Below are 66,681 nucleotides of genomic sequence, written 5' to 3' on the forward strand. Positions count from 1 at the left end.
AAGAATTGGTTCAGATCACATGGGTATACTTCACTCTTATGTTTCTTGCTATGTGATATGCTAAAAATATATGAAATAGAAAGTTTCTTCTACATAGAGAGAGGTATCCTTCCATTCCTAAAACTGTTGGGACAGAATATATTGCTCTCCTGAAACTGCCTCCTGCCCCTTTTCTTCCCAAGGAGAAAATTCATCAAAATCAGCCTGGGTCCATGAGCTGTATTAGCTTTGATCAAAGCATATTTTCTGACAGAAAAAAATACTCTGTCAGAGTGTTGCTATGTTAGGTATGTATCTGAGTGTGCATAGACTCATATTAGCTAAGTTTTCTAACTCTAAGGGGATTAAGAGCTCAAACTCATTGAAATTCAGGAGGAGTGAGACATTTTGCTTCCTTGGAGATGCAGACCCTAGAAATTCAGATCCCCAGGGGATGCAACCACGGGAACAGACAGCTATTAACTTTGACAAGAGCTCTCCATCACTTTTTCTGGGAAAATACTCTGCAGAAAAAAGTGTGGTATTAGTTCCGGATTGAGGAGGCAGGTGAGGACATTTAGGTGCTATTTATGTTTCCTTTTGGGCACCATGCAGGTGCATTTCTGTGATTTTATCAGTGGTTTAATATTACTGTTGACAGTGGTGGCACGGTTCAATCTGTAACAGAGATTACATCTATATCCATCTTCTATGTGTATCCCCTCCCACACAATTTTCAGCTTCGGATCCCCATATTGTGAATTTAAATGCACTAAAAATACATTTGTTTATGCACTAAAAATACATTTGTTTTTCTTAGTTGCCTGCTGCAGGTTCTCCTGAGCTTTACAGGCCACTGCTGAAGTCACACATTGGTTCAACATGGAGCCTTTGCAAATACTGCTCTACAAGAACAGTCATACGGAGTCACACCAAAGGTCTGGTCTTGTAGGAGACGGTTAGAAAAAGATCAAGATGACAAAGAGCCTTCCCCTGGTTTAACTTTCGAGCTTCTGGCAGGTGGTAATTTAGTGCCTTACTGAGCCAGGGTTTGCATCTGTATCATCGCATTTGCTAGTCACCGATAAACCTAATCTTCATTAATTTGTCTAATCCGTTTTGGAGCCTTTTTAGGCTTTTGCTCTCTGTACCATTCTTTGGCAAGTTCCATGATGGAAGATGAGTTTTGTTAATACTGTGCACAAAAGTTTTACTTCTACCCTTATGGGAGCCTTACAGTTGATTTGTTCTGCAGGCAGAGGTGTCCTCCCAGCAGCACCGTAGGTCCAGGGGAATCTGAAGGTGCAGAAACGCCCTGTCCGCAGCGCGGGAGCTTCACAGCACTGTGTCTGCAGCAAAGACTTCTCTCCCACGGCCTCCTCCATCATTCGTTCACCCTGCAGTTTCAGCAACTGGTGGGTAAGGTATGCTATAAATATGCAGCAGGATCTAACTGCCAGCTGCCTCTGTAGGAAAAATACATAGAAACTGCCCAGCCTGTCCCTCCCCGATGTGTGTGATGAAAGCTAGCCCTGGAGCGCTGCCCACCTTTAGTGCTGCACCCCGCAGGCGGGTGCTGGGAAGGGAGACTCTGTAGGATCAGGTCTAGGGAATATTTATCTCCTCTCTTCTGAAACTTTAGCAAATAATTATAAAACACATGGATGAATTAGGGAACCAGAAATCTCCACTGTTGCCCAGTCTGAAGCTGCTTCCTGGCCCTGCACTTGCTTTCTGTGTCTCGGGCCTGTTCTTGAGGGAGCAGTGGTTGCCTGCCTGCAGCCCAGCCAGACGCTGCGGGACACGCAGCATCCCACAGAGCTACGTGGGACCCACGCACTCAGCATGGCCAAGAGGCACTGCTGTAGCAGGAGTGGGCTCCAGCCGTAAGAAGGCCCCAACGGGTTGGCAGCACCATCGGGTCCTCCTGCAGCGAGCTCTGCAATAGCACCAGCTCTGCTGGAGACCTGCGTGCGGGGATGGGCTACCAGGGCGCTGGCGGCTGCACCCATCTCACCAGCACCCGTGCTGCATGCAGTCAGCACCAGCGCCAAGGGTCTCTGCCAGGAAGAAAGCATAGCTTCTGTCGCATTTTAAAGCATTGCAATGGAGAACTCTTTGACTGATGAATTTCTTAGACATTCTTTCACGAAGGCTGTTAATTAAAAAACAGAAAACTCCATTAACACATCCTTAAAGGGCAAGTGCTTTGCCTCAGGTCAAGTTTAAACAGCTAAGCCACTAGTAAACACCTCCTTGATTGGAAGCTAAGTATTACCACTGATGAAGTTCCTTTTTAGCAGCCAAAAGCTTTGTCTGTGAGCAACTTCGCAGCGTGGCTGGTTTTTTAACCCTATAATTTATTGGATGATATATATTTTAAATTAGTGCAAACATCTTTTATGTGCAGAAACCCAAAACAAGCAAAACTTTTTCCATGTGTTGGTGGTTAAACATGCTTTTTAGTGTGTTGGTTAAAAATTACCTGCTGAATGTAAAAGATGCTTTCAGAAATTCATGCAGTTTAAGAATTAAATGATCAGGCCAGCTCATGAAAAGAACGTTTTGACTTCTGCATTTTTAGTATGCAATTTTGTGTATTTTTTGCTATCATAAATGTGATTGTTTCCTTTAAAACAGTAACAATCACGTTTACTGTTTGTTGCTAATGTTAGATTTTCTTCCTTTGTAGTTTCTCAAGATTAGCAAAGCTAAAATAAAGAGAAACCTCTTTTAGCTCTCAAAAATAGAGGACTGGCTTAGGGAATTAAAGACAGAGTTCAGAAAGAAAACAACTTTCTACTTTACCTTCTCTCTGACTTGTGTGTTTGGACAGCACAAATACAGTACTAACAGCAGAACCTATGAGAGTTACACTGATTCCTCCAAATCTTGTCTCAGAAATGAGTCCCACAGCTCCCTGCAAAGTAATTGGTCTAATTAGGTGGTAGGAAGGAGCTTCTTTAGATTCCTCAGAAATTAAGACGTGTCATCCGCTTAACATCTTAGCATCTGTTACTGCCTCTTGCACATTTCTCCACTACATCAGTCTGAAGGACACTTTCCCGGACCTTTCAGAGGGAAAAAAAAAAATAACCAAGCCCTTGAAAGAGAGAAGAAATTGGCCCTTTCTTCAGTGGGATGAAGCATGTAAGGCATTTCACCCCTTCCTTATTTCTCAGTTTGGTGCACGTTTGCCTGGGTGAGTACAATAATCACTTTGTTAAATAAAAATATAGGAGGATACAAGCATAACCTTAAATCCTGTAGTAATCCTTACTGATGTGGTAATGTCCTGAAATATTTTCCTTGGCAACTGATCCCTGTGCAAATGTTACCCTCTGTGTTTATATATTTGGAGTTTTGTTTCAAATGGGCTATTTTGAATCTCTAATAGTCAGTCAGTAGAATGACAACTAATTTGTTGTTTCTTGTTTTTTTTTTTAACTTTGTTTGCTGTTGTCTGGCAGCAAGTAAGTAACTATTTAATTATGGCTAATTGCTCATGCAGTAGGCATAATTTTAAGACAGAATGTGCTTAGAATACTGGGTCAGGTACTGAGGCACTGGGAAAGTTTCAGACTTGCGTGTGTAGAGTAGGGGAGAGGTGTACAGCCATTGCAAGCTGAAGAGGTTAATTTTGCAATGAACCTGTCTGGAACTGATTGAGATTTTTTAGAGAGATCCTGCTACTTGTTTTGTTTCTGTTGGTTTTGGGTTTTTTCCAAATACTCTCTTTCACTATTTGCTGCTGTGTGAATACTGGCACAGTGGCATGTAGACGTAATTTTATTTAAAATATCTGTACAGATATAGTTCTGAAAGTCCATTGCAGCAACTGGGTATGTTATGCACTCATAGTATTCCCAAAACAGCTCATGTTTACTGAGAGTCAGGTAACAAAGCCAAATAACTGCCACCTACAAAATGCTTTTCTTTGGCTTCTGTTTTGTTTTAATTGCAGTTCAGGCAAATTATGCCCCCTATTTCTTTGATAATGGAGCCAGAAGCACAAACGGGAACATGGCACTTCTCAGCCTTTCGGAGGACACACCTGTTGGTCAGTATTAAAATTAGTATGTTTAAATGGTGAAACTGGAGCTGCTTGCTCTTTTGATTAGCAACATATATTTTGTTGTAGGTTGTTGTTATATACTGTGGTCTTACATGTTTTTCTCTCAAGCTTTTAATTGGCCTCAATTTAAAATGACATACTTGAATTGTAGCTGTAATTTAAAAGATGAATTTTAGCTCCCCTTTTCTTCGTCCACCAATCTCTTCACAGCATCAGAGCACAGACCTTTGGGGTCAGAAATAAATTCATGGTGGTGAGGGACTTCTTACCAATTCTGTAAATGCTTATGAGAAGAAAGCCTAATTGCTAGTAATTTTATCAGCCTTGATAACAGCAAGCTGTACATTGAAAAGTAACAGAGGCATGATTTTCTCTAAACAGTTATCACATTTTTCATGGTTACGGTACAAATGGTAGAAAATGTTTCTACTTGGAGTGAAAATTGCTTTGTCTAAATAACTGATGTTTTTTAAAAAGGTTTAGTTTTGTTTTATTGAAAATTCAAAAATAGATACATTTTTCAGCTTTCAGCATTTTGAGGCAGGTCTATTTATGCTTCTTTTAACTGTAGTTGCATTAAGAAAAATTAAATAAGAACAGAAAGGTGATTTATAATCAATATTTTCCATGGGGGAAGAATAATTTCCTAACATTTAAAAAATTTTATGTGAAATATATTACAGTAATGAACACCACCTTTTCTTCAAACATTGCACTGAGGTTTTGTTTAGGATTTGCTCCTGTTTGTCTGTAGCTTTTACAGGCTAAATCAGAAAAGTATTTAGCTATTGCAAATTGAGTACCAGAGAACCCATTTATTAGCTGCCTCATGCATGGAGGAGAGAGATGGCTGTGTGGAGGGGTGCACCCAAAACCCTCCCCTCCCAGGGCTTAGGCAGCTGGGGGAGGCGAGGGTGAGGGAAGGATACAGAGGGCACAGCCGCCTCTGGAAGACCGATGCTGCCGCCTTTGCCTTCCTAAACATGACCAGGGTCGCTCACTGCTTTGGGAAGCAGCTGCCTGGGGTTTGCTCAAAGTCTCCATTTCTGGCCCAATGGTGTTAATGCCAGCCAAGATCCACACCGGGCATGCTAGGGGGTGGGGAGAGGGTGACTGGGAAGCAGTGACTTCTCCTTTGCCTGCTCAACCAGAGAAGAGGAGGGGGAGAAGGTGGCACATAGCATAGCAGTGACGCATCTAGCCGATGAACTTAAAAAGAGCTTGCTTATGATGCAGCAGGGATTTGCTATAAGCTCAATCAAGCTTAAGTGGAAACCTTAGCTGAAGGCCAACAGTAAAGTAGTGGCCCTTGCAAAAGCCAGAGGCAGAACAAGGAGCTGCAATTTTTGCTGTGCTTCTGCCTGGATTCACATGGAAACCACACTTGCTCAGCCTTGGCGATCCACACAGCTCTGCTGATTGCTGGAGTAAGATTATCCAGTGGAATCCCTTGTCTGACAGTGTAGATAAGGCTTGTAATGCCAGCTAGCCACAAAATGGGACCCCGACTCAGTTTGTTTGGGGTGGTGTTTGCCAACTCCACCACTCAAACTGCAGGCAGTACAACTCACTCGCTTGCCATCAAACTCCTATCCCCTGGTGTGGTGCCAGCTCGCAGACACTTACAGAGCATCAGCCTCTCCCTGCCACCGCTGGGAGCCTCCAGCCACCTGCATGGGGATGGGGAGCTAAAGATGGCACAGAGCCACAACACAGTCAAAAATGTCCTTCCTATCAGGACCGCAGCACCACACAGTCTCTCAGATGACAGCACTCCCTGCAGCAGCGAAGTACAGCAGTAATTTTCCAGCGCTGGGACCCAGTGCACCTGATCTGGGGCTCCAGGCAGGCAAAAAAGGAGAGTGTGCATGTCTCGACAGCAAAACAGCAGTGTGAGGGATCAGAGCCTGTGTTAGCATTCTTGTAACCAGCCTGAGTAAGAATAATGACAAATATGTGATGGGCTTTTGCATGTGCTTTTGTAACATTAGCAACCAGACTAGGCACGTAGGGGTCCCTGGAGAGTTTATGCTTTGGTTGCAGCAGTGATAAAGCTCAAGCTGCTCCGTCTTCAGTGCTGCTGTGCCTCATGCCTGCTGGCTTCATCGAGAATGTGTTTACATGTGTTTACACTGGCTGGCTTGTAGTTCTAATTTGCTGTATAAATGTGCTTTAAAAGACAAGAGAGAAGCAGCTTCTGGCTTAAAGCTCCAAAGGTGCCACCAAAAGCATTTCTCTGAGGTGAAACATTAGGAAGTGTTGAGTTTAGGCTTTTGCAAAGGGCCTAGAGAAACCCTTGGGAAAGGGAGATAAGACCTTATTTTTGAGAAGTCCAAATGTGGTAGCTTTGCCACACAGCTGCCAGTGCTTGTTTGGGCTAATTCCCAGAACACCTTGACTAAAAGCTATGAGTACTGCAGGGTCCTCTCTTCTGAAAGCACTCTGGGAGGTTCCCTTGGGACGTGGCTGGTTGGGGTTTGCTCAATGCAAACTGCTGCTGCTACCCACCGCCCACGTCAGCACAGCCACTCGTCGGGGATGCTTTGGCAGGGAGGCTCCCAGAGGAGGGCACGAACGACACCGGCACTTTGGTGCTGCAGTGCTGGGTGTACATTCAGCTTTGCATAGGGTGAGAGGACCAGTGTTCGCATCAGACCACAGTCAGAGCTTCATGCCAGCGCTCAGTGAGGGCTCACACACTGCCCGTGCTAAATGGCTGCCAGGCTGGCCCTTTTCTGTGGCCCCAGTGACAGGTCTCGCACCGCAGAGGCGGCTATTACTCTTCATCCCTCTGCCTCAATCTCTGCCAGAAGAAGGAGAAGGAATCTGGTCTCCCATGTCCGTGTGCAGTCCCGAGCATCCACAATCCAGCAGTCGTTTTTCAGTTTGAGCAGGATGATCCGTGACAAAACAGGGGAATTAAAACTTCCATGTGTTTGATTCTGGATGGCTTCACTCAGGCTTAGGTGCTGCAAAAATGGGCAGGTTGCCATTAGGTCTTCCCTGTGCTTACATAAAATTTGGAGTCATAAGCAGGATGCTTTTCTTGGCAGCAGCCAGTGTCCAATTTGAGCAATACCATGAACAGCAACTTTAATAAACCTCCAGGAATTTTACAGTCTTTGGCTCCACAGAGATTACAAGCAGTTGGCAAAGTGATGTTTGTTACTTATATTCCCAGGCATCTGTAGGCAAGGGACATGCAACATTTTGGAGCACCGAAAGGAGACGATAGATTCTCTATGTGACTGTAGAAAGAGAAATTGCAGTGCTGCAGCTGCATGAACGCATCAAATTCAAGAAAATCACTTTATCATTCTCATATCATCCTTGACTTGACCTTCTTTTCCCTTGTGCAATTGTGCTTACTTACAGATAGTTGTAATGTACCAAGTTACATACATTGTGACATAAATTATCATAAAAACAGCAAATACTATTTCTGTGCGAAAGCTTGAAAGTGGCTGCAGATTCCCAGATCCCATTTATTGCTGCAGAGCATGAGACCCCTGGAGGTAAGAAGGGCCAGAACAGCAGCCCCTTCCAGTGCCAGATTTAAGAAGAATGGGAAAGGTTATGAACTGAAATAGCGGTTGCAGTTTGTGTGGCTGTTTGGCAGGGCAGGTGGGTGATTAGCTCTTTGCCAAGAGTTGCCTGTGTACATACAAAATGTACGTGTGCTCCTAATCAAGGTCTTAAGGCACGTGTGGGATGCTATTTCAGGTTGTTTGTTTCATCTTACCTCATTAATCCCTGTAAGCCCTCATAGTGGGGACAGAGTGGGACCGAGAACAGCTGCAGAGCAAGGGATTGAAGCATACTCAGAAGGCCTAAGTTCATTATCTCTCAAAGCCCAAGCATCATCAGTGCTCTGGAGATCTTTGCATGCCTCTCATCCTTGCATTTTTCCTTTCTGTTTTTCCCCATGCCCCCAGGTATGCACTCCCCCCCATTAAAAGCCAGTTTGCAGTGGCAGTTCTTCTTTGATCAAAGCTACAGCTGCCCGCTACCTACCACTGGCTAACTGACCACTTCATGCCCCTCCATCCTTCAGGCTTCTTATGTTGTTCTTGCACGATCCTGGTCTCGTTTCTTCCCATCATTCACAGCTGGCTGTGGAAAGCCCTCTTGTCCTCTCTGGTATCCATTGTTCCTTCTCTGTTTCTGTCCCTCTGCTGCTCCCCAAACTGGTGAGACTCCCTGCTAATGTGTTTCCTGGTCCGTCCTTCAGTGCTCAGCGATCCCACCCTGGCATTCTGCCATCTCTCTGTATGTGTTTCTGTATTTCATCCAGCACAGACATAGGAGCTGAACCTGCAAGGAATTTTTTCTGCCCACAATTTATTTCCAGCCCTCCTTGTCACAAAAAATATCTGAGTGAAAGAATTAACATGCTTCTTTTTTAAATTATAATCCCTTTCTGACTAGAAAGGACACAGACATGGACAATTTAGCCCAAGCTGTGTCTTAGAATCTAGAGACCCACCAAGGCCTCACATTCAGATGACTCCAGAAAGGCTAAATTGTTTGAAGGTGCAAAAACATTCAACTTTTTGCAGAAACTAAAATCTCCCCCCTAGGAAAGCTAGGAGCTACCAGAACAAAACCGTTAAACACAGCCTGCCTTCTGCATCACTGCAGCAGAGCTAACGCTGTGCAAAATGGAGCCCCCCCTGCAAAGCAGAGCACTGCACAGAGATGCACTGAGGACTCGCAGATGTTACAGCCTTCGCTTTTGTTTTTGTGCTTCTAACAGAAACTGCAGATACATCAGAAAATTGCCCTCAGATGGCTTCTCCTTGGAGCTGGTTGCTGTGGGTGCCGTGGGGACACATTGCTGCTGTCCGTGGGGTGGTGTTTGGGCCCCATGCTGAGCACTTGCTGACGAACCCCCCTCTCCCTGCCGCAGGAGCTTGTAGCTGCGGGGCCTGTTCCAGCTGCTGCTGTAGCAGCCATGGCTTTTGGGCTGCCGATCCTGGCCATGTCTCCACTTTGCCAGCCAGCGCGGTGTGCCGGGGAGCAGGGAGGGAGCAGGAGTCGCCTGGGCATGCTCAGGAAGGAGCAGTAGCTGGTAGCGAATGGGAAAAGAGCCATTTTTGAGGTAGTCTTGGTGTATGGTCCATGTCCTCCAGGAGCCTGAGCTCCCCTGTGCTTGCAATGTTAAACAGCCATCTGTAGGCTGCGTGCTAACTGTCCATCAGCTTTCCTGGTGGGGAAGTGGGCCTTTGGCTGAGACAGGTGGAGAGCAGGCGCGTAACCCCGGGCGAGATCGTATTTGCTGTGACATTGGTAACAGAGGTGTCCTGTCCTGGGAGCATGGCCATGGATGTCCCTCTCAGCATCTTGTTAACAGATGTCAGCTGTGGTAGCGAAGGACAACAGGGGGACTGAGCATGAGTCCAAAATGTGCTTGGCTTGTTTAACTTGGCAGGGAGGGGATTTGATTGCTGAGTGTTGCACAGCAGAGAACGAGAGCGTGTCTTCAGTGAGGGGGCAAAACCAGCCCCAGACCACATGGACAGAGGCTGGCCATGAATAAATTTAAGTCAGAAATGAAGTAAAATGGAGCAATGGCATCATGGGACAGCCATTCAGCCTGAGTGGCAGGAGCAAAAAGCAAATGACTTTTAAGATGGAACAGGAAAATGGAGTGAAAGCCTGGCACAGCTCCTGGGAAGCAGCCGTAGCAGGGAGCAGCGTGCAGCTCCCTGGGACTTCCCTGTCCCAGCCTGCTGCGCCATCCCCTAGGCACTCGGAGCATCCAGCTCTTCCGACCGGGGCTCTTACACAGCATTTGCCATATCCCCCGAGTAAAGACTCTTCTATTCCCTTATCTTTCTGACAGGGAGAGGCTGTTTACTTGGTACTCACTGATAAGATTTTAGCTGTTTTTTTCATTTATTTCCTTTTCAGCAAGTGGAGGCAGCACACTGAGAGATTTTTAATTGGCATTAACACTGTGCTGAGAAGTGTTCCCAGGGTGTTAATGATATGGAGAGTATTGTGCAGTGAAATTACAATTCAGACAAAATTAGGAATTATAATGAGCTAGAAAAGAAATTTTGATCCACAATCCAATTTAAAAGGCACACAAGTGTCCTGTATTATGAAAAATGTAGAAGTATCAGCTTTAGCTAGGAAGCAAAAAGTCCAGTGTAAAGATCAGTGATGTCCTTCATTACTTGCTCAGAAACCTCAGTAATTTCAGTCTGTACCAATACGAATGTTTCTTCTCACATTTAGCAGCAAGAAAATTCCTGTCTTCCTTACAAGAATATTCCTAGAAAATGTAGGAGAGAAAATTGAGAGATTGGAAGAACTTGCCCAGGTTCAAATGTATTCACCTAAACTTCCATAGTCTATTCTCCTCTAGCACATGCCCTGCAATCCCTGAGGAGTGGTTTGCAGTTCATGTACTACCAGCATTGGTAGTTCAGGGCAGCCCCAGCCACAGCACTAGACCTTGTGCCTGGTTGTTGCCCGCGGGCTCCGAGAGACCCCAAACGTGGGCTGTGGTGTCCATCCTGTTTCTCCACTGCACAGGCAGCGCTGCTCAGCAGCTGCTGCAGACATCCGCACAAGCTAGAAACAGGCAGGACAGCTAGCAGTATATAAAGTGGAAGGGACAGGAAAAGTGAAGAAGAAGGGCAGAAAAGCAACTAAGAAGTAAAAACATCTGATGACCGAAAAAGGCTGAAGAAAAGCACTGTATTGATAATGATGTCAGTGAAGTGCTGACAATTGACACCTGAATTCTCCATTTGGCCCCAGCTGTGATATTAAGACAAAGCTTTTGAAAACCAAGAATAAATGCAGTCAGTGCTGGTGCTGTGAAACCTTCAACAGTTTTGAAATTTCTGTCTCTTATGTAGACAGCCATATCAGGAGGCAGGTGTCCTTTCAGGACACTATTTTATATCAGCCCCAGTTTATTCCTCTCCTTTCATTTCTTTGTATTTACACAGTTTAGTTGTTACAGTCAGAGAAGTGTTTCATCATACCACTCATTTTCTTTCCCTAATAATTTTTGGGGATCTCAGTTACACATGTGTTGTTATTTTCTACTCTGTTTTGTGGGAAAAGTCCAAGAAAAATGTGGAAAGTGTTTTGTAGTTTTGTGAACCTGTTTTGCAGATCTTGACTATTTGTTGGCTGGCTGAGCCAGCTTGTAACAGGGTCTGGTTTTTGTGCTCCTGTGGGCCCATTGGTTTTTGCAATGTGAACATTTTTCTGTACAAAGTTGCCCAAATATTGCCCTGGTAATTATCATAAGAGAGTTTACTCATAAGTGAGCACAGATCCCACATAGCTTGGCATAATCTCTTGCTATGCAAAGAAGACAACCATGTTTTCTAAATATCACCGCTGACATCTGGACGTTGCATGTCCATTAAGACCACTGATCTGTTTGCTTCACATTTTGCGTGCCAAGGAATAGCAAATGAGAAGCAAAAGGTTGCATTACAAAACTGAGGAAACATTCGAGAAGCTGACCTGTCAGTGCTGTGGTCAGGACCTCAACCAAAGCTCTAGAATTAAACAGAAGCTTATGGATCGGGTCAGTGAAAAACTCCACTGCCACTGCAGAGAGGATATGAGAAAAAGATTATAACTTTTGAGTACAGAATTAAAAATCTCTCAAACTCAGGGCCAGAGTAGTTTAAAACTGGAGTTCCCTTTAACAGTGTTCTTCCTTAACTTTATGCTAACTTTCTTAGCAGGGATCCTTCCATCACATCTTTGTATCCCATGCACAAGCAAAACTCACTACTAACCAGTGAGTTGCTTGGCTACAGTATTTCCATTGCAGAGAACTTTGTTAGATGTAAAGCCAAGTTTCGGTTCCGAACCTCTGCAACTTGAATATATCAGGTAACTTACCCAAGGCACAGTGGATTGGAAGGAAACAACAACAGTGTTTTATATTTCAGGCTCAGTTAACTGATATTTATAAAGTGCTTGAAATTATTTGGATGAAGATATTAATGCACAGTAGAATGACAGACATGTAAGTTTAAAAAAATAATAGTAAAAAAACGTCACCATGTTTTGAAAACGTGGGTGTTATAAGTCCCCCAGGAAGTATCACTTCTGATAAACAAAGTCAGTTTACTGGAAAAACTGGCACCAACTTCTCAAACATTTAAAAATAGAAATAACAATCTCTCTTTCCCCAGCTTGTGAAAGAAATACATTGATGAGTTTGGAGAATTTATTCATTGGTGTGAGTGTGAGTGGGTGTGTCAAGTAGAGAATTTAATGAGAGGGAGCTAATGAGGGGGAGTGAAGTAGGAAAGAAGACTTTTGCATCTATTAGTTCTGAAAGTGGAAAAGTCTGCAAATGTCCTTGCATCTCCTGAGCTTCAGAGCCTGGGTCCAGTCCTGTGGGAGTGCTGCCTTCAGTTGCTGGATCTTCTGCCTGCTAGTTTGCAATTTCGTTGTTCCTGTAGAGCAGAGGTGTATGAGGGCCTTTTGGTACTGCTGAGATTGTCACCCAGTGGTACAACAGCATTGCTTCTGACTCTGGGCTGAGAGTTAGTCAAGAGCTTGTCATCTATGTAAACACTATGATGTGAACAGTATTGATCTAGGTGCAGTTCCACAGGAAAGGGCCTGAAGTGAGAGAAACCAGCACTGATAAACTCAGTTTAACCAGTAGGCTAAAAAGTGGCAATCAGGACTATTGAACTGCCTACTTATCCGTATTTCCCAGTAAGTGGGTTTGATTCGCAAAAGCTTTGCCTGCCACAGGGCAGGTAACTTCCTAAGGAACGGACCAGTGAAATATGCACTGATTGAAGTAACCACAGGGAAATGCTGTTGAATGCCAATTTTTCAGGTACCCATGTGTACACTCTGAATGGAACGGATCCAGAAGGAGATCCCGTGACGTATGGCCTGGCTTATGAAGCTGGATCAAGACGCTACTTTTCTGTTGACAAGAACCTTGGAAATGTTACGCTGATCGAGGAGCTTGACAGAGAGGTACAGTGAAATGGCACCACTACGTGTGTTCATGGAATTTCCTTCAGTTTAATTTCATCTGTGGCTTTGAGGGACAATGCCAACTTATTTGCCCCTGAAACATGTAATATACTTTGCAATTCTGAGACATTATACTTCACCCATCACGTTGTTTTCCAGTTGGCTTGTGCCACTGACACTGCTATCAAATTTTTCGGCAGCTGTCTGTCCAGCTTTTGCCAAAAGAGAAGTTTACTCTTCATTCCTATCTTCCACCACCCACATGCCATCAAGAGCTTAGAGGCAGTTAAAGGCCTCTCATCCTCAGATAGGGGACTCTCCTGTCATTAGGAGGAAGTAGAGATTTGTGAAGCAGTGTTCCAGGACACTGCTCTAGTTACAGTATAGCTCTTCAGCCCATGTAACCATGTGGGTTAAAGATGTTCCCAGCAATAGTGGCCTAAAGGCAGCCTTATTCTGGGAACACAGGCATTGAGCCCTTCATGTCTCCTTTGCAGGGAAGGGTACACAGTACTTAGTAAACCCTTCGAAATATTGTATACTGAGACAGAAGAATTTTGAACCAATCGTGCCTTTTTAGGGAGTGTTTCTTGAAAAAGATGACTGATTTTCACTAGTGCTTTACAGGACAACAGGGATTCCCAGACCAACCATCTCTTGACAGTAGCCACAGAAAGTCCAAGGAGCCCCGCAGCTGGAGACTCTGAGGGGTCTTCCTAGCCTCCGCTGTGATTGCTTTGTGGTATTAGTTGTTACTTTCATCTACCTGCTGAGACACATTTAAATCTGCAGTCCCTTTTCCAATCAGGGCAAACACCATCTCTCTAACAAAGGAATTTTCTTGGTTTACAGAAAGAAGATGAGATTGAAGTTATTGTCAGTATTTCAGATGGCCTGAGTACAGTAAGTATTTAATTATGCTGTAGCTTGTCAAACTGTCTGTCCCTACATACCTCCTCCTATTAAATTACCTTACAGGGACTATCTTATTTTATCAGAAAACATAATTTCATTAGAGTCTTACCTCCTATTTCAAGAGCCACTGAACTCCCAGTAACTCAAGTCTCAGTCCAGCTCCTTGCTCAGCTATTTGAAAATAATTACAATGTAGTGTGAGCTGAAAAACTGACTTAGCGGCCTGCAGAATTACAGCAGTTTCCTGTGAAGTTTCACTGTCAGCTCAGTGGGATTCAAAACTAAGAAAGATCTGGAGGCTTTTTGGAGAAATGTATGACATTATAGGAACTAGTATTGGACACTCAAGAGTATTGGACTGTCCCTCCACCCCCACAATGTTTCTCTAGCATGACATTAAGAAGATTTCCTTAGGCTAAGGTGGTGGGGGTTTTCTTGTCTGCTGCTGAATAAAGCTTTGATCACGTCTAATCATTAAGGACTTATCTGAGACATTGCACAAGCATCCAATCCTAGTTCTACAAATTCCCTTGGCATTTTCAGTTTACAGACAGATGCTGTCACAGCCAGGGTATTAGTCTGCCAATAAAAGGACCTGGGCTTCATCACTAGAGGTGCTGCAAAAGTGTGACCCTCTTACTATCCACAAGACTGGATAACTCTAGAGTTCTTCCTCATCTCAAACAAATTAATTGAGATTACTACCACAAATGTTTGGGAGGTGCCAGCATCCTACAGGCACAACTGCCCTGGCAACCTCTGTAGACAGGAAATAGTGGGATCACATCCACATGTCCACTTGCAAACAACTGGGAAGTTTTGTTGGTCAGATATGTTTGCTTCTGTATTTTTAGAAAGAGAACACACATTTTGTTCAAGATAGATTGTTACGTATTAGTAGCATGTATTTGTACATCCAAATTATGCATGCTATTAACCTAGTATCATGATATCAAATGAGGCATTAATGAATGCTTTTGGCTGTCAGGTACCAACTTTTACAGTCTTTTATGTATTCTCATAAAATACATCATGGTATCTTGAATGCCATAAAGAAGAAGAAAGGCTTTTGAAAATCAGCCCCAATCTGTAATTTCTAAAGTACTCTGAGACTCCTTATTTAGGTTGGAGATATCTGGGTGTTCTCCACAAAGCAAATTCTTCTGTATTATGGGATTTTCTTTATTTTCTTTTATGTGCTTAATTTTGGTAGTGCAAAGATATTCTATTACACCATAATTTTTCATTGCCTTTGACTACACCTTAGTAGGCAAATGAACAGGTACCTGTTGAAAATCGGCTTGAGTCATAATATGTTCTTCATATTCTACTCCAGGTTTCTGAAAAAGTCAGAATCCTTGTAATGGATGCTAATGATGAGAGCCCGGAGTTCATCAATACACCTTACATAGTCCAAGTCCCAGAGGTTGGTGAAGTTCCTTTGCATACTGGAAGTATATTTCAATAGGATGTAAAGAGGAACTAGTATGTTTTCAGTAAATAACAAGATGTGCAGGACTAACTTGCATTCTTTTGTTTTAGGGTTTGGGTAGCTATTTAATATTCACTGCAAACTTAGGGAATAAGTCCGTAGGTACTTAAGGTGTGCTGTTTTGTGGGTAAGCTCCAAGATGTGAGTCATTCGGAGTCTTTAGAATTGACTTCAGTGGGAATAGGATGTGCTCTGTCTTCGCTGAGATTTCCTGTCATTTTTATTCCAAAAAGTGTTTCTTCCTTCTTGTTCTTCTCCAGTTTCCTCCATTTTTAATCTCTGCCCTCTTTTCTTTCTGCTCTTCGGTTCCCTTAATGCATTTATATTCTTTCTACCATCACTCTCTTTTTCTGCATCCTTGCACGTTCATTTTTCATTTCTTCTAACTCACCTGGTTTTCCACTTCTGTGTGACTCTGGTAACTCTTTCTGGTCACAGAACGCTCCCTCCGGCAGCAGTATCTTTAAGATTGAGGCAGTGGACAAAGACACAGGTTCTGGAGGAAGTATCACCTACTTCTTGCAGGTAAGGTATTACCTGTACCTTCAAAAATCATCTCTCATTTATTGAGATCTCAGAAATCAGGTTAAAAAAAGATTTTGAAGGTTGAGCGTGCTACTAGTGTCTATAGGACCAATTTTGTACCATGCACAAGAAAAGAAGCATTGACAAAACAGATATTGTCCGATTGCGAGCAGCCAAGTGCAGTCCAGCAGGCAGAAGGAGGAGGAGCTGGAGTTGCCATTCACTCCTATGCTTGCCAGCAGGACTCCTCGCGGCAGGGCTCTTATTGACCCTTTCTTTGGAGTGACAGGGAGAGCAAGTCTAACTTGTAATCTTGTATGCACATGGGATTTCTAAAGCATGAAATAGCTTTCTTTAGAAAGCAAAATGCACTGGAAACCCAAATGTGCACTTCGGTGTAGCAGGCTGGTGCATAATTGAGACCTGGATCACAGTGTGAAATATGAGGTACCAAGTCTTCTCACTGACAAAGCCGTGCCTGCTTGAAACCAGCCTTTCAGTTATTGCCCACTGGTGAAGAACAGAAAGGGCTCTGTATTTAAAGCTGAATTTCTGTATTACAGACCTTTTGCATGCCAAAAGGGCAACTTTTTGCATTATATTCTTCAAATTCCTTCTTCCTACAAGCAGCTTCATCCAGATTAGCTGCAGTTCCCCTTCTTCAAGAGGCAACAGAAAAAAAACCAAAGTCAATTTGTTGCAATATTTACTTTGGATACAAATATGGAAACAAGTTGGAAGATACTTACATAGCACTAAAGCTAATCCTGTTAAGAGTTTGGGCATACTGCGAGAGAACACCTTGAGTGCCTTGTTGAAATTTAGTTTTGATTTCACCAGTTATGATCCATTTAAAATACAATATTTGCAGGATTCAATTTTGCACAGGGCTTTTTCCAGTAAGCTGATAGACTATGAAGCCAAGGAACAGCAATTTCAAACTTCTATGTCTAGTTGATATATTTGTGTGGCAAAAGGGATACTAAATACGTGTATTTGTTGAAAAATGTTGCCATGTCTTTTGGCACAGTTTCTGGGAATTCTCAAGTTGCACAGAAAAAAACCTCTCTGAAAGTCTGATGTAGGCGGGTGGTAACATCTACCGAAAAGGCCAAGATTATCCAACAGTGGCCATTGTGTATGGATACCCAAAGGGAGGTGTGTTTATAGATATCTCCAGTCCAGAAGAATGGAGGGAGACATTTTTTAGGCCTTTTTGGAAATCAGATGTCTTTTAGGTTTTATTTGTATATCACAAAAGTCATCAAAACACCACTCTCAGGACAATAATCTATGCATGCAAACTTCCTGCTTTTTTTTTTTTAAGCCAGTAGAACTTTGAAACACTAAGGGATAGCACCTTTCTTCTTCTTCCTTTTCTCCTCATCTTTTGCTCTGTTCAGCCTCCCTACCTCTTTCCATGCAATGAACTGTGTTAACCAAAGTTTAAGATTTCACAATGAAATACTAAAGGATTAAAAAAAAATCTACATTGCAGGTAACTGATTTATTCTGAATAATGAGAGACTCGTGGTTGGTTCATGAATTGTTCATAAACACATAGAGGTGAAATTCATCAAATACATTATTCACCCAAACCGTATCATTATTCTAGTCTTTTCCCTTAGCAGATGAAATAAAAGATGAATCCCTACGGCAATCTTATTTCCATACCTATAATCTCTCACCGTTTCTTCTGTTCTTTTCTTCTAGAACATCCATGCTAATAAGTTTACAATAGACCGTCACAGTGGTGTCCTGCGCATCAAAACAGGGGTCACCCTGGACTATGAGAAATCAAGAACACATTTTGTTGTCGTCGTAGCCAAGGTATAAAGCTTTTATCTGAAACTAGAGGAGGTGAGGGGTTGTATTTGAGTAGGACTAATTAGTTCGAATACAAGTGTGACTGAAAGGGTTGCTGAAACATGAAGCATAACATTGAGGCAGCAGAGTAACTCCCTCTGTAACATCTGGAGGTGTGGGGGGTAACACGGAAAAGTGAGGGAAGAAAGGTGACTGGTGTCTGCCGCTGAACAACATCTGGAGGCATTTGGGAGTGGGTTTCCCACATTTTGCTCAGGCCCCAGTGCCAGCATAGTAAGCCCCACTGCAGAAAGTCACCTGTGCCTTTTGAGTCACCTGGAAGTGAAGCGTTGGTGTATGCAGCCCTGGCTTCAAGAAGCATCAGCCTTTGGGCAAAGGCAGCTGCTCAGGGCTCCCTCGTGCTGCCCAGGCCATGGCCCTACCGCAACAAGGGCAAACCCCTGGCAGGCAGGTGGTGCGGGCTGCAGTCATTAGCCACAGCAAGAGCCAGTGCAGCACAAGTGACGGACTTCTTTTCTGGAAATATCTGTGGATGTTTCTTTCTTTCACTTCTCTGCTGCCTTGTGGCAGGAGCTTATTAAAATCCTGCAAATATTGCTGCACATCCCTTCTTGCAACTGTCATTCTCAGCAGTGCTGTGCCTGTGGCACGGCTGAGGATTCATTAGGCATTAAAAGTTATGGATTCTGAAGTAAAATCTCTCAGGATCCTCTGGGGACCTGTCACACAGACAGACTTGCATGGGTGGAAAGAGGATGATTTTGCCATTACTTATGGGGACTTTGAGTTTCTCGTGTTTTATGAAAAGCATACGGATCTTTTAATGTATTTATTTAGCCAGGGTTAATTTGAGGAGAAGTAACAAAATTTGGCTTAAATGCTGCTTTTGGGGCAGTATGGAGGAAAAAAATGAGCATATCTTTTCCAAGAAATGGAATTTTTAGAATTGGTACAGCAGACATGCTGAACAATTCACACTCTTATACACCAGCATGACTACTGACCTCCAGCCGGTGCTCTGAGACTGAGGGTGTTAAAAGCTTCTGAAATTGCAAGTCATCTTTCTAATTGGCTCTGCTGTATCAGTAGCACAGAGTTGATTGTAGTCAAGTCCCCAGAGACTGTTTATACACTGTGGCTATCTAACAGTTGTTGGCTGCACAGCTCCTCCGTGCTTTCACTTTATCACGTAGGAGTCCCTAGGAGACTTTGGTCATGTGCACTGTTTCATTTCCCCTGAGAAATGCACTACCTTGCTACTGCACATTGTCTTGTGTTTATGACAAGACTATATGTGGGATGAAAAGCTGTAGACCTTAGTCACTAACTTTTTGCATCAGTTTCTAGCATTCTTTTTTCCTGCAAAAAAACCTTGAATTCCCTGTCCCCTGTGTTGTTGATAAAAGATCATGTATGACTGCATATATTGGCACAACCACCTTAATATAAGAAATGACTTCTGAGACACTGCAAGCTGTCTTCCTAATCAGAGAGGGAGCAGAACAAATGGAAAAGAGAAGGGAATAGGGCAGCAGAGATCAATCTGTGTGTTGAGAGAGAGAAGGGATTCCTGGGACTGTGCTTCTGAAGGCTAATGAGGTGCATGCAATGCCATAAGCTGATTTGCAGACATGTTTCAGCAGAGGGATCTGATGATGACTTCTCTTCTAGGATGGTGGTGGGAAGCTCAGGGGAGACAACAAAGTGTTTTCAGCCACAACAACAGTTACTGTCAATGTGGAGGATGTTCAGGACACTCCTCCCATGTTCATCGGGACTCCCTACTATGGATATGTCTATGAGGATACACTCACAGTAAGTGCTGGTTTTCACCTGTAGGAGAACAAGTACAATCTTTCACATCTCAGTCAAGATGGCCCTATGGTTTCTAGCACAGGCTTTATTGGAAACTGGGACCTAAACTCTGATTTCACTCCTAGGTGAAATGAGCTGGCCAAATCTCAGACTTGTTCTTGTTTACATCCATTGCAAAATTGCCATGCAAGGCTTCCTGTTGCTGTCATTAAAGTCGAAAAGGATTCTGCCCATTTGTGTTGGTCTAAGCTCAGACAGTGACTAAGAACTCTTCTGTAGCTGAAACCTGCAGAGGCACTTGGCTGAATGCTTAAGCAGGTTGCCAGTTACCTCACCTGAACACATCATGCTAGAAGCGTTTGTGTGTTTGTGTGCTGTGTGGTCTCACGGTGCTTTTATTTTCTAGCTGATCAGTCTGGTACCAACAGCTGCTTGTGCAAGGTGTGGGGAGAATTTATGGCCAAATGCTGTCAACTCCTTGTGCTATCCCATGGATATCACCTGGGGAGAGGCAATCCTGACATCCCCAAAATGCAGGATGCTTTCTGCTCAGTGAGAGCTAGATAGGCAGAATGGGCCAGGAAGTCCTCCCAGGCCTAAAACCCACCAGATTATCAAGCAAGCAGGGACATACTTAGGAGAACCACTTACAAGTGGGAACATTGCATTTGTCGGCATGTGTCTGCTGCTGAAAATACCACTTTGTATCTATCATGGACACAGAATCCAAGGAGTACACTGAGCTCCTGGCTGTGCCATCACCTCAGAAATGCGTAATGGCAGATTTGCTTAAAAAGGAGTATACAGCTTAGCAAATTAGTTTATTATATCCTCCGTGATGCTTTCAGCCACATATTATTCTTGAGGCTGCAAACTAATGAATTTTCTCTGTATCCAACCAGTGGCATGCTATTGCGTATGGATCAGCTTTCACCCTGATACATAAGATTTAATTAAAATTTTCTTCATACGTAGGACGAGAAATGGTATCTACTCATGAAATTACCCAACATTAGACTACTGATCTCTTTGGCGGTGTGATTGCACGCTGTTCACCTGATCTTCCCTTGAGTTTCAGGAAAGATCGTGTCTTTACTTTCTGTCCAGAACTCCAATGTACACTGCAGCCCTTGCATGACTGTATATTGCAGTTCAGTGCATAGGCTGTTACATTTCAGCAGGGCAGAGAAGTAATGCTGGTGTACTTTGCAGATGTTTGGAATGAATGATATTATGTACGTTGATTTATTCTGCACAGTTACGTATAGATCTTGAAATAACTATCAGGTGCACACAGGAGTTAGTGTTTACTATGGAAATGGGAGTCAATAAATGTTAATTACATCCAGCTTGAGCTCATAACTTACACTATTATGATATTATAATGATGGAAGCATGAATCGGTCCTTCCCAGTGTGGGTTTTGCTATTACAATGAACTCCACAGAGAGAGACGCACTAGCTGATTTTAGTGTTGTTTACACATTTGGTGTCAATTTTGTAAACTTGCTTCTTTTCTCCTTGGTGGAGTTGTCAGGATTTACAAGTACTCTGTCACCTTCAAAGGGACTGTGCTGCATTTTGCCCAGTAGGCAGATTTTATTGCAGCTTCCAGCATAAATGATAATAAATACAGTTCTGTATTTCCAGTTGCTCTAACAGAACCTTGCTCTTGTTTGAAAAATTCACTCAGGGGTTGTCATGAAAATGTTCCTTGTTGCCATCTGTGATTAACTGACAGTTACTTCAATGTTCCCTGTTTTTGCAGCCCCAAACAGTAACACTTTAGTTCAGAGGCCTAAATTGCACAGCTCATTGCCACTTGGGTGAGCATTTTCATGCTGACAGTCATCATCCCTCCGAGTTGATAGGAGTAGTCACACGAGCAAATGGTCTCCAGTACACAAGTTCTGTACGTATGGCCCACGGCCATGTTACTTGTGCAGAAAGACAGAGAGTGAAGGTTTAAGGACAGTTAAATCACCATAATTTTCATCACAATTTTATGCCCTAAATGTTCTGTGGGCCAAGCTGCTTTGTGATCTCTGTTTGCTTTTGCTGCCTGTCTGAACTTAATTAGGTAGGACCAAAATGACCTGATGACTCCTCAGCAGCTGCCTGTGTCTCAGCACACTGTGTGGCCATGGGGCACGCAGCAACGCCGGGAGCCTACACAGCAGCTACCAGAGGGCATCTTGGTAGTGACCCAAACTAAACCTCGGGTCTCAGATTGGTTACTCCAAATCCTCTGTCCAGGTTTGTGGCTCAGGGTAGGTGTCCCTGGCCATGGCTTCCGACTGCTCCTGCGGCCAGCCGGCCGCTGGGGCTGAGGCACCCGTGGCCACATGGGGTCCGCAGCCTTTTCACACCCATGCTGTTGGCACTGCCACAGCAGTGGGCACAGAGCAGCCCGTGGGGAGCAGTGCAGTGCTTCTGCTGCTCCTCTGGTGCTCACCCAAAGCTGAGTTGGAAAAAAGAACAAGAGGGCTGGGCACTGGGCAAACTGGCACAGGTCTTTTGGCAGGTGCATGGCATGCTTCGAGGGTGCAGCAAGACCTGGCACTCCTGGGGGAGCTGAGGCCCACGCAGCAAAGCAGGTTGCTCTGCCATCGGTGCAGGCAGTGGCATGGTGCTGGCAGCAGGCTGGCGAGGGCAGGTCGCACAGCGGGTCCGTAGGGAGTGAGCAGCAGTGGGGGTGTCCCCACTTTGTGTGGAGGTGCAGTGCATGGGCTGCAACAACACTGGGAACCACTAAAACTATCGATGTAGCAACAACACAGAGTTGGTCCAAGGAGTAGCATTCAGCTCCTGCTCTGCAAAGCCAAGCACTGATTTTTTTCAAGTGGGAGTTAATGGCCCTTGCTGTGTTCCCCATACAGCACAAGCAAAAGTACCCACTCTCCCCCCACACCTCACTGCAGAAAGACTTACAGAAGTTCAGTTTATTAATACGCAGTTGTAATTTCACTGCTTTTTGATCTCAGCACACAGACTGTGATTTCCCATTTCTCCCCAGGGCTCTGAGGTCCTTACTGTTGTTGCTCTTGATGGAGACAGAGGAAAGCCTAACAGTATTCATTACTGCATTGTGAACGGTGAGTAGACTTGTCTTGTATGAAATCTGAAGGGCAGTCGAAACTAGATCTGACATTAAATTAGAATGGGATATGCTAGAGTTTAATAAAGCTGAGACAAACTCTCATGAAATAATGCCAGGTACCTCGAACAACTCCAGGACCCTGTCTACCAGAGAACAGCCAAGACACGATTCACTGAGTTTTAGTGTCTGCTTCACAGAACTACGCTTGGAGTTGTTAATGTTGCTGATGTGTTAGGCATCAGTAGCCTGCTTGTCATTTCAGAAAGCGTAAAGGGAGATGCATTCACTGCTACTGAGCATCTCTATCATTTGATCTGGGATGCGAGAGAATGCATTGGGAGACCCAGACATGGTATTTAGAGGGATATTTTTATTAATATTGTGATTAAAGTGGCTAAATGGTCAAACCTCTGATTTCTTGGAAGAAATTGTATTTACCAGTGAAGATACAGTGGCTGTACACTGCACTGGAAGAAAGTAGATGTTATCAGAAGATTAATGCTTTTCATCAGCTATTCTGAGAGTGTCTGTCGCACGTCTTTTAATAGCATAAATGTGAGACTTAGCTGAACTGATGATTCATTAGCTGGTGAAGTCAACAACTTAGCTCAACTAAACTCCAAGCTACAACTTTAGTTCTGTTTGGTTCTCTCTTCCTCCAACACAAGACTTCCATGGGATCTGGGCACCCCAACTCCCAGGTGTGAGAGATCCCAAAATTTCGTACGAGAAGGCTGAGGTGTACTTGCAGAGCTATGCAGTAAGTTCTTCATTGTGTTACATGATTTAAACAGCAAGGTCTAGAGAGGACAGAGATGGCTGCAACTGAGGTTTTGCCTTGATGTGGAATGGGACCCATGCTGAGGTTCCTTCTCCTCAATGCAAGGGAATACATAGAAGAGGGTAAAAGGAAGGTAGAAACATTGAGAAAAAAAGGTTGCAGAAGAGAATAGATGGAAGATGAGAAAAGGTAAAAGAAAGGTGGAGAATGAGGAGTAAAAACAAATAAGTGGGATGAAAATATGCTAGACAAGGGAGAAATTGAGTAAGGAGAATAAGCGAAGGCAGATGAACCAGGGAAAATGTCAAAGGGAAATAGGATTAATGAGGAAAGATTAGATTTCCAAAGAAAATAGAGGAGGGCCAAAAAGGTGCTAAGGGATGAAAAAGGTAAGTGATTAGGGAAGAGTGGAAAAGGTGGAAGATGGAACGGGATGACAGATAAGTAGCACAAAATATGACTTAATGGAGAGCAGGCTTTCCTCATACACATTAACACATGATTTTGTTAGCATGAAATGGAAAAGAGGGGAAGGGAATATGCTTTTAGTGCATACAAAGTTGAAGAAATAGATAGAGAACAAAAGATTACAACAGATTTCTGCCCCTGCACCTCAGACTCTGGCATTATTCCAAAACCTGCAGGCTGGCTTGTCAAAGGGCAAGAAACTACTAACAGCAAATAGGAAATAATTTATTCTTTATAAGCATTTTTTATCTGGGGAGTGTGGGATAATTTTAGAAAATACTCCAATCCTCTGAACATGCTGTACAAAGGAACACACATAATGCTACATACTCTGAGTTACCAATTTCCCTGTGATAACTAGACAATAACATGAAGTATGGTGGCTTGAAACCACTATTGACTTAAGCTTCTTCTCACTCAGGAGGTACTTTCCAGGCCAATGTATCTTAATAATTGACCATTGTATGAGTCGATATCTGTTCAATGTTGTGTCTAGTGTACTTTAATGAAGTTGCAGTTATTGCAGGTATTAGCAAAATGGGATACTATCAGATGGTTTAAAAGTCAGCATTGGAATTGAGTTAGAGAAAAAGAAAAATGACTGGGCTTTCAGGTCATCATCCTTTATTTCTGAAGGCTTGATCTCTTTCATTGTAAGGGTTTTCCTCTCTTTTCCTTTCAATGGTAGGCTCTGCTACAAAGTGTAGGTTGTGGCCAATACCATACGTGAGGTAGCATGCAGGAGTGCCCATAGGCCCTTGGCAGAGCAGGTCAGGGCCCCCTGAGCTGCCGGGTGGTCCCCTCCCTGGGCACCAGCCTGCTTTTGGCTGTGATGGCGAGATGGGTGATGAGACACTGCTGCCTCTCTGCAAGCTGGCATTTGCTTCAGCACGAATTCACCAGGTTTCAAGGGACTGTGGCCCTGTAACTGATCTTCTGTTCAGATCAATGGAAGTTAGGTCGGCAGTAGCAAAGTCAGCCTGCAGCCCTGTCCTGCCTGTGTCAGACTCTGCCTCAATGCAAAAAGCCTGGGTTTTACGCCAGATCCTCCAAAATCCCTTTTTGTTCAGGATAGCCTTGCAAGAGGCTGAGAGTTTTTTAACAACTGAATGTCTAAGGCCAGAAGATGCTTCTCCAGAGATGCTGTCTGCAGAGTTACTATGTTTCTTTCAGACAGATTGTCAGACTTCTCAGCTTAGCTGATATTAGTGAAAGAAATGTTCTTGTTTCTCAGAGACTTAATTATGCATTTACTAATTAAAATGAGGAATGTCTATTTTTGTCTAAACAAGCATATAAAGAAGACAGCATAATAGAAATGAATACCAAATTTTCATGCCTGGTTGCCGAGGCTTGAAGGGAACCTGACCAGGGTGGGAAGAGGAAAGTGAGGGCAGCTGCCAATAGGGGCAGAGCTCTGCTGAGCCGTTCCTAGGGGAGCAAACCCTTTTTGGCCCTCATCTGTGTTTTCATCTCACTATGACCAGGCATAGAAATGCTTCATCTTTGAAAAGCGGCTTCAGATCTACTAACAGATATGGATACACATATGGACAAAGATATGCTTAATGAAGTGTATGGTTGATTGCTCATGCTTGTTCAGAAAAAGGAAGTGTGGCATGTAACTAGAGCATCTTGGTTTTATTGCAGGAAGTGAAGGTTCATTCGAAATCGGCAACACAACTGGAGCCATTTCTGTTATAAAAAGCCCAAATCAACTCAAAAAAGAAGTGTATGAACTAAAAGTTCAGGTATGTTCTGTGGCCACTTGAAGACTGTTGGTCTTAAATGCCACAAGTAGGCATGATTGTCTAAAATAGCTCAATTTATAGCTGACTACCTGTTTTAGAAACTACCTCCTATATTTGAGCAGAGTGCCAGATAGTATAAAACAGAACAAACTGCTTTTGTTCCTTGGGATATTTAGTGTCTCAAATTACTTCTTTCAAATGAAGTCATCTTGTCCTAATTTCATCTCTGAGTCTAGAGAATCAACATCCTTTACAGTATGTAGATAACTGTTCTCTGTGTTTTCAGATTTTATTGCTAAACTGGGAATTAATGTCTTGTAACCTCTATGTGATGAGACAGGTAACTGTCAAATCTATGATCAGTAATAGGACTGGGGTAGATCTTGCGATGTCATATCAGTATCCACTCCTGAAGCATTGATCAGCCACATACGAATACATGCTAACACCTTGATGAGCTAGTGTCAGTGTGACAGGCTGCATTATTTTAAGCAGTTTCTAAAGACCCAGGGTTTAAAAATATAGAGTTAAATTATGAAGGCTATATCAGTTTTCTTCAGCAAATGCATATTACAACCACAAGAGTTTGTCATGGTAAGGACAATATTGTCTAAAGGCAGTTTTGAGGCCTTGCACACTGCCAGAGCCAGTGTAGCATCCTCAACAGCACTTGCTTGCTAGTGGGCTCAAGCAGCTTGCTGAACCTGGGAGATCACAGAGTTCCCATTGTCCAAGTTAAACTCTGGCACCATTTCTTCCCCTAATCTCTCCGGTTTACTGCAGTCTGCTAGCGCTTCCCAGATACAGGATTAGTTAAGCCCTTGCAAACTTTTCTGATCTCCTAGTTATATCTGTGGCGACCTGGAGCTCGTGCAGGCTACAAAATCTGCCTGAGGAGCCAAAAGGGTGTTGTATTACCCAGCGTAGGTAGTGACAGGCACCTCAGTTACCAGACTAGCATCTTCAGAGAAATTTAGCAGTCTAGTGCCTTTGGTCTTGAGCCCTTTGAGCAAAAAAGCATGTTTAGATAGCTGTTCTGTTACAAAAACACCAGTCGGAGTTTCTGTCCTGACAGAAGAAATGTCTTAGGTTCAATCCAGTGAATCAGGCTGCATGTTGGAATTGTTGAAACCCAGACAGATTTGATCTTTCAGTTCAGAAAAATGCCAAATAGGTTTGCTTGTCTGTCCAAACTATATCCAGTTTAAATTAAGCTTGTCCAGACAGCAAAGCAGAATTGTAAATTAGAGACTAAATCTCAAAAAAAAAAAAAAAAGTGTGTCATTTTTCTTTTTCAAATATTTGCCTAAATACCGCAAGTACAGTTTTTCTCGCAGAGTTTTCAAGGCTGCAGTCCTTGCAGCAATGTGAAAATCAACTACCTGTGGTACCACAGCAAATTTAAAGATTGCCTTCCTTTTCTATTCTGTCAACACTTTAGGCAAGCAATTATCTTGCCTGTATTAGATTATCTGTCTTTAGAGAACTGTTTTCACCTAGGGTGAGTTACTAAACTCACAAAATGAGGAGGAGAATTTTTTCACTGGGGCTTTATTGGGACTGGTTTATTACCATAATCTTCCAATCATCATAAACTTCAGTGTGAAATGGACTGAGATTTCTAGAGAAATATAAGGCTGTGAATCTTCATACAAGTTAGGGTGATTTGTACATGCAGAACAATACCTGAACATGGAACTGAGGAAAGAGAGTATACCCTCATCATTCTTCTCTCTCTCCTGCCTGCTGCAGGCATCAGAAGTCAGTCAGGAAGGTGACATCTCAGTGTACGCTTTTGCCATGGTGACTATACGAGTGGTCGACCTCAACAACCATCCACCAACGTTCTATGGAGAAAATGGTCCCCAGAACAGATTTGAACTGACCATGTATGAGCATCCTCCAGAGGGTGAAATCTTGAGGGGATTGAAGATTACAGTCAATGATTCAGATCAGGTAAATGGAAACTATGTGGACTTTCAATTTTCCTGCCCTATTTTCCCAAAGACTAGAAAGAGCTGTCAGATGGGGAAACGTCATTTTAGGAACTCAGCTATTTCACCTGCATTCCCCAAAAGCCTAGGGCAGACAAAATAGTTGTAGGGTCCATTACCCAAGAGAGTTTGGACTCAGAAGTATACTTAGTCTGTCATATACTGTTATGTTGATGAGAAGGGTGGTCCTAAACCTGCAGTCCAGTTCTTGTGGCGACTAAAGTTGAACAGTCCTTATGAACTTCCCCTATCTACTGGTTACATTCAGTTGTAGTCAATGTAATGTCCGAGAATGTACTCCCTTTGGAGACCTACTTAGAGTTTCCAATCACTTTAGTAACTTCAAGTGTAATTGCTGTCTGTATCTTCTCAGCCCCTGCTGGAAACAATACAGTCCGTACCCTTACATTACTTTTATTACAATATATTATCTTTCTGGCCCTTATGTTACAGCCAGAGTCTGCAGTACATGCTTTGATGAATCATTCCCACTGGAGTGATATTTTTAGGTAATCTTAAAAATTATGCCAGAGCCAAACTAACTCTAACCATATAAAGGAAAAGGAAAGAAGACTCCATCCATCTCAGCCTGCTATCTAACTGACCTGTGATGCCCGTAGATACTATGGTGATGGTTGCTATAGGGATCCCTAAGCTAAATACTGTATGAATGGCATCCATCTGAGTTAGCTTGAGGTTAGGTAGTGACAAGAGAAAAGCTTAATGCATCTGAGAAAAGTATTACTATTGGAAAGAGTGCTCTTATAATAACTGTGCTCAGTATTGTGCTGTTTTGACTGTATTGTACTCTATCAAACCCACTAGCTTCTTCCCCCTCCCTCCTGCTGCTCTGCAGCAAGCAGATAAATGACTGCTTTCAAAGCAGTGCTGCGTCTATCCTGCTATTGTCACGGGGGATGTTGCTGCAGAAGGAAAGAAACAAAACCCATCTCTTCTATTTAGATACAAAATATATATGTATCATATGTAGGCTGACAAAATATTCAGGCTGCAATTTAGGCTATAAAATAAGCAGAAAACATTGCTAAATACACTGTATAGATTACTCAAGAAGCTTCCGAGTACAGTGTAAGACATCACTCTGGGAGGTTGCGTTTCTTTTCTTTTAAGGCATAGAATGCAATGTTTTCCCTTCCACACAAGAGGACTATATAGAGAAGAAAATTAAACATATATCTGTTTCTGTCACAGCCATTAGTGACTCTTTCTTTTGGGGGAGTGAGGAGGTGAGGAGGAGGAGGAAGCTGTGGGCAAGGTCTGTTTTAGGCCCACAGTTTGATGGAAATGCCATCTTTACTTGCAAGAACACTATGCAGAAATTTCTCCCTCATCCCTCTTCATCCGACAGACACAGCTTAGGGCTCAGTGCTGTTGTTCCTTCAGTCATTCCTGTGTCCCATGGCTGTCTGCTTGGAGACATGGAGCAGCATGCCTTGCTCTGAGCAGATCTGGGTTCGGTGGACATCACTGTCAGAAATCACTCAGCTGTTGGAGGGAGGCAGTTCTCTCCCCACCCCATGCCACCATCCCTCCAGTCACGTACAGTCCCAAGGGCAGAGGACTCAGTGGTCAGACGGTCCACTTTCCCCATCAGCACTATTTTCCATAGTCCAGCAGCTCTGGCTTTGTGTGTTTGGCTTTACTACCCAGCAAAAGAGAGCCTGTTGTCATCTCTGTAGCTGTGGGGGTTTGTATGACCAAACAACACAGACCACTGAGTTCGGATCCACGATCTTTCTGTTTCCCTTGGGGGACTACTGCTGAATACTTTTCCTTTTCTTCACTGTGAGGGTGGTGAGGCACTGGAACAGGTTGCCCAGAGAAGCTGTGGATGCCCCCTCCCTGGAATTGTTCAAGGCCAGGTTGGATGGGGCTTTGAGCAACCCGGTCTAGTGGAAGGTGTCCCTGCCCATGGCAGGGAGGGGTTGGAACTAGATGATCTTTAAGGTCCCTTCCAACCCAAACCATTCTATGATTCTATGATTCCTCTTGACAGGAGCTGGGGTTGCAGCAAGAACTGCTCATAAGAAGCCCTCCAGGGATACAGCTGAAAGTAGAGTTATCCTGTTCGAAAGTTATTATTAGAAATTCTTAATCTCAAGATTCATGCTAGAGGGAGAACATGGCACCAGCCAGCCAGTGAATCTGGCTGGTTTGTCACAGTGTAAACATGACATTGTTCAAGAAATTGGTGAACTCGGAGAGTTGGTGAAGTGGGCTCAGCTCATTTTCCCACCTCCCCTGTAAGGCAGAAATATGAGAATCCCCATTTCATCGTTTCTCTTCCGTGCTCCAGTTTGCTTTAAAAGAATTGGTCTGGCCAACTGGCTCTGGCTCACTCTTCCCAACTCGCACACAAGTGGTGGTAACCTTTTAGATACTGCTGCTTCCTATGTCCTCTCTGGCTAGAAGGTTTATCTATATTATAGGATTTGGCTTCTCACTTCACCTGGAGTTATCAGATTTTATTCTGCACAAGTGGAGCTCCTCTCTCCCCCCAAGTGCATCAACTTCCAAAAGATTTAGTGGCTGTAACTCTGGGCTAGCTTAATCTAGTCAGTGCAAACTGTGGAGTACCACCTCTGTTTGGAAATCACACATCTTTCGTGGCTCTGCATCACCATCCCAGGCTGTGAGCTCTTAGGACACAGGCTGGGGTTTTGAGGGGTCCATTGTCCTGACTCAGGCAGTTGTCTTTCCTTGGCAGGAGCCAGGAGGCAGGACTTGCCTGCTGATGTGCACGTGGTGTCATCTCTGTCACCTGCACTGCTCACAGTGTGTGGCGCAAAGCCCAAGGGTCCCTCTCTTAGCCAGTCCTGCTGCAGGGTTTTTCCATTATGACTGAAAGAATAACGGAGCTTGTCAATCTATTTTAAGAAAAGCTGTGTCCGTCTTGTGACCAGGGCTGGAAGGATTATATAACTAAGCTTCTTAGCAGTCTCTTGCCCAGGGGATGGAGAACAGAGGACTCTAAGCAGTTAGACTCATTCTAATTTTATACAGTGTGAAGAAACAGAGCCAATCTAGGCTGTAAGAAATGCATCGTTCACTGAAAACAATGCTGTATCTGCTTTCATTCACAGGGAGCCAATGCTAAATTCAACCTCCGTCTTGTTGGACCTGGTGGCATCTTCCGAGTGGTTCCCCAAACTGTCCTGAATGAGGCTCAGGTTACAATAATAGTGGAAAATTCTGCTGCTATTGACTATGAAAAATTCAAGGTGTTAACCTTCAAGGTACTTCTGCTTTCTGGGTCCTCTCTGCCTGTGTATATGATATGTGTATGATGACTTATGTATCTGATGGGATTTAGCTTCTTAATCCACCTGGAGCTGTCTGATGCATTGTCAGTGACATTATATTCCATGTAAGGGAAACTAATTTCTGCCCCTGATTCATCAACTTCCAAAGGTTTAATGGATGCATCTGTGGACTAATTTAGTTCAGTCAGTGCAAAATTTTGAGTATTATCTCTCTGTGGAAACTGCACATGTTGGTGGCTCTGAGTCATTCTAGACTGAACCCTAAGGGTGTTATTTCTGCTCTTACAATGATGAATTGACAGGATGAAATCCTAATTTCTCTGGAGCCAGAACTTTACCTGCTTAGTCCTAAGTAATTTGGTTCATGATCATGCTTTTGAATGTTGGCTGGCTGAAGACCCCAGCTGACTGGAAGATAATTTCCAAAAATTGCTCACTGCCTTTGTCAGAGTGTATCTATCTATATGGCCTTTTGCAGACTGACCTGAGGCTATCTCACCCATGCTCTAAGCCAGCCATACAAGAACCAGCTTTCATCCAAAACCTGGACCCTTGCATTATCACCTCCCCTGATGGATTCATTGGCTCATCAACAAGATAATTAAGTAGTCTGGTTTTGTGTCAGCTGCCTCCGAACATGAGTACAGACGGTTCAGTTCTGACTGCAAAGAACAACATAGAGAATCCCTGTAATCATTTAAAAAAAAAAAAATTGCCCAAACTATCTGGGAGTATTAACATATGCTAGTTTTGATTTTGTACAGAAAGTGGCATTTTTTGCACAGTCCAGAAGCCAGCTTCCCGGATTTTGTTCTCACCCTTGCTACACGGTTTGCTTTGTGTCCTTAGCAAGTTTCACTGCAGTATGCTTCATGTGTCCTCTTGTAATGTTCCTTAGTCATTTTGAGCTTCGTAGGTTATAGATGCTACAAAAATATGAGACATCATTGCTGTATTAAAATGGAAGATTCTGAAAGGGCTATAAAGTGCTACCGAAACTAATTATAATAAGCGCACATTTATTCAGGTTAAACTACCAAAAGCCCAGTAAAGAAGTTACACATGGTGTCTTCATGAATACTAATAGAAATCGAAGTAGTTAATGTGATTGCCATGAGCACTGAAAGAATTAATTATCAGGAAAAAAGATATATATATTTTTAGCTTAAGCAGTTATTCACTTTTTTTTAAATGAAATTATTTCTACTGGAGAAAGACCATAAGGCTTTGCTAAAAATGCAGAGCCTTTGTCTAGATTCCAAATGAAGAAGGTGCAGCTGGATGATATGGTAGTAATATATGGCACCAAATACTTTATAAAGACCTCATTGCCATCTCCATTTCTCTGAAAAGTTCAAATTGCTTCCTACCCAGTTTTAGTTGCCAATGTAGTCATTCTGGTTAGAATTTTGGATGAAATATATTCTTATTTCTATTTAACATGTATCCCACAGCAGCTTTGCGAAGCTATTTTCAGGCATTTTTTTCTGTAAGCAATGATCCCTCTCTTCTGGTTTGTTACTGAACAGTAAAATGCCAGAGAGGAATTAAAGCTAATTTGACTGGGAGATGCACTGAAAAACTACCTGAAGTAAAAGCTACTAGAGAAAATCTATCTTCCATTTAGGGCTGGCTCTTAAATGTAGTTGGTAGTCAGGCCTTCCTTCATTTTCAGCTGTCCAAGAGCTAGAGTGGGTTTCCCAAGGTACGGCAGCTGTGGTAATTCATACCCCTCCAGCCTGATCTCTTAGATCTCAAGTTCCTCTGTCACAGGGGCCAGATATTACTGTCCCACCTTGTCATGGGCTGACATGCTTTGGAGGCCAAACCTCCTGCCTCCACCTCCTTCAGCTTAGAGTACATCCTGCCTTGACAGGAGCCTGGACCTACTCCTCACATTCTGCAGATGCTCACATCTCCTGCAGACGCTCACATCTCCTGCAGACCGGGACTGGATGAGGCTGCAGTTATCGTCAGTTGCCAAAATCAAACTCTATTTTAAAAATTTACCTGCCACTTCTAAGATTACATCTCAGTTTGCTCTTCTGGCACTTGTATTAATTGTTGATACCTAGTCCTGTGAAGTAATAGTTTTATGCTATTTTTTTCCCTCTCTGCATAAAATAAACAATACAGTTCTGCATAAGACATTGCAGGCAAGTAAGCTGACAAAAATCCCTCCCTGAAGGAAGATGTTGTCAGCATGTTGACATAGCTGGACTATGGCTGCTAGAAGGAGAGGAAATAAAAAATGAATGTAGAAAACAAAGTAAAAATACTGAGCTCTCATAAGGTATTCTAAGATGGGCTGATTCTAGCAGCAAAGATTATTTCACTGCAGATGTTATAATTTAGTTATAGCTCCACGTGCACAATAAGCAATAAGATTATGTCTCTGTGCTGCTTTAGGAGCTGAGATTGCTCACGAGCAGGCTTTTGCTGATGTCCGTATGACTGTCCCTTCAAAAATTTCTTTTGCTGTAACACCATCCGAGACTCCCAAACACAAAAGTTAGCACAGAGACACAGTGACCAAACTCCTCTTTTAGAGCAGATCTGTCCTATAGTAATTACAAGCGATCCTTCAAGATTAATTTCTTCAAGAACCCTTTCACTGTTTATTTCCAACCATTATAAATGTTCACACAGTAGGAACAGCTCCAGGAGATGACACTGAGATAGCCTTTTCCCTGTCTACTTAAACTGCTCCCCACCTCCCCAAACCCTGTCACCTCTAGGTGATACAAACTTCTCTGAATCTAGCAGAGCAGGGACTTGAACATAGCGTGTGCCCCACAGCCAGTCAGCGGTGCCACCGCTGGTGTGCATCACACGCCGCCTGCCCCACGGGGAGCTGTGACATGTCGGGAGACAGACCGAGCACGCGGCAAGCAGCACGGGAAGGACGAGCTCCCACAGCCCTCGTCTCAGTGAGGCGCCGCACCAATGGAGCAGGAGATGCTGTGGCAGCCCTGCTCCACCTTCAAATCTCAAATCTCACTTAGGCATTCACCCTCTTTGAGGGAGCTCCTGGGACATATGTCTACTGGGAATTAAAACCCATGCAGCTAGATTTTTGAGTTGAGCCTCTCATATCTCAGTTAAATGTCCTGCTCACTAGTCTATTAGTGGTGTGCTGTCCTCAGTAGGTTTCTAGAGCCCTCCTGCTTTGTGTTAACTAGGTCTCTGCCCAAGCATGAAAACCGAATGGTTGAGCATTGGTCATTGTGTTAGTCATTTGGTTTCAGCCCCTACAGAGCCCAAGACTGATGTCCCAGTGCTGATTCTGTGTGATGCAGCCACCCATCAGGGACCAGACGCCTGGGCCGGAGGCTGTGAAGGGCTTAGTGTCTCTCAGTACCTGTTGCTGAAACTGCTCTTTCTTGCTTAGTTGCACACCACCTGAGCAATAGGCTTGCTTGCTGAGCTCAGGCTTCCTACTGACACTCCCCTAATCTGCTGAGGAGCAAACAGGGACACAGTAGAAACACTGCTGCTATTTTGTGTTAGACTAAGAATAAGAGAGAAAACATTCGGTGCCAAGTAGCTGAAGTCCTGTGGAAAAGTGCTTGTCTGAGGCTTTGGAGGTGACTCACCAAATACTTCCTCAGGTCTGTTCCCAAGCCGGGATCTGAGAGCTCCCTGCCGCCTACTGAGAACTGCCACGTGCCAGACGCCTGGGTTATCCTCTTCCTTCTCTGGGGTGGCTGCTCTTCCCTGCATTAATTAGCTGTGCATTAAGGGGCAATGTGAGAAACCAACTTGCTAACCCAGCAGTGCCATCCCTCAGCTGAGGGATGAGATAGGCACGCACTAGTGTTAAGCTCTGCTGGCAGCCAGCCAGAACATCCATGCTGCTGGCTTCTCCCCATCCCTGGTCTTGCTGTATGTGGTTGCCTGCCCTTTCAGATGAGCAGAGTTATGAGAATGTGTTATGCCAGAGCTCTCTGTTCCTCCTCAGAGATAGTGAGGCAATTCAAAAGTCCCGGTGGGTACTTGACAAAGTCCGAATCAGCATGAGGCAGCGAGGGTAGAGTCCCAAGAAGCCTGGTGGTAGGAGTTCTCACACTGAAATGGGATTCTGCTGTACATGCCTGGTCTCTGACTGTCGTGCATTTGGAGTGGGGGTACTGCTGCTTCCGAACATCCCAGGGCACCAGTTCTCTCATCTCTTTACCCTGTTTTGTGCAGTTTATTGCCCTGACTTCTTTCCTGATGAAGAATTTATGCTTCCTCTGCAAACGATCATGATTCAATTTACATGATTATTCAAAATTATTCAGTGCTTATGTTTCCCTAAGTTCTAGGAGCTGCCCAGGGATGGATGTTTGCTTGCTTCTGTTATGGCTTTTCAAGATGTGTTGGTTAGTTATGACCAATCACATCTGTCACGTGAAGTCTAATATGTATACACAGCTTTGAAGTCCTCTTTCCACAGCTTGATTGCCCATTGCAAGCATGCACAAACAAGCCTAGGCTGCACATTGACCTAGCTCATCATCTCCCAGTTTTTGAGCTGTCTGGTTCAACCATGCTAAAATGCACCCACGTGTCATGGGTAGTGGAAGAAAGCTCCCTTAAGATGTAATAATAGCTGCTTTGTAGTAATTTCCTTTTTAGCTTTAGGTTTTCTCTTTTTAGCTTCTTGCAATAGAGGTGAACACACCGGAGAAATTCAGCTCGACAGCTGACGTAGTGATACACTTGCTGGATACCAATGACAATGTCCCGAAGTTCTCCTCCGACTACTACATTGCCAGGATCCCCGAGAACTCCCCGGGGGGCTCAAACGTAGTTGCTGTTACAGTAAGTTTAATTCATCTCTTAAGAAATGCTCTCTTTTCTAGGTGTATGTGGAGACAGTTCAAGTACCTTAAAAATAGTGGACAGAGGCAAGTAGCAGATCTTACTCGCCATTCAGCTTCCAGACTGAACTCCATTTCCTTTCCAGAATCAACAAAAAAAAAACACTTCTGAAAAAATTAAGTTTTAGGCAAACATTTTTCAGAACAACAGATTTACTTTGGTTTTTAATTAAAGGCCATCTGCTTTTAAGACAAATGACATGGTCTGTAAGTACTAAGAAAGCCTCAGTCAAATCAGTGTCCAGCAGGAAGATTCAGTTATGACTAAGTGGAATTGGATTTACTGGATTTGCTTGCTTAAGTATGAATAAAGAAAACAAGATGGCTGCTTAGCAGGTATTAGTCTCCTCCTCCTGAGAAGAATCTGACTGCTAAATGCATAATTAGACAGTTAATGAAGGCAAGAATATAACATCAAAATGCTTAGAGCTGGGAAAGAAAGATCCCTATGTAAGTATCTTCTCACAGCGGGAAAAATATGCCTATAGATTTTCCAGTACCTCACATTTTCACAGAAAGAAAGTCAGGGTATTACATGGGCCCTATGTGCTGGAGAAGCATTTCCAGCCATTGGTGTGAGCTGTATCTCTTTAATGCAGCTGCTAGGACTGGAAACACATCTCATGTCACAAAGCCAAGAAAGCTCCTGGCCACCTGGAGCTGGGTGGGTGATGCAAGTCACCTTGCAGAGGCCTCACAGGTAAGGGTGATGGAGGCAGGTTGCCAGAGATCTCCAGCACAGGCTGGCTGCAAGTGAGAAAGAAAGAAAATTAAATAATCAGAATAATAAAGTGCTGAAGGCAAATTTTAGGGATGGAAGAATGAAAGACAAAGTGGAACACAAACAATACAGAAAAGGTTATTAGAGGAAACTAATAGGAAAGCTGTAGACAACAGAGACTCCCAAACATCACTATCTTTGCAGCAAGAGGAATAAAAAATTCTAGGAGGTGGACAGCAAAAAAAGAAATTTTTAAAAAGTTTGCAAAAGCAACAAAACTAGCCATTCTGAGCCAAGGCGCACAGGACAGTGTGGCTGAGGAGTCCATGTAAAATTTACTGTCATGTGCTGTCAACTCAGTACTTGACCCAGATTCACAAATATACTTGACAAACTGAGATACGCCAAGTACTCAGGATGGCAATTCTGGCCGAAGTCCCAGGCATGCAAATGTTTTAGGAAAAGTTAGGCAGTCCTAAAGTAGACTGCGGTCAAAATTATGGGGTGAGAGAATCTGACAAGCTCACGTCAAAGAACTAAAACCCACCTATCAATAGGGCTGCAGGTGTGTTATGTTAACCATGCAGGAATCAAAAACATTGTTCCAGTTTTCAAATATTTAAACGGGAAGATGAATGAATCAACCACTGCCACCATGAATTTTGATGGCCAGATACAACGGTATAATATAACACCTCCTCAGAGCTATCAGAGAAGCAGGAGCTTATGGAAATAGCTGTTACCAAATCAATAGCTTCCCTAATCCTGAGCTAAGAAAGGAAGCCAGCAAGAGTCCGGAACAAAGATATCATCTGGTGTAGTATCTGCATTACTAAAAGTCACACATGCACAAGAGTGATTAAAATATAAACAAAGCTTAAATATTGTGTTTAGATTGAAACATTTGTTATGCATTACTTTACATTGAATCAATTAAACAAGCAGAGGCTTAAAAATACTCTATATAAAGTAAATCATTTTGTCTAAGGAATATACATTAATATTTAACTGATAATTAGGAAGGCTTGAGAGTGAGCAGTTCGTTCGTGTCATTGAGATTCGCTTTCTCTCTATTAAAGGAAGGATGTGTTAAATGTCAATAGATGGAGCCATCTAGTGGCTTCCTTCCTGCTAGAGCCTCTGAGCACCAGCCTGGCCAGGAGGCAGGCGGCATCTTAACAGCTTCCCTGGGACAGCTAGTGACATTTCCTTGTGTTATATTTTGCACTTTTCTAAGTGCACATTTGTTTATGTGATTTCCCCCTAAAAATGTGATGGCAAAAAGACGGAAAAGCATTTGGGGTTTTACATGGCCTGTTGTTAGAAGAAAAATGAAACATTTCTTTTTGCAATTTAGTAAAGGATGACTCTCTTATTTTCTTTTCTTAAGGCTACAGATCCAGATTCAGGGCTTTGGGGAGAAGTCAAGTACTCTATCTATGGAACAGGAGCAGATCTGTAAGTAAAAAAAAAAAAAAAAGAAAACTACATAAACTCTAAGCAGAGTTTTAAAAGAATTTAAAAAAAAAGAACAGGCTCATTCTTGACCTGCTCATTTCCAAGGACATTTATGCCATGTTCTCTGTGAGTTCTGTGAAAACAACAACAGAAAAACTAGTGTGATCATTAAACATCTGCTTCATGAACCCATGGAATTTTACCCACAAGCCCCCAAAGAGACATAAGGCAGCTGAAGTACCAATACACAGGATCTGTTCAATCACCATTTGAAAAACGCTTGTAAGAGAAAGAGGAGGTTTTGGTCTAGTTGTTGTGAAAAGTCAGTTCTGGAGAAAAAAAAGTCCCTTGCTCTTTCCCCTTCCCTTTCTATATAGCTGTACAAATAGTTCAGTTTCAACTCTTGTCAAAATAAATCAAAGAAGACAAGACTTTCAAGAATATAAACTTTAGCTTTGGAGGCCAGCTGCATTGGGTGTTCCAAGCATTTTGTATATTTAAACCTAATAGTCCTGCATCAGGGAAGAAGGGAGTCTGATGCTTACTTGATTTTGTAATGATGCCTAGCGCTCTCTCCCTGTCTTTGGGGACAGTGCTGGGGTAAGAACATCCTGAAACACTGGTTTCTCCCACACTGCTTCCATCCCAGCAGTTGCCCTGGCCTGTTGGTTGGGGCTCCCAGCCATGGCTAGCATCACTGGCCATTACAGATATTGCTGCTGGAACCTGCATCTCCTGGACATGGTGCAGCTGCAGGGCAGAATATTGGAAATGAATGAGCTTTTCAGGCACTCATCCCCAGAATCCATTTTTCTCTGTACATTATCCACCTGGAGTTAAAGCTGAACTCTTCTGGTTAAGGTGAAAGCCGTTTAGGAGGCACAATCAAAGTCCAAAATCCAAGACGTTAAGGGTGAACCTCTTCTGTAGCCAGAAGGATACACATATGGGAGCATTTCCACGATGGATTATTTTGAGCTCTTCACTAAGTCCTTAAGCTAGCTGCTAACTGCATAGAGGCAAGCAGGCAAAGGCCATGTTGTGCAGGCAGACCTCTTAGGTTTAAAATGTAGCAGCTGGTGCAAAGAAGCTTGTGCAGGTTGTTGACGAAGGATTTAGAAAAAAATGTGAGTGCAACTTTATTCTGATTGGAGTTATGGGGATGCTCAGGCTCACTGTTCTTATGCTGTTGAATGAGATAATTAAGATGTGAAGACTTTTTTTTCCTTCTTAAGTATGATTTTTTTTTTTTTTTCTTTTCCTTGTGCCAGCATGGCATGGCTCTGCAAGGCTGGATTGATTTCCTAGCCCTGGGACCTCCAGATCTGCTGAACATACAGTTTGAAGCAGATTTGAGAGTTTCAATTACAGGCATGATTTTTTCCGTCTCAGGGGTTACATTGGTGGATATGCAGTTGCATTGGCAGAAAGATGAGTTGTACTGGAGTAAGAGGAATAGTGTAAACTGTTGAAGATAAAACCATTATGCTGGTAATCCTACATCCAAGCTGCCAGTGGGAGTAGGGTACACTGCTGTAATGTCTTCACATCTCAGTGCTTCTATTCTTCCACTACAATGTGGGTGATGAGAGTCCTCTCTGCATGGTTAGGCTGGGTTGAGTGCTAAGGAGGCACTCAGCACAGGCACTGTCTCCTACCAAGAGTTTGCACAGCTCTTTCCACCTCCAGGTCTTGGCTTTCATCAAGACTTGTATTTGTGTTTAACAGGGTAATGAAAACAATTGAAGATTCTGGATTATTAAGTGCTCCTTTTATAATCACTCTCAATTGCGCTCACAGTTGGAACACAGAAAATATTTTGTTATCCTGTACATTAATTAAAGGGTATATAAAACCTTTCATCTGTTAAAAACCCTACTGCTTGGAGCCTACACTGACAGTCCATTTTAAAAAGACACTGTGTTGGTATCTTCTCTATAAATCCAAGCTTTTGGCTGACACTTTTGACAGTGTCTCAGTAATTACAAATGTGTAGAATTGAACTTGCTACAGATAAATCTGAACACCCACTCCATCCCAGTGCCAGTCTATGGAAAAGTGATTATTTTTGGAGGAGATAATTTGCCCTGCACTTTGGGGGATTTGAGAGCAGCCATTTTTCTTACCCATTCTGAGAAGTGAAGAGCTTAAATATGATATGCAGCATGCTTCCCTTAGCTATTGAGGTGATATCAATCAATCTTAATTTATGCAGGACATGATCTAATACATTGTACTTATAAACTGAAAAAAAAAAAAGCAGTTCCTTAATGTTTTAACGCAAAGAAATCACTCTGGGAGAAGGCCATCGCACTGAGCATTTACTGAGGACAAAGACTTTAACAGAAAATGCAGCTAAAATGGCTAATGCACAATAGACAGAAAAACACCAGGCACTGATAGTTCTCTGGTTTTCAAGCTTAAAGGAACTAGCCAAAAATAGGTAGAGTGAACGATTTGGAAACATCAGCCAGACAGGTGAAGAGTACCAATCTTTGGGCACAGCATTTCAATGTTTAGAGCCCACCTTTGCCCCAGGCTGCAAACACACATTAAGTGACCAAAACCCCAAAAGCCTTTCCATGCTTCTTTTCCAGGTTCCTAATCCACCCATCAACAGGCATAATTTACACCCAGCCCTGGGCTGTATTAGATGCTGAAGTGAACTCGAAGTATAATTTCTATGTGAAGGCAGAGGACACAGATGGGAAATACAGCTTGGCTGAAGTGTTTATCACTGTGCTAGATGTCAATGACCACTCTCCAGAGTTCAATGAAAACATCCAGGAAAAGACGATGATCATCGGGTCACCGGTGAAGATAGAGGTGAGAGACGACACAGTGTGTCACAAAGCAGAGTGCTTTGGAAAAGCCCCAGCTCTGCTGTTTGTTGCTCAGGGATCAAGATGAATGTCTGAAAGCTGGCTTTTCCTGGGGCTTTATTTTGCACATCCATTTGTATGTAACAAATGGGTTAAAGCATGGAATGATAGTATTTACAGACTGCTGAGAAGGAGAAATAAATTCTATAGGCAAAAGATAAAGTTCTCTTACAGTATTTGAACCATCAGCTGGTGGAGGATCCTGGATTATACAGTGATCCTTAGAAGCCCAAATAAGATGAGTGAATGAAAGTACAGGGTTTTGAATACTTAACCTTCCCGCCACGCCTTTGTGCTCAACCACACAACTTCTTTCCCTTCACTTTGCAGAATTGTATTCATTGATCCAGTGTGGAACAGGAGGTAAAAAAAATGCAATAACAGTTCACAGGCAAAGGAGCAGAACATCCTATGTTACACATATTTGAATGCATATAGTGAAGCCTGATTACACAACACCTGATGTTAGTAGAATAAATACCACAGCACAAAAATTAAGGCAGCTATAGTTTACAGTGTGGAGCTAATCCCACTGTTCTCTATCCCTTCACTTTTGTCCCCCACACTGTGTGAGAAACTCCCCAGCAGTGGACCACTTGCATTCTACAGATAGGTTACGGTTCAGTTTTTCCTCTGATTTTATTTAACCTTTAATAGAAATTGCTTATACAAAAAGAACTCTAGTCCTACTGTTTTTCACTAGAAAATGTAGCATAGCTGATACGAGAAAAGGGGAAATTGTTTCCAAGATGAAACAAAACCAGCCCAGTCATCTCACAGCATGGATATTATCAGAAGTGAATGCTCAGAAACTTTTAGAGTTTTGTCTTCAGGCAAAGATACAAACATCATCATCTTTGTTCTTTACACTTCCCCTACCAGGCTATAGATCAAGATGCAGAAGAACCCAACAACATTGTGGATTATTCCATCATGCAAGCAGATCCAGCCAATGTGTTTGATATAGACCCAAGCACTGGAGAAATCAAGCTGAAATCCTATATCCGTTCCCTGGACATCATCCACAACATCACAAAGAACAAAGACTGCATATGGTCAGTGGTGGTGCAGGCCAAAGACCGAGGCTCCCCATCCTTCAGTACCACAGCAGTTCTGAAGATTGATATCACAGAGGAGGTAAGCAAATGTTTTAGAAAAATCCTTATGTGAGATGATCCTTGAGAGGCACCAAAGAGTAGTCACTGCTTGCTCCATTTCTGAGACTACTTTAAAAATGCTTCAGGAGTTGAAATCAACAGCCAAAAAGTTGCCAGCCATTGCTTCTCCTTTCTTGCTAGCTCTGTTTTGTAGAGTGTTTCTAGAGCCTTGTGGTGAAGCTGGATTCTACAGCCACAAATGTAAAAGACATTCTGAGCAGAGAAATTGCAAAGGTACAAAGGTAGGAGCATAATGTGGTTGGGAGATGAGTTTCTTGCATCTGATTGTTAGAAATAGTCGCAAATTAAGGACTACAGACTCCTGAGAGTAAAGGTAAATCCTGACTGCTAAATTTGTGCTTTTTTTGTTTTCATTCAGGAGAAGAAAACAATCTTTTTCCCCTACAAAAAGTGAGTGGAAAGTACCTGGGGCCAAAGTGAAATATATCAGACCAGTTTTCCAAGTCAACATAAGTGACATAGGAAAAGTGAGAAAACTTACAGAAATGCTTTAAAGTACATAGAATTTTGGATGTGAGTTTAATAATTGCAGTATTATTAGCAGACAAAACAAGAAGACTCTAAAAGATAGCACATGTAGGTTGAGAGTTTCCTGTTAGTCCAACTTTTATGTCAACCAAAGAACAAGCAGTGACTTATGGTGAGCAGCGCATGCTTGCATGATTCTTATTTATTGTAACTGCCTTGCCATGCCTTTAAGTAGGTATCAGCAGGGAGGAAATGGGCTTTAAAGTAGATGAGAAACACATCATTAGCCTGACAGTCTCTGGACCACACACATACTGGGCAAAGATGCAAATCTCTTCCTACAGACAGCAGCTGGCCTTCTCTTTGTTTCGTCAAAATGCACCCGCTGCTCCTTTATCTGTTACAATCTTTCTCTGTTTTCTCTGTCTCCTCTCATTCCACTGATACTCCTTATCAGGTACATATATATGATACTTTTTGTATACAGTTCAGAGCCTGCTGGAAGTTAAAAGGTGTCTGCAGAGAACACTTGCGCTAGTCGGCAAGGTAAACTTAGCCACCAGCAGCACAGGAGTAACTCCCGGTCTCTGTTGTCAGCGCCTGCCCCACCAGGACTGCCGGAGGACTCAGGTCTGCCCTGGCAGAGGGGGTGCCTGGCGTGGGGCTGCCTGTTGGGGCTGGCCAGCCCTGCTGCAGGCTCCGTGAAAGCTGCCGTGCAGCGGCGCTGGGGCTCGGCGTGGGCAGGGCATGCCGCTTCAAGGCTCTGCCGTGTGGAGCTGGGGCACTGCGCACGCTGGGTCCCTGTGATAAGTCTAGAGGTTTAGCCATTCTTACCGATATAAAGGAAATAAACTGCTTAACACTTTGACTTCCCATGGAAACCGTAAGTTTTGGTGGTTTTTATACAGCGAATAAGAATTGCTACCCGCAGCCAACAGTGGGAGCGCCCACCCTCCCTACCTTGTTTCCAGGCTTCTCACAGGGCACACGTTTCCGGAATGCGTGGCACCAGGTGGCCTCAGGCACTGTCCCCACTGCTGGCCCCCAGCATCGTCCCCACTGCTGGCCCCCAGCATCTAGCCTCCAGCTTTCCCTCCCCTCCCGGACGAGCTGGTAACCTCTCTGTTAGCGTGCGGGGCTAAGGTACAGGGCTGAGGGGTGTCAAGGGGAGGGAGGGTGCCCCACACCTCCCCTGCTGGGGGAGAAGATGTGTCCCTGAACTGTCTGATGGAGGATATCTGGAAGGAAAACAAGAGGAGCTGATGCTTTGGGATAAAGAGTTTCCTGGATTTCCTTCTAGTGCTTGAAGCAACATCAGCACCGGATGAAAGGTGTCTCGTACAAAGTCCCCTCTCTGCTTCCTTTTCTCCCCCTCCAGGGATACAGATTTGGCACAAAATGAGGGAAGACCCCTCCTTATAAAGTCTAAAGGGGAAGCAGAGAGGGCTGTGAAGACATGGATTCCTCTCAGCCACAGTTTTTCTCTTCTTCCCATGCTTTTCTCGATGCCAAGTCCCAACACAGAGCCTGAGATAGCAATAGCATCTTCTTTCTTCACTTGAGTAGGTCTCTTCAGCAGGATCTGCACTACTAATCTGATGTTGCATCTTCCATAAGCTTTTGTATGTTTCTCCACTACTTCTTCCATTGCTTGCAATGATTTGGGTTGCGGTTTTTTTGTCCAAGAGCGTCATATCTTCTTGCAAAAACCACTCTCAAATTTCAGCTTGCATGTGAGTGAGATGCAGTGCCACTGTACAAAACCCTTGGTCACTCCCTATGTCCCAGAGACAGCACAGTCACTGCTAACACTTTGTGAAGAAAACAGTCTCTTGGTATAGGGCCATTGTGTACACACACACACACACACACACACGCGCGCGCTCTCTCTCTCTCTCTCTCTGAGGCTGTTACAAACGTACATTTCACCCCTCTGTGCTCCAGCTGTACAAAGTCTCTTTTAGTTAGCTGTTTGGTGGGCATTTATGTATTACTGCTTTTGGATAAGGAGGATATTTTTGAATGCATCCTCTAGAGGTTTTCTGCAGTGTTAATCACTCTAAGTAATTAAACAGGCATATTTTCTGATTAACATTTACCATTGCAATTAGCGCAAGGCTGTGCCCTTCGAGATAGATGCCTTGTGGCTAAGTTCAGCAGTATTGCACATCAAAAGGACCTTTTGCTCTTGGAATAATACAGTGATAAAAAATTCTAGAGGCCTTTTAATTTAACTGAGCCTGGTTTTATGGAAATTGGTATTGAGTGGCGTCTGTTAATCTCCTATCCTTTCTCAGCAGAATAAGAAACATATGCTGAAAAAGCCACTCTTTTTTCACCCTTATGTCTCACTCAAAAATCTATTCCTGCTGCCCAAGATTTTCACAGAAAGCTGATTCCCACTCCTGATCCTGAAGTTTGGCCTGATGGGGGGATCCCTCTGCCTCCTCATGACTCCACTGAGGTTCTGCAAATATATGGGGGCGTTTATTTACACCTCTTCATGGACTGAGGCTTAAGCCCACATTTAGACAGCATAATCTGTGGTTCTGAATAGCTTTGGCCACTCATTTAGGCTTCTAAATATAGCTGGTGAGTCTCAGTTTTAGATTCTCCTAATTGAAAGGTTCAACAAATACCTCCTGTGAATTAATGTGGATATCTCCTCCTCTCTCATACTAACTCTGCAACCATGGGAACTGTGGTTGCTGATGGCACTAAACATCCTTTGCCACATTTGCAGAGCAGTTAGCCTCTTCTTTCCACAGTTACATGGACCTTGAAAAAAATTGTTCAGAGAAGGTTGGTTTGATTTGAGAAGTCTTGCCCCATGCTGGTGTTTGTATTGCAAAGTGATGTAAATGCAGCCTTCACATACGGTGATAGCACTGCTCTTTGTGATGAGCACTGGAGGGAGCAGCTTGTGTTCTACCTCGGATCAGGAGTTACTTCTGAAGCAAATCTCCTGATCATCCCCACATACTGGGGGATGGCTCATGTCTGAGATAGCTCCAAGCACACAAAGTGGACTTCTTTCAGACAAAAATGTGTTTGGGGAGAACACCTAGTGTGCCTTGGCGCTAGGAGGCAGTCCGTCCCTGCAACCAGGCTAGAGCAATCTAAAGCAAAACCCCAGAAATGCTGAATACGTGGAAGTGGGGTCCTCAGAACCAGCTGGTTCATTGTACAGATCCACTTGCTCAAGTCGACGCAGCCTGAATTGTCTATAATCTGCAATAGCTTGGGCTCTTAACAGCTTCGCCTACTTACTTAGACTTCTAAATATAGCTGGTGAGCCTTAGCTAGTCTCATGGTTGAACAGCTCAACCACACACTCCTGTTGGGTCCAACTTCTGGATACATTGCCCACTTGTTCTGCTCACTGCAACCCATGCATTATGGAAGGTTCTTGAGAAGCTGCCAGGAGGTGTGGATGTCTGCACACTGCAAACTGTTGTGGCAAGAGAGCGAAAAACAAAGGAAATAAGTCACCATTTCAGTAGCAAAGAGAGACATGCACATCCTCTTTGGAAAACTCAGGGTTTTGAGGAGGAAGCCACTGTGGTGGAAGGATGGCAAGAACGAGCCCCATGTGCTGCAGAGGGGCGTTTTCCGCAGCCTGCCCTTCAGGTACACAGCCTGAAAGCATCTATCTACACTTAAACTGCACAGTGCTGTGTCTTATGAAACCAGCTTCAAAGGCATGTGTCAATGTGAGAGCCCCTCAAAAGCCGGTGAGTCCCAGTGACTGCTGGACACTTCAGCACACCACGGGACTTGGGCTGAGGAGCTTCTCTGCAGGGGACAGACAGTCACAAGGGTTCTGCAAGGGACCATACATGCCCATTAAATAAAAATCAGGTGATGACATCTTTTAATCCAAACAATTGCTTTAATCTTTTTAATTGCATTCTTGTCCCAGGATTGGACTTCTTTCTCCAAGCCGATATGAACAGCTTAGCTACTTCCAAACTTCTGACACAGTTCTGTAGCCCTCGAGTTGTCCCCAACCCTTCTCTGGGCCAGTGCTCATTATAACTGTGAAGTCACAGCAAAAAAACAGCAGAGCATTATTTTTTGTGAGCAGTGGTATTTTAACTGCTTTGATGGCTATTAAGAAAGAGAGTGTTTCTTCCAGGTTTTGGCCCACAGAGATATGACTGTGTTTCCCATACCAGCTTTCATTTCGTTGTGTATCTGCTTTTGTTTTATGTGTACAAGAAAAATCAGTACTCTTCAAAATGCAGCGTGCCTCTTAGGAAAAAACAACAGCTAAATAAATTACAAAGTGGCACTCTTTGTTGACCCAGCTCTGAGGCATGGTTGGTAATCAATACAAGGACTTGAAGGTGGTTTGAACGTGCAGGGTAGCGCTCAGGGCCAAACTGCTTAAACTTAAGTGTCCAAATGCTCCCAGACCTTCGCTGTCAGAGGGTGCTCAGACCTCTCTCAGACCTCTTCTGTGTGTTAACTGACTGGGCCACTGTGATGACACAGACAAGATTGCAAAGCTTTTTGGTGGCAAATGCACTTACCATAAGCCTCTCTGCAGGCTGGCTAAGATGATGACATTCCAGGCTTGCTTTGCAAGTTATTCCTCCTCTTTATCCTGTGAGTGTCATGGCCATGACAAACAGAAATTCTCCCTCTGTATGCTTACAAAATGCCTTATGTTTTTATGCAGACGTTACAGAAGAGTTGTTATCCAAGGCTGATTCTAGGCAAAGCTTTGTATAGTACAGGCCAAGTAACTAGAACGTAGGCTGAACCAGCTAACTATTAATGGTTTTAGTTTTGGTATTAATCACCTCTTCATTACTGGAAGCTCTGAACAGGTGCCAAACTTGGTGAGACAAGGGGGAGTTGAACGAAGGCAAATTCTGAAACTCCCCATACAATTTCCATCAGTTCTTACCCCTGCAACTGTTGTACCCTGGCAACACAGACGCGTACTTCTGTCTAATCCCATTTATTCAAGGTTTTCAAATAGCTAGTCAAATAACTGTTACTGAGATACAGCATCTTCTTAAGTATATGTTATCTTACTCCTTGTGTTGGTCCTATACTATTTAGCCATCAGTGCCTTGCTACAAAATAGATCTTGACAACACTTGTAATAAGTGGACTCATTTCAGGTCATGTACTACTTAGCAGGGTTTATCTGACACTTAATTCATCACACTTTCACATGAAGTTAAGTAAGCCAGGGTAGAATTTCTGTCATCTGATGGGATTTAAGTACACAAAATCCATGTAATGCAGAACGGCAAAGCTGATGTGAATGCAAGCTCCACCAAAGTCATGGGCTGCTCTGCTTTTGGTTTCTAGCTCAGGTCCATTCCTAATTAAATAATGGAAAAACTCTTTGCACAGCAAAATGATGAAAATTGGTCACTACCCATAAGGTAACATGGTCCATGAGTTTCAACAGCATTTCTTCGCCCATTTCTCTTTGGCACTAGGAAACATTCAGGATAGGGGAAGAGTGGGCTTGGATAATGTGTTTGAGGTAGGCTGTGAAAATACAGAAGTGAAGTGAAGACAATGGGGTGTTTATTAATGAATTTACATTCCCTAAGTTTAGGGATGTGATTTAAAAATAAACAGTGTTCCTGTGTAATACATGACGAGGTAATCTGAAGCATCCTTTGGGGATACTCTTAGTCACCTCCCTCCACAGACTGGGGAGGGTAAAGAGATGAGCGTCCTAGTTGAGAGTCATACAGGGAAATCCATCTGATCTCACTTGAAATGTCTGAAAGTCAGAGGTTCAAGTCCAAGCTAGTCACAAGGCTCTCCTTATACTCACTGTCTTTGACACCTATTTTAGCATGTGGTGACTACTACTCTGGAGGTGTCTTTTTCTCCTCATTGACTAAAAGCTGGGAGCTTAGACCGCTAATTAAAATGCAGATAACCTGTTACTAGACATGCAAAGTTTGGGTGATGATGCCCTCCTGGAGTCGAGGCCAGAGGAGTGGGGCACGGCGGGTAGCCCTGTCTCTGCACAGCCACACGTAGCTTTATGACCAGCTCTTGGTACACATACGTACTCGTGAATGTGCTGTTTCTGAAGGATCTCCTGGCCTTGCACAACACTACTGTCTGTCCAGATACCGTTGCAGGAGCTTGTATTCGTCATGAACTCTCTTGGAAATGTAGTCCACGGGTGGACTACCGTGCCATGAATAAGGGTGATCTATGTGCCACGCTGCTACCCTTTATTCCCTGATCAACCAGGTGTTTATACATGCTCCCTAACCTCTTTTAGTGTTTCTGGATTCAGTTCAATGTCATTGCAACTGTCTCCTCTCCTGTGCCTAGCTCAACACTTAGCTCCCTTTATTTTATGTGCTCTCTATCCTGTATACATTTCACCCTAGTTCCCTAGCTGTATTTATAATAGATACTGGCCTCTTTCTAATATAACCATGTGAGGGTTGACCATTTCTCTTATTTTTGATATTTCCAGATCAAGTCCAGGGTAAAATCCTATATTTTAGGCCTCAAGAAGCGTCCGTGGACAATATTTGGAATTTGCATGAGTGGCGTCCTTTCCACCATTTCTGTAACAATGGTGATCTCCACCATCATGTACTGGAAAAGTGTGAAAAGATCCAGGCTCCACCCGCAGGGCAAAATCCGCAAAATTATACGGGGACCTCCGAGACGCGCAGTGTGCTAAGCTGCAAAGTGAACTGGCCATTCATTTGTCCTTAATATGCCATACGTAGCTTACGTTACTGCTTATTTCTTTTATTTCTAAAAACAAAGCTCTTTAGCTCTACTCATCTCCCCTACCTCAAAGAGTTTTGTTATGTCTGTAAAAGAGTACTTGAAAACAGAATGTAGCACATACCTGCTAACTACTCATTTGTGCACTGTAATTTTATAAAGTGAAGTTTTCTCATAATCTTTTCAATGCCATGCTCAGTAATAGTCCTGTAAACTGCATCACCGTATCACCTGCAACTGTTTTTAAAAGATCATTTTCTACTCATAAGCTTCTGTTTGGGTTCAACACTATTATTCCTAGGAAATTAACTCTGAAATGTAGTACAATACAGCTGCAGATCCTGGAGCCAATTATTTTCTTGCTCAGTTCTTGCAAGTTAAACAAACGCTATGGTGACACGCAGGAATCCGTCCTAATTTGGCGGTAATACTCCTGTAAGCTTTCGTGTTCGACAGTCATCCATCTCACAACGCTGTAATGCTTGCCCAGTCTCCTGCTCCATCTAAATTCTCCAAACCTGGACTGGCTCTTTGACTCTCATTTTTTTAGAGACAACTTCCATTGTCAGCCCTGCTTGTTACATATTTTGGACAAATGAAATTTCTGGGTCACTGTCTGTCCCATAGAGTAAGTCACGTGTTTTCTTTGTACTCTTTTACAGACTCTTCACAAAGGGCCTATGGCCGCCTTTTTGATGCAAACTAAAGATAACCCCATGAAAGCCTTAGGAGTGCTAGCTGGTGTCATGGGCATAATGGTGCTGATAACTATCATGATCTCTACCGCCATGTTCTGGCGCAACAAGCGGTCCAACAAAATCATGCCGGTAAGAAGGATCATAAAAAAGAGACAGATCCCGCAGTCCCGGACAGTCAGGATGGAGTGGCTGAAGTTCAAGAGGCCCAGCAATGCTGCGGAGAAGTTTGTCGTTGAGGATGATGCCAAGAGCGTACACAATGAGAACAGCAACAACAACACCCAGGCTGCCCCCGTGCCACCGACCGCTCCCTCGCCCCCGCCGCCCCCTGCCCTGGCTCCCAGGGGTGACGCCCCAGGGTGGCGGGTGCCAACCGTGTCCGGCTCCCTCACTCCCAAGTTTATAAACAAGCAGCTGAAGAAGAGAGGTCATGGCAGCACCCACAACGCCCTCGTGTCAGAGCTCAAAATGAGGTTTGAGAAGAGGAACGCAGCTATCAGTGAGCCCCACATCTAGGTGCCCCAGAGACTGCGGATTGTGGCTGTGCGTGGATATCTTTATATGCTGTGGTCTTCCCCATGTCTGTCAGCACCCTGTGAACTGAGAGCAGCTTCTCGCTGTGATAGCCACCCCTCACCTTCTGCAAGTATTAAACGCTATGGAGTCACCCCACCCATAGCAAATGCTGCGGTCCGTGTCCAGTCGCGACTGCAGTTCCTTCAGCTCATGTCCCAGTGCTGGTCCCTCCCTGCAGCTGTCTGACCAGGGTGCCGAGCACCCTCACGCCAGCCAGTCTCCCCAAGTGAACAGGGATTCAGGTTGCCCCCGTTTTGGAGGTCCCTCCCCAGAGTCCTGGTTTTCAACCAAGGCGCTCTGCAGCCAAGGCGCTGGAGGATGCCACTTCTGACCTGGTCTGGCAGGTGGGTTTGAGGTGTCCAAAAACCCGTCACTTCAAATCGCAGACCCGCTTTTGAAGACGTTGGCCTGGCTGTGGCACCAGCACTGAGTCGATGTGCAGGTCCCCTACAGCAGTGACACTGCACGCTGCAAGAGGGCGGCGCGTAGCTGGTACCTGCTGTCCTCAGGGCGCGATGTGCTTGCAACAGCTGGCGGAGCGATGTGCTCGTGGCCCGAGTACCTTCATTCCCAAAAGGTAAGCAGGCAGGCTTGGAGAAGTTCTTCATTTTCCTGCAGCTTATGCTGGCTTTTGCCAGAGCACATTGACGTGATGCTGCGCTTTGCTTCTGCCCTGGACTTGGCTGCTAATCAGGGGACGGGAGGGCTCTTCAGCCTTCCCTAGACCAGCTGGGGCGAGATTCGAGTGCAGAAGTTCAAGAGCAGCGCTCGCTCAGTACTGCCTCCTTCTGACACCGCGTCCCCTAATGAGGGGGAGGCCAGCAGGAGAAGGACATGATTAAAGCAGCAGGGAAGACAAGGTAAAACCGAGAGAAAAATGATAAGTGAAAAATATAGACAAGTGCTGGAAAGTCGCATATGTCAGTCAGGGAAGTGTCTGGAAAGATCATTTGGTTTTGTGCACTGCTAGCAGGAGGTGTCGGGGAATGTATTTCATCACTTCTCCTGGCTTGCTCCAGGGACTGGTGAGTGCAAAAGGAGGTTTCCATAAAATATTCTGGTTTGTCCTATCAGTTTTTTTGAGTGAATTATGCAACAGTTGGGGGGGGGGCGGGGGGCTGGGGAGCAGCTGACACTTTTTTTTCCTGTTATGTGACATTAAAAAGGCACCGAAGGCAGAGCACTTTTTTCGCTGGATCTACCCCACAGTTTCTTCCTCGTGTTTGTTTTTGAGATGTTTTTCAGCTGGGCCTGGCTGTTTCCCATCCCCTGGGGAGAAGGCAGCATGCGCCGGGCTGACTGGGGAGCAGCACCCTGCACCCTCTGCCTGAGCCCTGGCCCCGCAGGGCAGCTGTGCTGTCATGGATCGGCACCATGAACGTCAAGACGGGGAGCAAACCCGACAGGACAGGACACTGTGTTAATTCAAGGGGTTCATGAGACTCTTCTCCAGCTGTCATTTCAGCTGGACCGGCAGACCTGGCCCTCAGGGGCTCCTCTTCTCTCACCCCGTTAGCTGGTCTAATTCCCTTTGTTTGCACCAGGGCTTCATCAGCTTAGGGGATAGCTGGCTGAATAAGAAGTTACCCACTTATGGGGAAAATCCTGTGGGTTTTAACTTCAGTTCAATCCACCTAGAAGCCAGAGAGTGACCATGGCTCATGTCACCTGTGGGCTGAGCAAGGAGCTGTACCCAAGAGGTGCAGCAGGGTCCCGCGGGGGCCGTGGCAGCAGCGCTGCTCCCAGCGCCTCTCCTGCCGCGTCTCTCATTTCCTCCACTGTTTCCTTGCTTATCCCTCCTCCTGGGGCTGCGTGGCGTGAGGCCCAGGCTCTCGCGTTGTGCGCCGTCACCTTGTCCTTGTCCTCCGGCCGTGAGCCGGTGGGAGGGAGGGGATGTGCAGACCCCGGCCCCACTCCTGCTGCCCTGCGCAAGCACGCACCTTCTGCTGGTTGTCTCCAGCAGGTTCTGCAACGTTTCCCGAGGTACCCAAAGTTCGTGATTTATTCCCCGTACTACTGTTTTCCCGATGTTGTGTTGAAGCCAGTATTCAATGTTCTTTCTCCAATGAGGAAAGCCTATAAAGACCATTCAATTAAGTGAGATTTAACAGGAATTATAGGCTTATAGTCTTAGAGATTATATTTAAGAGGGAATAAAGATGTTTTATTACTATGTTGTAAGACTTTTTTCCAGTTACTCTGTATTTCAACTTCAGGGGTTTTTTTTAATAAATTAAAAAAACCTGCAAAAAGCGCTTCTGTGCATGGTGTGCTTCTGCTGGCAACGATGTCTCGTCATTGCTTGTTATGTGACCGCACGGGCACAGACAGCCAGATGGGTTTCTAGGGTGACCAAATGGCCCCTTTTGCGGGCCGCGAGTCAGGAGAGGGGCCGTGTGGTTTTTGGGCAACACCAGCTTGGAAGGAGAGGAGGCGAGAAGCAGGATGCCATGGGGCACGGGCAACAGGCAGGGTCACAGATAACCCCCCGCCAAGCGCCCGTTGTGCTCTGCAGCCCACTGCGGCACGGCCCCGGGGGCAGGAAGGCTCCTTGTGAGGCAGCAGGTTTAGTTTGATGCCAGTGCTCAGCAGGTATGCGATTTATTATGAACTTTCTACACGTGGTGATGGGATGTTTTGTCTTTCCCTGGCTGTTTCCTCGCTGTGATTCAGCAGCTCTCTCTACAGTCTCTACAGTTTGCCATTGTTCCTGTGTTGACTGGGGTGGGAGAAGGCCAGTCATTACAGGCACCGGTTTGTTTTTCACTCCCCCTCGTACACGGCCCCGTGCTGGTCCTCAACCAGCATCAGCTCATGCCTCGCCCCATATGCACCGTCTCCCCAGGGGTTTCTCCAGGACAAGGTTATCTCCCCGCTTGGCCGGCTGCTTCTGCCCCTTCCTCACCACTCCAGACCCCCCCGTCACACGTGCTGCAACTGCCGGGCCTCCCCCCGTCCCTGCAGCCGAACCCTGGAGCTCCTTGGCATTCAGGTTTCTTTGCAATTTGTAACTGCAAAAGCATAGAAATGAAGCAAAGGACATCTGCGTATTCTGAAAATCTGTCGTGTTTATTGCTTTGACACTAAAAGACTGACAAGACTAGGAAGTCCCGTGAAGTGTAACACCGAGAGTCAGCATTGACCAAACAGCTCTCTGCTCAAAAGCTGGGCAGTAAGTTACAGCAGAAGGAGGCGCCGGGGGAGGAAACACGGGGCCTGAGGAGAGACAGTGCGGAAAACACACAGCAAAAACCAAAATACAACTAGAAAGCCAAACTGCCACGTAGGGAAGCTCACATCATTAGGCTTTGTCTCTGCTTACAGCTGAGGCTTCTACTCTAGTTTTTTTCTTTTTGAGGCAGTCTATAACAACACGTATGACAAGGGCTGCGGGTCTCTCAGCCACGCGCTTTGGTCATGCTGGAAATCACGAGGCCAAAAAAGAAAAAAATAAGTCACATGTCCTCAGACCCCCAAGAAACGCCGTGTGAGTGGCTCCGCGAGCGGGGGCCGGTTGCTTTTACATGCCTATTCGGGGGGTTTTGCCTCTAGGAAGGAGGCAAGCTTTGGTTTCAAAGCAGCAGGATGGGCAGGCAGCCAGTCTGCATTTGGGGAAGGTGCCTGGCTCGCACCTTCGGCTCCCAAACCCCAGCTCCACCACCTTCTCTGCCCCCAGCCGCTTGTCCTGCCAGCCCGGTTCAGGCCAGGCGTCCCCATCACCCCCCGCGTCACCCCGCAGCCACAGCACCATCCTGGGAAAAAGGAGACAAGTGGTGGGGAGGGTGGAAGGGGAAACAGCAGCTGAGTGTTGGCCTGCAAAAAACAAACTGTTCATTTTTTCACCAGCTCTTGTTCTTAACTTTAAAAAAAATATATTAACACAACACTTGTGTAGCAATAGGTGTTGGGGGGTGTGGGGTGTGTGCGTGTGTTAGTGTGAAACTGAAATCATCCTCTAAGATGTGTTTGAACACAAGTAAAAGGCCCTCCCCTTCTCCCTAGTACAAAAAACAAAGATCAAAACAAGTCAAAAACCCTGAAACCCTGTACTGCGGCTACATTACACTGGTGTTCAGTAAGCACTTGCAGTTTTCCTGTTTGTGCTGCAACCGAGGCTGTGAACCTTTTAGGGCTGTGTAAACCTTAAGGAGGAGTAAGAATAAAAAAACCAAACCAAAGTAAAACAAACAAAAAACCCCACCCCCAACACCCCCCACCCCTGATAAAAAAAAAAAAGTTTTTCTCCAAGTGAAACAAAACAGCTCCATCACGTTGACCCAATCCTTCCCCCCTCCTTTTTGTTGCTGGCGATGACCACAGCCCTGCCCCGGCTCCCCCCGTTCTGTTTCCATGAGGCAGCACGCAGGAGAAGCCGGCACCCAGAACAGGGCAGAGCTGCAAACAAGCCTCCCCACCCACCCCCCGGGCTGGGAAAAAGACAGACAGACAGACAGACTCGCCTGTGCGAGGGAGCAAGGGGAGACCTTTGGCCTTTTGCCACATGCGTTGCTATTGGGTTTGGGTGTTTTTTTTGTTCCTGCTCGTTTTCTTGTGTGTCTGTGCGCGCTGCTCCGTGACAGTGCTGCGGAGGCAGCCCGGGGCTGCGGGGGCACAGCCACACACCCGCGGCCGCACACCCCGGGCACCCCCATTCCCGGGGCTCCCCAAGCCTGCTGCGAGTCCCAGTTGTGCGCCCCGCCGTGCCCCGCGTCCTTGCAGCACAGAGCCTTCCTCGCGTGGTCCTTCAAGGAAACCAGCACGTGCTGTGGCTCAAGGTCGTCTGTCAAAGGTGCCGCTGCGGCCGGGTTCGCAGGGTGGGCAGGGGCCGGGCTAGTAGAGGTCGGCGCTGTTCCTGTGGGGCGGCCGGGTCTTGCCAGGCTCCTCGCGGGCCGGGGGCCGCCGGGCGCCACGGCCGCCCTCGGGGCGGCAGAGCCCGTCCTCGCTGCCGGCGGGCAGGCTGTCCAGCGTGCTCTCCTTGCTGCCGGCGGCCTGTGCCTGGCCCCCACGGCGGCGGCAGGGGCAGGCGCCGGGGCAGCGGGCCAGGCAGCCGGGGTGGGCCTCGGCAGTGCAGGCGTACATGCCGGCGGGCACGGCCAGCACCATGGCGCAGACGATGACCACGATGTGGATGAGCTTCTCGCGCTGCTCCAGCTGGCTGACGTCGCTGCCTGTGACGAAGACGACGCACTGGCCCTTGCGGGGCGCCTGGTTGCGCACGGCCACGCAGACCTCGTACTTGGTGGCGGGCAGCAGGTCGGTCACGGAGTAGGTGTTGACGCCGGGGCCGATGTAGATGGCGTCCTTCTGGGCGGCGTCATAGCGGCCCACCAGGAGGGTGTACCAGGTCTCCCCCGGCTCTGCTGCTGCTGCTGCCGCCGCAAACCACTCCAGGGTGATGCCGTAGACCGTCTGCTTGGCAATGCGCACTTCTACGTGGGCGCCCGGCTCAGCAGGGGCAATGGGGGCCCAGCCCGGGGGAGTGGTGGATGCCCACGGGGCCCCCACGCGGAGGGTGATGGCCACCGAGGTGTTGCCCAAGAAGTTGGCGGCCATGCAGGTGTAGTTGCCGGCATCCGCTGGCCGTGCCGCCGGGATCAGCAGATCTGAGCGGACAGTCTCCTCACTGATGGGCTCGGTGGACACTGCGGGCAGAGGGGAGTTGCATCAGCAGGTGGTGGCCCCTCCTGCTGGTGCAGGCAGGGAGCCACCATGCCCTTGGGGCAGCCCCAAGAGCACTCCGGTGTGGGATGGGGGCCGGGAGGCCAGGCAGGACCTGCCCTACCCAGGGAAAGAGGAAGAGGGGTGTGGGAGTGCGCCAAACCCCACAGAGCTCGTCAGCGAAGCGTTATCTGGGCCAAAAGGCAATAAACGCGCCGGGACACCCGAGCACGGGAGACAGGGAGTGCGTCCGACCCCTGCCTCAGCGCGAGCGGCTGGGGAGGCTGCTGCGGGCAGAGCCCAAGCTGCCTGTGTGCCATCTGCCATCAGCGTGCTCCGGTCAGGGCAAGCCAGGGAGAGCCACTGAGGTGCAGGAGGCACAGCCGCATTTTGGACACACGCTCCATCCTCCATTAGGATTGGGTGCGGAAAAGTGTCGGTCTCAAGAGGCTTGGGCCAAAAAGACGTGTGTGGAGCCAGGAAGTGTTGGGCTGGAAGTGAGATACAGCTTTAAGAACAGTATGAAACACCCTGTCGTCTACCCAAACAGGGGCGCGTGGCTGTGGTCAGGAAAAGCCTGTATGTAATTAATTCAGCATCTGCTTGTGGAAAGGTGCACGAGTGCTGCTACAACGCTGCAATTGAAGCAAATACCAGTCCAGGATTAAGGGCTAATGCTATCTTATTTAGCTAGCTGGCTTATTAGGAACACACATAAGCTGTGCAGTCCCGTATGCGTTAGCTTACCTGATGAAAATAGCAACTTGTCCTATTGAAGGCTCTTAGTAAAAATAAATGTGAGGGAGGGCGTGCAAGAGCTGAGCTGGATGGGGAGAAAGAGGAAAAGGCCTCATATTACGAGGCCCTCAATAAAGACTAAAAATAAGCAAGGCTTATGGAGAACGACAACCTGTTTTGGTTGTAGAACATGAATGGACACAGACAGGCAACAGGGCTGCAGGGTTTTGTGGTTCATGTGGGTATTTCTTGAGAAAATGTATGGGTGTAGTATAGAAACATACAAGTGTGTGTGTGTGCATGCGCTCCTTACAAACACACATGTACATACAAATATAATTATATACAGTGTGTGTGTGTATGTATGTAGTATATAATATATAGTGTAAACATATATGCATGGCTAGATAACTACATATTTATTATATATGTATGACTGATGTATTATTAATAGTTCTTAAATCATGTGTTGTGATGAAAGGGCTACTACTAAAAATCCACACGTAAAATAATTGTGTAAAAATGAGGCTGTGCTCCTTTCATCTTTGACTGATATCCTGTGTGAAGCAACTCTTCTCATGCCGGTCAGACGTGCTTAGACTCGTAGGATGATTAAGATTATTTGGATTATTGCCACCATAATAACTGTGATGCTCTAAAGCGACTGAGAGCTGGTGTGGTGACTGAAGGCCTGAAGACCTACGTAAGTAGAATAGCAGAACATAAATTTTTAATGAAAGAAAAAAAAGAAGAAAAAGCTTTGCTTACCATTAAATGCCCTTAACAGTTTGAGTGTATAGGTCCACCAGACAGCCGGGGAAGGGCTGGCTTGCACAAAGCAGGTCAGGGTGACGTTCAGCCCCACCGGGACTGTCAGGTTGGTGTCAAGGGCTGAGGTCAGGGGCTTCATGCAGCTGTTGAGCTCCACTTCATGAAAAAACTTCCCTGCCCTGAATTTCGGGCTTGAGCAAGTTAAATAGGAATTCATCAGAATAATAGGTGGGCCGACCGACTTGATAAACTGGACAAATCCCCGCAGGCGACAGTCGCAAATCCAGGGGTTGTCATGAAGGGCCAGGACGGCATTGGAAATAGCTTCTATCTGCCCCTCCGCCCTCTGGCTTCTCTGGTAGATGGGCCAGCTGTAGAAGACATCCCTGGATATGATGGTAAGCTGATTTGAGGATAGATCTAAATAGGTCAGGTTGGGCAGATAGCGGAGCGCGTGTTCTGGAAGGACATCCAGCCGGTTGTGCTTCAGATCCAGGATTTTCAGAGCCGGCGTGTCTTGAAATGCTGTCCATGGCACCGAACTTAATTTGTTCCCTTGCAAGCGCAGCTCTTTCAGAGCTGGCAGATATTCCAGGCTTTTGATGTGCATCACCGTGATGTTGTTAAAATTGAGCCAGAGATACTCCAAGGCACTAACGTTCTCGAAAGACCCGCGAGGCAATTCTGTTAGGTGGGAGTTTTCTATTCTAATTTTCCGGATGTCCTGAGGGATGTTTGCAGGAATCTGTCTCAGCAGTGCCGACATGCAGAGCAAACTCCTAAGGAGGAAACCAGAAAATTCTCCAGGTTGCACATCATGTTCATAGCTAACAAACCAGTTCCCTATACAAGTCTACAAGTGCTTGAATAATTACAAGGTATTGTATACAGGGCATGCATACACCATACATCCAGCCTTCCCTCGGTTTTACACCTGTTTTCCCCCAAAGAATACAATTAAGTCATAAAAATTGCTACGTATGCAACTACAGATCTCAGGGATATAAGAGAAATCTCATTCTATGCTCAAGCTAGTACTATTCAAGTACTAGAGGAGGCATACCATGTGGCTATCTGTTTGGTTTTGGTGCTCACATCATCGGCAAATATATATTGGGACTCTCCAGGCTGCTTCGCTGGTGCTACAACTAGGGTAACTAGCATTCTTACCTTCCAAAGCTGTCTTGAGAACAAGAGCATCCTGTGACACAAGACGAAACAGATGGGTTTATCTTGTGGAAGGCCAGAAGAAGAAGAAAAATATGACAAATAGGGTCCATATTCTCCTTTAAGAAAGCACTGTGCAGGCTTTGCACCAAACATGCCAACAGCCTCCAAGAAGCAAATCCTATTAGCTGTAATCTTCCTTGACGCAGAAATAAATCCTGCTGGGGACCCGACCCTAAAGAAGACATGTAGTATGGTTCATAGCCTGTGTCGAAGTGCTAAAAATCACCCCCGGGACCACTCTTGGCATTTATTCTTTAGCTGCAGGGATGCTGACAGACACGTTTATTTGGTTGGTAATAGGAAGATGGAGCCAAAACCACTTCTGTTCCCAAGCCCTTATAAGTAGTTAACCAGGCCTATTTACTTTTTTTTTTAATTTCAAGAGGTCTGTCTCAATCTCCTATATTTTAATGGCATTTATCAAGGCAGAAAACCACAGTAAGGGCCAGACTTCACAGCTGTAATTTGTCAGTGCATAGTGCTGTATTGCACAATCCCTCAGGCCCCAAACCCTGCCCACAGCTCTGTGCAGGGTGTACTATTGCACATGGTCAGTGCGAAACCTGCTCCCCAAACTTAGTTGCTCTGTCACGGAAACATAAGTATGGCACTATTTTTCCTCTGAAATAACTTTTTTTTCCCCGCCCACTATCTCCATTCTTACACGTTGGTAATGAAAACAGCTACATAGCTGTAGCCAGTCTGTGGGCTTCTCTGAGAAAAGAATATCTTCGAAGTTAGTCTCTATTGTATAAATATAAAATTTCAGTGCTATTCTCTGGCTTCCCCGTAAGACATGTGCCAATTGCCTTTCGGTCACCTTGAAAAACTCAGTCTAAATAATTCCATGAGAAGGAATTTGGAGTAACCAAATTTATTTATCTTTTTTTAATCCAAAATAGCAGGTTTCGGTTATAATTTCCAAGCAGCGCTGCGTTCTCCTGGGGCCATCTAGTGTGTATGGGCTTCATTACAGCCCGCAGAAGGCAGCGTGCTGCCGGAAAAGGGCTTAACCTCACTGCCAGTACGTGTGAAGCTGGGTCACAAATCAAGATTAGCCTGAACCTACTTAACCTCTAACCTATGGGACCAGGATAGAAAAATATTTATAGTGTGACAGCTTAGAGCTATACATGGCTGTTGGAGCGTGTGCAGTAGCGTAGCCACTGTAAGCCTGCAGAAGACACAGGATTGATTCTGCAGCTTTTAAATTGACAGGCACTTTGATTTCAAGGCAAATCGGCAAAATTAACTGGTGGGGAAACCGCTGGGGAGTGTTGCAGCGCTTTGTGATTGCCTCCCGTGTACAAGCAGCAGGCCATGCGTAGTGGGCCTGTTGGGCTGCTGTTGCTCGCTATGCCCAGCATCTAATCACGAGCATATGGGATTTTTTTTTTTAAACTGAAATGGTCTTTATTTCTGCATGGTGTGGTACTTGATATTTCAACAGCTGCCCTACATTTTAACATGTCAGTAAGCCATGAGTGAAGGAGAAAGGCTCTGCTGGTCTGTAGCACAGCAGATGCAGCAGCTATAAATCCCCCACCTGACTGTGGTGGCCACTGGGGACATTTCTTGGTGAAGCTGTTGCTGTTGCAGTGAGAGTGGCACCAGTACAGCCCCCAGGAGCCAAGGCAGACACTCCTTATGCACTTTCGGTGTAGCTTAAGCAGCAAAGGGGACACCCGTCAGTGGGGCTGGCTGGCTGAAGTGGGAGTGCTGCAGGAGCAACACTGGCAGCTGCAATGGGAGGCTGTGTCCTTCCCGGTTATCCACAGCCGCTGAAGTAGAGGGCCTCAGGGACCCCACGCCCACCCTGCATGGGCATGGGCCTCTGGGGAGAAAAACGCCACACTCACCAGTGCCTTTGGTCCTCTTCTGTACTCTGCCATGGAAATATTCCCTAATAAAACAATGATATTATTCTTTTATAATAATAATTTTATAATTTTACACTTTATTATAACTGGTAATAACAGTAGTAAACTACATATGACGTAGTTAGTTAGAAAATAGCTGGGAGTCAGGAGCAAACCTGGAGTTTGCCCATGTGTAAGCTGCAGGGTCTGGGAGAGAAAAGCTTTCAGCAGAGGCAGAAGAAAATGTGTCTTGATGGTGTTCGCGTTAGAAGTGATGGGACGCCTTCCCGTGATGGGATAAATGGCTGAAGTCCACCCAGATCATTGGCTTTTCCAGTCATGCTGGCCAGGTATTCACGAGGTGATGGAGGTGCCCATGAGTGCATGGGGTTCATGAGGGAAATGCAATAGAAAACTACCCACTTTGTGAGCTGCGCACGTGCCACCGGCGAGGCTGCTGGGTTGGGACGGTTTGATTGTCTCCCGCACCAGGCGGGCCAGCAGGAGGGATTCACCACTTTTAAGGCCCAGCCTTGCAAAAACCTCCTTTGCTCGCAGGGAAGGTGCCTCCTTTGCCACCTTCACATCCCTCCTCCATGGTCTGCAGGGAGGCTCTTAAAGTATGTGGCAGCTAAGTCACATCTTCAAAGAAATCTTTCATGAAAAGTGTTATTTATTAACAGGTTTATATACGGCGTAAAAACTATTGGTGGGTTCCCCCCCATGTACATCTTTGGGCACAGTACAGGTGCATAATGCTGGGATGCAGCAAGTAAAATTTCATCCAGGCTTCTCTGTTACAAATAGATTAATTTAAATAAATGAGTTGATGAAAAGAAAAAAAAAAGACTTGCAGTTGTTTTCTTTCTCCCACATGAGCTCTCCTCACAGTCCCATTTATCTTCTACAGTTTGGAAAATGGCCTTTCAAAGAGTGGTGTCAGTCAGTACCATGGGCCAATGCTCCGGCTGTTTTCAGGCTGATATTTATTTGCTGCTTGAGAGGCCATTTCTCTAAGTATTCCCAAACCCCAAGTGAACTCAGAAGGTTCAGTATTAACCTGAGAATCTAGTGGTGAATTACTTATCAAAATCAGATGAATTAGTGGGTAGAGAGTCTACCTACTGTCTAGGGTAGAGAGAGGGGGAAAAGAAAAGAAAGGGGAAAAAAAAAAAAGGATAAAAAGTCCCCCAGACAGTGTTAGCTGCAGACATTATGTTTATGTTCCCTACTGGAGTGGGATTTTGTTGCCTCTCTAATTCAGCCCAGTTTATGCCTGCCTGTAAATTTAATGGTCACTTTTGTGACAGCAGATGTCCACTCAGTTCAGCTGCTCTTTAATGTCATGTGGCATCCTGGCCGAAGCCAAAATGCAGAACAAGCTGTCTAAAACCCAAGCTGTCAAAATAAATCTCCATAGAGACATTGTCTGCCAGTCTATGGGAAGTGGAGTTTAAGAGACTGCGCTGATTGCGAAAGCAAATGCCGAAAGGACGCCCATTGCGTGCTCCCAGCAATGGTGAGGGAGTCAAACTCCATCTTGAAATGACAGGCACACACAGGTCTGTAAGAAATCAAGTCCAAGCTGATGCTTTACAATTACAGTCCCTCTGCCAGGGCTATCAGCGTTAGAAATCCCTGCTGGGGAGGACATAAGAGGTGAAGGCTGCCGTTGCATATTTCAGATACGGTGCATGTAACACCAAATGGTCAAGGCTTGAAAAAGCAGCTTTGAAAAAGACGAAGGTGACGTGAAAAGAGATAAATAAGCCTTTTCTTTCACAAGTCTTCAACAACAACAGCAGTTGTACAGACTTGCCAGTCTTTCCCCAATTTTTTTGAGCAACCCAACACCCCTGGCAGGGTCCCCTGGGCCACCGCAGCTCCAGCCCCACTGCAGCAAGTCCCACAGAGAGCTGGCAAAGGGGCACAACCCGCCGCCTTTCACCCTCCGGAGGAAAGGAAAGGCTTCATCTCTCACTCAGGGCACCTCAGGGCAGGAGCAGAGTCCGTCTCTCATGCCGAAACCAGCAGCCAAGGGCCAACACACTCCCGTGGGTTGTGACTGTGGTTGCAGCAGCCCGACGTCACTGCCAGCAGCCCCTGGCTCTTGGGAAACATGGGCACCACTCCAAGGCTCGCTGCCGCCTCCGAGAAGCTCCTGGTCTTGCTCTCTTGGGTGTACACGCTTATTTCTCATCAGTTGGAACCTTTCCTGGCAATTGCTAAATTCTTTCTTTTTAATTTTGATTAATAGGAAAGTAAAATGAGGGACACTTCTTTTGCTCTGTTTTGGGCAACAATTTGCGTCTTCTGTTCATGAACTTTAAAGCTGGTGAAGCTCCCACTAAGCCACAGTACTGTAGCACTGACTATTGATTAAATACATCCTGAAACTTTTCAGACATTCCCAGAACACTTCTGACATTGAGGGAGTTTGATGTCAGCTTCTTCAGGAGCTTTTTAACCTTTAGATTTTATTTTACCATTGGAATACTTTCAAAAAGTCATTCTTCAATGACCATTGATTTTTCAAAATATCTTGAAAAATGTTTTACTGTCCTTCTTGACATTTTTGGGTTCCTATTCATTTTTTTCACAAATTTATATATATGCACATGCACACTGTTGTGTCCTACATTTTTTTATTCATTTAAAGACCTTTCAGTCTATTCTTTCTGGGCACACAGAAATAAACGTGAAAGTGACCACACTTAATGCAATTATAGCCTTCCAACATGCTTAAATCACATTGTGGAAATAAGATGTTTGTCAGCCTGAACGTTATTTTGCATTTGTGGAATTTTTATACATATGTGGCACTTTATAATTCAGAGCCAATATTAGCCTTTGTCTGGATCTACTCACCAGATAATCTGGACACTTTTTAAGATGTTTGGAAAAGCATATTTCAAAGCCTCCACATGTTTTTTTACATTTCTTCTTACACTTCAACTACTTGCAGTACTCCTTTTTAATCACTTTGGGCACATTATTTCATTTATATTCTGCTCAGTTCCCTCATTTTGATAGCTGCTTTTCTCCAGATCCTTTTAAGAAAAAGAAACAATTTTTCAGTACAGTTCAGAGCTATTTTTAAAACACGATTACCTTCTTTTTTAAACCTTATCCTTAATTTTTCAATTTTACACTACTCTGATTTCCAAAATAAGTATAAAAAGACACTGTGGAAGGAGGAGCTTGTCTTTGGTATATATCACATGAAGTGCCCATCGAGGAGTGGCTCGTACTACTCTCCAAAGCACTCAGCCCAGGCAGCTGGTGCAAACCTCCTGCCTAACGCAGATGGACAGTTACTTTATTCCTAAGTATTACTGAAGTGGTCCAACACTCATCTGAGAAGAAATTTTAAAAGGGTTTAATAGGAAAAATAGGGAACATTGTACTCCAAGAGATTCCAAAATATATTGCTTGACAGTGCCAAAATATTTGGAATAGACCCCAAAAAGCAACAAATTGGTCAAAACCTGCCACAAAGAGATTATTAACAGAGGAAACACTTTCCAAGGAAAAAGAAAACTGAACAGAACAAAGTGTAAAAAAAAAAATTTTTTTAAAATGCTACTAATGCAGTAATTCCAAAAGATATTCAGATGTTTGTTTCAGTTCTTACAGCACAGGTCTGTCCAAGGATTGACTTTAACCGAGTAAGAAATTGTTTCCAGGGATGAATATTCTCCTTGCCTGAACTCTGAGCCAGCTCCGTTCACATGTCTAATGACCAGAGAGGGAAGCTTGCCTGAGCTAACCCTGCTGCAACTAGGTGCCTAACACTCCTTTGGTTAAAACAACAACAAGAAATCCAGTGAGGTATTTACCTTTACATGCCTCATACCACTGAAAATCTGACCCTGAGCCTTGAAGTCATATTCAGCAGAAAATCAGTTTACTTAATGGTTTGAAATTTCACCCACAGTTTAGCAAGTATAGGGTTTCTCTTCTGACCAACACCAGACAACACAGAGCTTATACAAGTTTCTATCTATTGCCTATCTTGTGTGAATCACCAGTGCAGTAGAGAGAGAGGCTTGTTTTGGAGCAGCAGCAGTTGGGATGCTAAACTGTGATGCCTCACCTATGAGACTGTGAGAATAGCCATAGGAAATAGAAAAGAAAAATCATGTTTGTTCTACTTAGGATCGCTATTTATTCAAAGTGCAAAAAATATCCAACAGAGTCCGTAAAACTTAACACATCCACAGTGAATGTCACAGGATGACCTCTCCATCCTCCCCTCCTCGCAAGCAAAGCGCAACAGCGCTGGCCCAGCCGTTCCCTCTTCCGTTGCCGACTCACAGACCATGTGTTGGAGCATGCACCGACGGAGCGGGTGAGGGCTGCTCCTGGCCAGGACTGGGTGCGGCAAATTACCCAGCTCGTGCCTGCAGGCAGCCAAAAGGTTCCCAGTCAGCTCCTGCAAACTTGACTTACTGGCAAGTCCTTGGGCAGTAGGTCCACTCCATTCACCGCAGGAGAACTTTAGGACAGCCTTGATTCTTCAGGGCTAGCTTATCCATCCAGGGCCATGTCAGGCTGATTTCTGCACAGCCCAGTGATACTGCTGCAGATGTGGGCAGGAATCAGGCTCAATATACAGCAATCCTTGCAACTCATCCCAAAAACTGCTACTGGAAGAATATTTTTGTTCTACCTTGGAGAGAGACTCTAAAAATCATCCTGCAAAATGCAACTGTATAAATAAGTAATAGATCTATTACATACTACGTATTTCATCAATTAATTTGTTGTATTAAAATACATAATTTTGCAAAACATTATTTGTAAACCTAAAAACCTATGCAGTCCAGTGACAGAAGTAGCATGCATTATTTTATACAGGGATTGACAAATTCTCCCAATACAAGAGAAGTTCTTTATCATTAATGTAAGGAATACAGGGAGTCCTATCAGAAACTATTGTAATATATTCCCTGTTGCTAGTATTTATATCGAGATCAAATGACTTGCTTTTTCCATCAGGCCAAGTAATCTAACATAACCGAAACCCTTCTGTACAAGGAGGACTTGCAAAATCCATACAGGGCTCCATTCCAACCAGTGAATTTTGTTAACCCACACTGTACATACACATCCAGAATGTAAGTGGAGATCCTTCCAATAAATTTACAAATACACATTTCAAAACAATTCAGCAAGCTTTATCAGTTATCATTTCAACTTGGCTGGATCCCTCCCGTTCAACATTTGGCAGAACATATATAATTTGCTTCATGAGGAATATTTATTACAAAGAGAAAAACTTTATATACAGTATTACTACATGAGGGACTGGAGTGGAAAATTATACAGCTGGGAAGTGCTTTGTGATAAGTACTCAGATTCAAATTCCAGTGGAGCTGCAGGACTTAACTGATTAGCTCACCCTGGCTATGAAAGTACATTTAGATGAATATTAGACAGTTTTTTTCAGGGTTCTTGAACTTGTAAAATGTTTGAAACCCAAAAGTCCGCACTGAGCCTCTGCCACCACTGATGCCATGGTGGAAGTATGGCTGATGTGTGCCTGGCCAGTGGTCTACCACCGCATCACATACCCCTGCTCTGCACGGAGCAAGGTATTGTCATGACCAAACCACAAGTGCCTGGCTGAGCCCTCTGGTCTTCACTACCAGTTTTGTCAGGAGGGCCGGCAGCAATGACAGGGCTGGTCTGGGAGATTTTTGCAGAACTGTCTAATGTAGGTTTTTCAGTATGATTACAAAGCATTACAATGCCACACACAATTTGCAGAGTAGCCTATTGTATGATTGTGACTAGCACAGCTGATATAAAACATACTCTACTAATTACAGTACAGCTGGAAAATGCCAGC

At 44.8% G+C, this 66,681-nt stretch overlaps 2 protein-coding genes across 2 annotated transcripts; one reads left to right on the top strand and one right to left on the bottom strand.

Annotated features, from left to right (window-relative positions):
• Window positions 1-3,120: 3,120 nt before the first annotated feature.
• CDHR1 (cadherin related family member 1) lies at window positions 3,121-50,511 on the top strand. The gene is made up of 17 exons (XM_050899302.1): window positions 3,121-3,181; window positions 3,944-4,039; window positions 12,894-13,039; window positions 13,892-13,942; window positions 15,291-15,380; window positions 15,885-15,971; window positions 17,685-17,801; window positions 19,470-19,613; window positions 22,629-22,707; window positions 25,612-25,712; window positions 27,465-27,668; window positions 30,811-30,963; window positions 35,632-35,796; window positions 37,967-38,034; window positions 40,632-40,860; window positions 41,799-42,053; window positions 49,960-50,511. Exons 1-17 carry the CDS (start codon window positions 3,121-3,123, stop codon window positions 50,509-50,511), a joined length of 2,598 nt encoding a protein of 865 aa, XP_050755259.1.
• A 4,890-nt stretch (window positions 50,512-55,401) lies between these two features.
• On the bottom strand, window positions 55,402-59,018 carry LRIT2 (leucine rich repeat, Ig-like and transmembrane domains 2). The gene is made up of 3 exons (XM_050899431.1): window positions 58,909-59,018; window positions 57,736-58,517; window positions 55,402-56,213 (listed from the first exon to the last, which is right to left on the bottom strand). The coding sequence occupies exons 1-3, from the start codon at window positions 59,016-59,018 to the stop codon at window positions 55,402-55,404; spliced, it is 1,704 nt and encodes a 567-aa protein (XP_050755388.1).
• Window positions 59,019-66,681: the final 7,663 nt, after the last annotated feature.

The sequence above is a fragment of the Gymnogyps californianus genome, chromosome 6 (genome assembly GCF_018139145.2).
Source record: "Gymnogyps californianus isolate 813 chromosome 6, ASM1813914v2, whole genome shotgun sequence".
NCBI classification, from domain to species: domain Eukaryota; kingdom Metazoa; phylum Chordata; class Aves; order Accipitriformes; family Cathartidae; genus Gymnogyps; species Gymnogyps californianus.

Bases quoted from the DNA above. Each gene is read 5' to 3' on its own strand.
- LRIT2 (XM_050899431.1), bottom strand. From the start codon at position 59,018: ATGGACCCTATTTGTCATATTTTTCTTCTTCTTCTGGCCTTCCACAAG. The intron at 58,518-58,908 runs GTAAGAATGCTA...TTTCCTCCTTAG, and splicing joins TCTCAAGACAGCTTTGGAAG to GAGTTTGCTCTGCATGTCGG. The intron at 56,214-57,735 runs GTAAGCAAAGCT...CTCTGCCCGCAG, and splicing joins ACTGTTAAGGGCATTTAATG to TGTCCACCGAGCCCATCAGT.
- CDHR1 (XM_050899302.1), top strand. From the start codon at position 3,121: ATGAAGCATGTAAGGCATTTCACCCCTTCCTTATTTCTCAGTTTGGTG. The intron at 13,943-15,290 runs GTAAGTATTTAA...ATTCTACTCCAG, and splicing joins TTTCAGATGGCCTGAGTACA to GTTTCTGAAAAAGTCAGAAT. The intron at 35,797-37,966 runs GTAAGTTTAATT...TCTTTTCTTAAG, and splicing joins CAAACGTAGTTGCTGTTACA to GCTACAGATCCAGATTCAGG.